Source organism: Vombatus ursinus, unplaced genomic scaffold, assembly GCF_900497805.2.
Source record: "Vombatus ursinus unplaced genomic scaffold, bare-nosed wombat genome assembly UNPS02014813.1, whole genome shotgun sequence".
Classification (NCBI taxonomy): Eukaryota; Metazoa; Chordata; class Mammalia; order Diprotodontia; family Vombatidae; genus Vombatus; species Vombatus ursinus.
Window position 1 is genome coordinate 21,787,277 of NW_020954591.1, and position 72,089 is coordinate 21,859,365.

Consider the following 72,089-nt stretch of genomic DNA (forward strand, 5'->3'; position numbering starts at 1 on the left):
ATAAGGATAGAAGGAGTAAGAAGACTGGAAAGGTAGAAGGGGCCTGGTTATGGAGGGCTTTAGAAGCCAGAGGATTTTATGTTTGATCTTGGAGGCAACAGACAGCCACTGGAGTTATTTAAATAAGGGGTTGGCATGTTCAGACTTGTGATTTAGAACGATTACTTTGGCAGCTGAATGGAGGACTAACTGGTGTGGAGAGAAATTTGATGCAGGGATACCAACCAGCAGGCTACTGCAATAGTCCAGGTGTTAGGTGATGAAGCCTGTGCTAGAGTGGCAGTGTCAGAGGAAAGAAGAGAGCATTTATGAGAGATGTTGTGAACAAAAAACACAGGGCGTAACAACTGATTGGATATGAGAGTGAGGAGTTGAAGATGACACCTAGGTTGTGAGACTGGGTGACTGGAAGGTAGTACTGAGAAGTTAGGAAGAGAGAGGTACCCTCCACAGTAATAGGGAAGTTCGGAAGAGGGGTGGTTTTAGGGGAAAGATAATAAGCCCAGTTTTGGATAGGTTGAGTTTATGATGTCTACAGGACATCCAGTTCAAGATGTCCAGTGGACAGTTGGAAATGTGAGAGTGGAGGTCAGGACAGAGGTTAGGGCTGGACAAAACTGAGAATCATCTGCATGGTGATGACAAGCTGAAATCATGGGAGTTGATGAGATAACCTAAGAACTAGGTGGGCAGGGCTAACTTTAACTACTTGTCCGACAGAGAAGTGGGAGATGACTATTTTTGGAGTGAATTTTTAGATATATACCTACCCCTTGGGAAATCTTAGAAGGCTCCTCTGCCCTTAAGGAACAAAGCCCAGTCTTCAACCAAACAAAAAGGGGCCCTCTTTCGCAAAACAAATCAACAACAGAAAGCCTCACTCAAACCGACAGACTTTACCAAAATGGACCTTAAGCAAAAACGCCACCAATTAAAACAACAAAATTCTTGAGAGTTTTGCTCCTTCCCAATTAGAGGGTAAGCTCCTTGAGGGTAAGGACTATCTTTTTGCTTGTATTTGTATTCCCGAGTTTAGCACAGTACCTGGCACATTAACAGCGTTTAATAAATCCTTGCTGACTGTTGCTTTCAGAAGAGGAAGAATAGCCCAAAGGACAGAGTCATGAAAACCTGGGTTAAAACCCCTCCTGGGACACTGGCTCTATCTATTACCATGGAAACTTCTCTTCCTAACTCTCTGGGCCTCAGTTTCCTAATCTCTAAAATGGGGATAGTACCTGTAGTGCTTACCTCACAGTCTCGTTATGGGGCTCTACTGAGATAACATATATGGAGGTGCTCTGTACACTTTAAAGCACTGTAGAAACGTCAGTTATTATCCTATAGATTGTCAGCTCCAGGAGAGGGGCGGGCCCAGCCTCGATAAGGTAACACTGAAGGTAACACATGAGGCCCCATAGCTTCAGGGTTGGTTGCTTCCTAGTCCTCCGGACAGTGTTTGGGTGTTTAGGACAGGAGGCTCTTAAAAGTAAATTTCTAGTAGGAAAGTTTGTTTCTAGAAACGGTTCTCTCTCACGCAAAAGGAAGAGACCACAGCCCCAGAAGCCAACCTCCCCTCACCCCTCCTACCCCGCCTCCACTGCCGCCTCCCTTTCCAGCACCAGCGGAAGAAGCTCCGCGACCCAGTCAAGGACCGGTAACGTCCGTCCCAGGGGTGTCTCCTGGGGCTTGTAGTTCGTAACTCATCCGCGGCGCCTTGCACCAAGGACACCGAAGGCACGGGTGGACTACATTTCCCAGATGCCTCGGGGCCCCAGCGGGTGGGGCCCTGGCGGGGTTGGAGGCGGGGCTCCAGCGGAGGTGGCGGCTCATTTGTAAATGGAGAGGGAGGCGCTGGAGGTGGCGGCGGCTGTGGCGCGGGTTGGAAGGTGGACTGAGGGCCGAGAGTACCCGAAAGCGGTAACTGCGGGCCGCGGGTGGCGATCCGGATCGGCTTCCGGATGCTTGAGGCTGGGGAAAAAACAGTTGTGTCCTCGGGGGCCTGAGCACGGCGGCGTTTTGGTGCCTCGGGGCGGCTTCGGAGCCCTCCCCACAACCCCCCCCCGCTCTGCGGGAGGGCCGGGGGGTGAGGGTGAGGGTCGGGGTGGGAGGATCGGGGCCTGAGGAGGCCGGGGGCGTCCTCCCCACTGAGCCCCCGCCTTGTGCAGCTTGCTCGGGATGCTTTTCGCGGTAGTGAGATGGGGGTCCGGCTTCTGGGGGGCCTTGGAGAGTTTCTGCTCTAAGTCCCCTTCAGGGACCCTTCCTCTTTTAAAGTCGCTCTTGGTCACTTTCTGTGCTTTGATGTTGTTGGTCGTGGAATCGTCGTGATCGGTTTCAGGGCTTTTAAATTCTTGGCTTAGGGAAGAAAAGAAAAAGATTAATCTTTTTTCAAACCAGCAACCTAATTTTTCTGCACCATTTAGTAGACTTTGAAGATGTTGTGATGTTGGCAGCAGTTCGTGAGATTGGTGAGATGACACTCAAATGACTATGGCTTTTTTTTTTTTTTAAGGTTGCTTAAAGGTTCTTTTCGTCAGATGCGCTAGGGTTGTCATGGCACCCTTTTTGGGGGTGGGGGTGGGGGTGGTGTGGTAGTGCTCCTTTGTCTTCTGTAAATTTGTTTCCATTTCCTTTTAATATCAGTATGATACATCCTGAATCATCACAATGCTAAACTGACCATTTCTCCAGGTAAAATAGATATCTTGCTCCATGCTCCCCCACCCCCAGCAAATAATCTGTACAAGTGAAACAAATTACTTCAACATAATTGCATGAAGTAATTAACTTTGTAGGGTTAAAGTCATGAAACAGTGAACTGAAAATGCATTTCTAGAGCCAAACAGTGGGAAAATCAAATCAAGCAATGTTTATTGAGCTTCTTCTGTGTGCTTGGCACTGGGAGTACAAAGACATAAATAAAAGCCCCTGGCCTTAAAAAGCTTAAATTTTGTTAAGGGGGAGATTAAATATATCAGGATATAAAAAACAAATACAAGGTAATTTGCCCTGGGGGAGGAATAAGGAAGGATCAGGAAAGGCTTCTGGAAGGAAGAGGTGACAAAGATGGAAATAGCTTTGTCCTCTGGAACTTGTGTCAATCTAGTAAGGAGTTCTGCTTTTGAATGTCACAAAACAATTTTGTAAGTTTCTCATCCTAACCTTTTGCTTTTAATACTTGTTTTCATGTGGCCATTTCAAGGCCATTTTAAAGTTTATTTTTAATGAAAAATCGGTATCATTGCTCTGATTGGGTACTTTTAATTAATTACATATTAAAGGCTAATTTGTGTGTGTGTGAGTGATGCTGAAAGGATGCAGGTTTTAACATAATGAATGTTGTTGGTACTTAGTTCTACAATACTTCCCTATGAGTTTTTAAAGCTATTCTATTTACTTTAAATGTCATGAATGTTTTTGTGACATGTACATATTTTAAAGTTCATCTTAACAGGGGCATATCTCAAGGAATGCTAGACATAATTGATATTAATTTATTATTCTTGGTACCAAATGTATGCTTCTCTTTTTTTAAACTACCTTAATATAAATTGGCCCCTGACTATACATTGCTTATTTGGGAATGATTCTCACTTCAGTAAAAAGTTGTTTCTTATCTTTAAAACATCAGTTATGTTTTTGATTTAAGCATTTAAGTATTTTTTTTTCAGTGCTCAACATGTCCAGTGTTTCCAATTCTTTTCTCAAAGTATTTGTGATGTATAGGTATAAGGCTTGTAGTCTACAAGTCTTTCACCTATTTCTTACCCCTGAACTTTATTTTTCAGCATTTTCTTTGCTGCCCTTTACTGTACTCACCTTTGTATCAGTCACCCAGGATCAAAGAATATGTTGAATTACCTTGGAAGTTCTGGATGAATTCTTCATAAAATGTCTCTAGCCCTTTATTCTGTATAGTAAGAGTTGGTATATAAGCTAGTTATTTTTATTGTTGACTTTTTGAAATAAAATGACCTAGTGTCCTATGAAATGACATTTCTTACAGCTTTTGGGTACACAATAAAACCAACCCTGTAAACTCCTTTATTTGTCTCTACAATCCTGTGAGCCACCCTCTGTTTAGCTGCAACTTTTGTCTTCTGGTTTCATTTACAGGGAGAATGTCAATATTGATGTAATTCAGTTCCTCTAGTAGAATGTCCAGTCTTTGGTCATCAGACAAGGATAACTAGCTCTCATATTTAGAATACCAGCAACTAAGTTAATTTTCACAGATGGGCTAAGCATTGTTTGATTTGTAGCGCCAGCTGCTCCTGTTTTCAGGGAATTCTTCCATAGTCACTGGAAAAATCAGAAGAGAGCTGTACAGAACTGAGGGTCATTTTGTATTTTTCTTTATGTTATGGGCTGCCATGGACAAAGAATTTTTCACCAAAGTCGATGCGTCTCTTCATACTTAGCTAAACTGAACCTCATTGCTAGAACCATGTTTGAAGCCTTTCTATCATGGTAGAACCTGCAGAGTTTGTACTCTGCTGACAGTTGGGTTGTCTCCATGTTGTGTATATTCAGAATAGGACTTTGTGGAGGGGGGTGTGTGTACATACATACATATGTATATATATCTTCATCTATATGCCTTTATATACTATGGATATATGTATATATGAATACATATATACACCACACATTTTTATGCCATATATCCATATACTATATCCAAATCGTATCTGTATAATATATATACACAGATGTATATAATATACATATATCCATGGCTACTGTTGTTTTATAATATTGTCTTTCATAATGGATTGCAGTTCCAGTTCCAAATGGATTGATGTGTGTGTGTGTGTATACGTACTCAGTATATGTAGACATAGATACAGATATAGATATGTATATATATATGCATATGCACACATACTGTTGTTTTATAGAATTGTCTTTCATAATGGTTTGCAGTTTCAGGAGAATATTCAGTTTAATTTATTGGAGCATCTGATAGATTCAATTATGCAAATATTATTATGTGAATATTATATGCAAGGTATTATAAGAAGTACTGGGGGTTGAAAGATGGAAAAACTGTTCCCAGCTCAAGGAATTCATAGTCTAGTATTGGAAGGGGGAAAAAAAAACATGTTCCCAGGTAACTCTTATACAAGGAGGAATGGGAAATATTTGTAGGAGTGGTCAAACAAAAGGGATAAGCTTTTCCAGAAGTAGTTCTTTTAGGTGGGGGTTCAGAGTAAGGCTTCACGAAGGAGATGGCACCAAAACCCTATTTTTTTTTATTAATTTATTTTGATTTGTCAACAATCACTTCCATAAGCTTTTGAGTTTAAAATTTTTCTTCTCCTCCCTTCCCAAGGTGGTGCGCAATCTGATATAGGCTTTACATATACATTCCTATTAAACATATTTTCACATTAGTCATGTTGTAAGGACTAATTAGAACCATTAGGAGGAACCACAAAAAAGAGGAAACAAAACAAAACAGAAGAAAAAAAATGGCAGATAGTATGCTTCGATCTGCATTCAGTCTCCATAGTTCGTTCTTTGGATGTGGATAGCATTTTCCATCATGAGACTTTTTTTTCTTTTTGTTTTTTTGCATTTTTGGTGAGGCAAAGTGACTTGCCCAGGGTTACACTGCTAGTAAGTGTCAAGTGTCTGAGATGGGATTTGAACGCAGGTCTTCCTGACTCCAAGGCTGGAGCTCTATCCACTGAGCTACCTAGTTGCCCCCATCATAAGACTTTTGAAGATGTCTTAGATCCTTGCATTGCTGAGAAGAGCTGTCTGTCAAAGTTTACACATTTTTTTGTGGGGGGGTTGCAATGGGGCGAAGTGACTTGCCCAGGGTCACACAGCTAGTATGTGTCACATTTGAACTCAGGTCTTCCTGAATCCAGGGCCAGTGCTCTATCCATTGCGCTGGCTAGCTGCCCATCAAAACCCTATTTTGAAGAAAAGGATTTCAACAAGCATATGATGGGGCTGGATGCTTTCTATTATAACAGCTTTAACTGATGTTTTTCTCTCTGCAGGTATTGAATATCAACAGTCAGATGTAACAGCTGTGTGCTACAAGAGCTTTGGCGCTATTTTAACTTATTAGTGCTTCAGATTACAATTTTCCTGATGCCCACTTCTTCAGAATTAAATAGTGGGCAGAATTTTTTAGCTCAGTGGATGTCCAGTCCTTCCCGTGCTGGTGTAATACTGAATCGTGGATTTCCTAGTTTGGAAACAGGGAGAGAGAATCAATCAAAGGCAAATACTTCCTCCAGTTTTACTGTTAAAAGCACAGATTTTTCAGATGGCTGCAGTTTTCTAAGTGACGACTCACTTAATGAAGAACAGATACTGGATTCTAAAAGCCCTTATAGAGTGCAGTCAGATACAATTGAAACACATGCAGTCTTTCCTCACACTAAAAAGACACAACAATTATTGATGTGCAAAGATGCTCTGGGCCACTGGGAAAATGCCAGAATGGATATTGAACCTAATATGGGCAATGCCAAAGAAGCAGCTTATAGAGATCCACTTTTCAAGAAACTTGAGCAGGTAAACAAAATATTTGGCTAGATGTATGGATTATTGTAGGTTTTGTGTATGTAGTTTTTAAATGCAATTCCTCCCCCCAAATTTAAGGGTCTTTTTTTTTAAACTACAAAGAGTATTAAAATTACAGGGTCACTGTTTACTTACTTTTTCTTTTTTTTTGATTTGATTTTATTTTTCAGTTCTGAATTCTCTCCATTTCCTCTCCCCTCCCCATTGAGAAAGAAAGAAAAGCAAAACTTGTTACATATATGTATCAAACAAAATAAATTCCTCCATTACTCATGTCTAAAAAAAAAAAAATCACTTCAGTTTGCTCTCAGTCCATCACTTCTATATCTGGAGGTGGATAGCAAGTTTTATCATGAGTCAGGGTCACTGTTTATTAATAGAAAATCTCTATCCCTTTTCAGAACACACATAAATAACTGTTACAAAAAATTAGTAATTTGTAACATCAGCTATTTTGTTTTTTTCTCTTTATACTTGGAATAAACACTCAACTATTAGAGAGAGTCATTGTACCAAGGGGTATTAGATCTTTCCTAATTATTTTGACTTGCTAGCTTTGGGCCAGTAGCTCAAATGATTACATGATGCTGTTCAGGACTAGGTCATAAGCTTCCTACCTGTATAGTCCAGATTGATTTATTCAAAGGAAAGATTGTTGCCATGGACTTTCCCAAAAATAGGTGTTTTTGGTTCCAAAGGGTATGGTATGGGTCCAGTACAAACTTACAGCACTTATGTGCAAATTGCTTCATCTCTTTGGCTCTCAGTTTCCTAATCTGCAAAATGAGGGGAATGAATTCAGTTATCACCAATATTCTTTTTAGCTCTGATGACCAATGCCACTATGATTCTATAAATAGAATTAAAAAAATTATAATTAGAATTCCTAAGATAAAAATTTAAGACAGATTAAAGAAAAGTTGGCAAAAACTGTATTATAACATGGAAAATAATTAAAAGATAAGTGGACCTACTTAGACCATTTTAGCAATAAGAGAATAGTACAATTTGGTCTGTTACCAAGATTGAGACTAGAATTGACGCAGTTACATTGTCAGGTTGTTGCTTTGTTTCTAAAATGATGGAGGCACACTTAAACATACCTGATGAATCCTTTTTTAAAGTCTTTTTCCTGAGAATGGGGAGGTTTGGGAAGGAATAGAAGAGTACTGAAGAAGAGTCAACAGGGCTTTGTGAAGAAACATCAGGTTAATTGAACCAAAACATGTATTTGAAAAGCTCAAAGAAGTCCAACAGAAGAAGCAGGAGGAACTGAAGAGGCAGCAATTAGAACAGATCCAGAGGCTCCTGGAAGAGCAAGAGAAACTACTGACTATGGTGTCTGGGCAGCAGACACCCTCAGGTAACACAGCAGTCATATATGTGACTCCGTTTACAAAAATACTTTATGTTCCTGATTTTCTTTCCATTATAGTGTTTTGATAAAAGGTTATCAGCATCCTTTTTTCATAGATACAATAGGTACCGTGGCAATAAAAATAATAGATTAGAATCTGGGTTCTTTTTGTTGAGCTGTAGAAAGGTACTAGAATTGTGTTCTGACAGTTTTTATGTTGTAAGTTATAATAAATGATACACATAGAGAATCTGTAATAAGGTAAGTAGCTTCACTGTAATATGTTGTGTAGTGTCTAGCAGAAGGTAACCAGGAAAGAGAGGTCTGGAAACCAATCTGTGTTTAGAACAATTAAGTAAAATGGGAATGTTTACTTTGGAGAAGACTTAGGTGAGATATAATAGTGGCTCAGCTGTATGAAGGGATATCAAAATAGCTTAAACTTATGTTTTCCTTGAGGGCAACTAAAACTAATGGGTAAAAATGATAGGAAAGCAGATTCTCGCTCATAGTAAGGAAGAATTTCCTAATGAATAGAGTTGTGTTGCAATTGTGTAAACTCTTCGCCACTTGAATTATTCTGGAAGAAACTGGATTATCAAAAATTGCTACATTAGCCATGAGGTCGGGCTATTTGACCTTTAAAATCCCAACTTTGAGATTCTATAAATAGCACAGGTTATAAAGTGGGTAGGACACGTTTGTGATTGGTAGTATTACCTTTAGGTTTAGAGCATCTCCCACTCTGACTTCCAGATGCATATGGGGTAAATTGGGAGAGTAGTGGGGATCCCAGTAGCTCAGGAAGTGGTTGTGATAAGGTTTGCCTTGTTTTGATTTGACATGTGCCTGAGTTACTAATATGGCCCTTGTAGAGAATCTTTAGTAAGCCATATATATCTTTTGAATCCTCAGAAGCATAGAATTAGGAATTTTGGGGGTATTCTTAAATGGAGCATTCTTTGCTGCATCGGGAAATGATTGAGTATACAGAACTAAATGCATTTTCAAGGATGTGCTACTGGAAAAAATATACCTCATTATTGAATAATGCTTATTTTTCCTGAATGTGAGTACTAGCAAATATATCCCTAATTAAAATCACGTAGAACTTTGTGTTCAAAATGCCAGCATTATTGTACATAACTTATTTTATTAAAATGTCCCTTTATTTGTTATTTCATTTCTGGGGAGGTAGATGGGTGGAAGGGACAGAGTAGTAGGAGTAGATTAGTAAAATGAGAAGATTTTTCATAAAATATTAATTTTACTTTTGTTTTCCTCATAAGGCTTGACTTTACTATCTGAAGATCAGAGCCCCAAATATGAAACTTCCATTAATTCTGCTACTGTACACAAAACAATGCCTTTCTTGTCACATATGTACCAGAATCAAACCAGAGAAAACACTCATGGTCCTGAAATTTTATCTTGTGGTTCTGTACAAGAAAGAGAAATGAATCCATGCGTGACTATGAGTAAGGAATGCCTCTTATCTTCAAAAGGTGGTAGTACTTCTCCAGACTTTTTTCATGAGGCACAATGTTTAGAAGCATGTGTAAAAACACAGAATGATTTGAAAGAAGAAAATAAAAATATTACAGGTGAGCTATCTTTTGAAATTAGTGCCTTTTATCTAAATAGTATTCTGAATTTCATTTTATATTTATGTATAGAAATGCCAGTGGGCTACTACGTGATAGAATTCTTTTCTAATACTTTTGTTTTGCCACCTGCTGCCTCCCCTTGTCTGTCTTTCTGTCCCTTCCCTTCCTGTTCCTCCTCCACTTTCATGTGCATATATGCATGCGCGCACACACACACACACACACACACACACACTCACACACTCGCATACAATCAAATATTCACAGTATATTTGATTACAGTAGCAAGGTCCAATATGCTGCAGAGTCACTGAATTTGGGCTGGGCATAGAACTGGCCAAAGGTTTGTGACTTTACCGCTAGCATTTCTAACAGACAACGATTTTAAACTCTCTGTGTAATACAGGCTTTTCCAAGTAAGCTCACTTAGGACAGGATAGACACAGTTTGAGTGTGTGTAATTGTTTTTTTTTTTTCTTTTAATCACATAAGAATAGGACAGTGTGGTAGAGTAGGCACTGACAGGATTTAATTCTAGGCCTAGCTCTGCTCCTTACTAGCTATATGTCTTCCAAAGAATCAGTTAAAATCTCTGAACTTTGGTTTTGTAATAGCTTGCATTATCTTTAATACTTGTTAGGATCACATGAGATGATATATGTGAAATCATTTTGTAAACTAATATGCTATTACTAAAACCTTGAGAATTTTTGTTTCTTTGGTACTGGTATTATGTGATTTCTTTTTTGGTTTGATTTGTGGCCTGAGTCCATTGGTGTTCTGCCTTTGGGCTGAGCATGCTTCCAGTGTATCGCTCTGCTATATCTGAATATTTTGTACAATTCTAGAGTTATAAGAACCTTTATTTTGGTTTTATTTGAATTTGAAAGTTTGTGACAGTTTGCATATCTCCAACTAAATATTTCCCAATTCATATCGTAGGGGAAAGTATACTACCATGTTGGGAGAAAATGACAGAACAGTTACCAGAAGGGAAAGAGGTTACAAACTCAAAAAAACCTGGTGATTCCTCTGATATTAACAATGGAAGAAAATTGTTAGCACTGTCTAGTATTGAAGAAAGGTATCTATGTTGATTAACACAGATATTACATGTGTTTTTATTTGTAACAAGGTACTACAATTAAATATGAGTTATTTGTTAAGTGGTGGAGAATCCTTTTACTTAATCATGAAAAATATGTTCAGTTAAAAAGCATTTAGTATGTACCTACTTTGTACAAGGTATTATGCTGGGTACGAAGAGATTAAAAAGTAATACTTATTTAATTGGAAGAATAAAGTCCACAGACATAAGTATAATGCCAGGTAGGGTATCATAAGGGCTTGGGAGAGAACACTTTTACCTGGGCTATTAGGAAAGAGCTATCAAGAAGAAGTTGTAACTAAATTGAGTCTTGAAGGAAGAGAAAAATTCTAAAAGGTGGACATATGGAGGGAGTGTATTTTAAGTATGGGGGTGGTGGGGCAGGATTGCATGTGTAAATGTGTGACTCATGGGAGATGGCAATTAAAGTTCTGGGAACAATTGGTAGTGAAGTTTGGTTAGTACATAAACTGTAAAGGTAAGTAGTGTGAAAATAAGGCAGAATGGTAGGGTTCAATTATGGAAGAACTTAAATTTTAGAATAAGGAGTTTGTAGCTTATCTTCTGGGCTAGAACTTTTTTCATCATGCACTTCATTAGCCAAAAAAAAAAAGTTTGTGCATGTACCCCAATTATGTATTTACTTATATATTATTTACATCTACTAACATATTAATAATTATGTCCCTTGTAAAACTTAAAAATGGATGTGATGACACTTTATCCTAGAGTAACTAGGGAGCCACTGTAGTCTTATTGAATAGAGAAGTAACATGGTCAGACCTGCACTTAAAAAAAAAATACAACATTTTGGCAGCTGTGTAGAGAATGAATTGGAGGGGGACAAATTTGAGAGAGAGAAATCATGAAGGAGGTTGTTGAAATAGCCCAGCTAGGAGGTGATATAGTCACAACACTGTAAAGGTAGAGTGATGGAGATGTGAATGATGTTGTAGAGATGGAAATGACAGGATTTGATACCTGACTAGGTATGTGGGGTGAGGGAAGGTTAGATGTCAAGGAGAATGGTAAGGTTGTTGGTATGCTTCTTAGAAATATGGAAGTTTGGTAGAGAGTTGAGTTTTGGGAAAAGAGTAATGAGTTCTGTTTTAGGTAAGTTGAGTTGGAGATGTCTTTGGCATCTCCAGGTCAAAATGTCAAATAGGCAATTTGCAATGTGGGACTAGAGTTCAGGAGAGAGTCAAGCTGGTTACATAGAACTGCATAGTGATGATGAGAAAACCCACAGGAGTTGACAAAGTTACGAAGTAAGAGCTTGTACCAGGTGAGAGACCAGGACAGAGGCTTGATGAACACCCAAGGTTAGGGAATGTGATATGAATGATGATCCCACAAAGGTGTGGTCAGATAGCTAGCAAAATAAAGGAAGAAAGCAGTGTCACAGCAACATAGAGAGGAGAGGATGGCCAATTGTGTCCAAATGCAGCAGAGAGGCATTGTTAAAAGGATGAGAATTAAGAAAAGAACATTAGATTTGACAATCAAGAGATCACTGATAACTTTGGAGAGAGAACTTTCATTTGGGTGGGGGGTTAAGGACAATGGCGTTGAGATCCTGGGAGAGTACTTGGAAAGATAGATAGTGGTGTTTCCCTCCTCTTTCCCCCAGATATAGAGAAGTTCAAATGAGTGATGGCCTGTTGGGGAAAGATAATACAATTACTATCCAGCCATATTTAAATATCCTCGCTTACTCTTTTCCATGGAAAAATGAAAAGTGTGTGGGGGGAGGGTAAGTGTGGGGAGAGGGTTGGAAGGGGCTTACTGTTCCCTGTTCTGGAATATGAAGCCTGGTGCTGTGGTGATCTGGGGGAACTGGGTGTGGGATTACTAGGGACAGTGGTGTTAGAAATTATCCTGTGCGACTTTTTTAGTGGCTTGGGCTGGATTAGATTTTATCTTGTCTACCCTGAGGAGTCCAGACCCAGTGAAGCCACAGGTTAGCTGTGGGAAGGAGTATTGAAGAGAGTCATGATATTGTGTAAGACACAAATTCATTTTTGGCTATGGCAGGGGAGGGTGAATTGTAACCCACATTCCCACCCTCTTGTTGATCACTCACCCCTTGGGGCCATTACATAGCCCTCACTTTGGTGACCACTTCTCTAGGCCATGAGAACCTCGGAAGGCTTTTGAGCAGAGGAATGAAGATAGTCTGAAAGATGACTTGGAGAGGAAAAAGACTGGAGGTGGGGAAACCAGTTGGGAGACTAGAGTAGAGAGATAGATGTCTGCACTTATTATCTCTATTTCCTCCCTTCTCACTGTCTCCTCAGTTCTTTGCGATCTAGATTTTGACCTCATAATTAAACTGGAACTACTCTCTAGTGTTACCAGTGATCTTTTAGCGACCAGTTCTGATAGTATTTTCACAGCTTTCTTGACCTATAGTTAGTTATATGGTTAGAGGTGGCTCTAGTTGACACTCTTGAATTCCCTCTCCTCTTGACTACTGTCTCCTCTCTGGGTGTCTGTGACACTGTTCCCTCCCGGTTCTCTTCCTTGTGTGACTTTTCTTTCTCAGTCTCTTTTGCTGGCTAATCATCCATATCACGGCCTTTAACTGTCAATGTGTCCTGGGCCCTTTTTCCTCCCTACTCTCTCTGGCTTGGTGACCTCAATAGCTCTCATAGATTTAACTGTCATGTCTAGGTTGAGGACTGCTAGATCTATCTTCTTCCCCCAGTCACTCTCATTATCTTTAGTCCTGCATCATTGCTTGTTTATTGGACACTTCAAACTAGATGCTCCAGATGCATCTCAAACCTAACCTGACCAAAGCAGAACATCTCCCTGTTGAAGGTGCCACCATTCTGCCAGTCATCCAGCATTGTAATCTTGTCAGGAAATTCAACTCCTCCCTCTCCCTCATCTGTTCACTCAGTTGACAGATCTTGCCATTCCTCCTTCCACAGCATCACTCCACTCACATGGCCACCACCATGGTTCAGTATTTCATTACCTCTTGCCTAGATTATTGCCAAGTCTCCTAACTTCTTTCTCTGCCTCCATGCTATTTTCTACTCTGCAGCTAAAGTATTTTTCCCTAAGTATAGACCCAACTATGTCCCTTCCTTATTCATTCGACTGTAGTGGTGCTCTAGGATGATAAATGAGCTCTACAAATTAGCTTTTAAAACACTTTACAACATGGTCCCTTCCAGTTCCTTATTGGACATTTTACATCCTCCTGCACTTGGTGATCTAGCCAAATTGGCCTTTGTAATGGCTGTCCTCTATGCCTGGAATATACTTTCTTGCCTCTGTTTCCCAGAATCTCTCTTTTTAAGGTACAGCTCAAGCACCCCCTTCTACATGAAACTTTTCCTGATCCTCTCCAGCTGCCAGTGCCCTCTCTCCCTCCCTTCTTCCCTCATTACCCTGTATTTAACTACTTCCTAGTTATTCTGTCTCTACTTAGATATGTACTGGTTATTTTCCTTGGAAGTGCCTTGAGATCAGGATTTTTTCATTCCTTGTGTTTGCAACCTCAGGTTTTTGTATAGTGCGTAGTATTTAGTAGTCACTCAATAAATGCTTATTGATTAGGTAGATGCAGTTAGATGTTGTCAATGTAGAAATGACAAGACATGATAACTGAGGGAGAGGGAAGATGATTGAGGTTTCAGGTCTAAATGACTGGCTTTCCATATGAATGGGGAAACTGATTCTTATGAGAGAGGGACTTAATCAAGATCATACAGTTATTAAGTGGTTAAGCTGGGATACTGTCTTCCCTCCCTATGAGATCAATAGTACAAGTATGATTCTCTTCATTATACTCACAGGGAAACTGACAGTAAAAGATTGGCCGAGGGTTGAATGGGACAGCCCTTGAGTCCAGATCTTTGGACTTTAAGTATAGTTCTCTTTCTTTTTTACCATGCTGCCTAGCAGATTCAGATTCCTGAATAACAACTATGAAAATGGATGGCTAGCCCTTTTCCAGGTACTAATCTATCAACATGATATTTTCTCTGTCATTTTATCTGCATAACTGAAAAAGAAAAGTTCCTTATCAGGAATTTTAGTAGGAGCTATAGTTCCCTGGCTTCCTCAGTGCTGAGGAGTCTGTAATTAGGCATCATTCACAATGAAGTGTTTCTGAAATGAGAGGAATCCCTCCAGTCCCACAGGGTTGTTGGGAGGTAAAAGTGAGAAACGTATTCTCAAAACTTTGCAGACTTCATAGTGCTCTACAAATGGTGGTGGTTATTATTTTTGGGGTGGTTATTGTTATTGTTACTATTATCATTTTCTAAAGCAGGGGTTCGTAACCTTTTTTGTGTCACAGACTCCATTGGCAATTATTAAAGTCTTCCCTCCCCATGATGTTTTGTTTTTTTTTTTTAATTCATAATTGTAGGAAATACTAAATTTCAGTTAGAGGCTAGAGAAAATAAAGATGTAATTTTGTTTCCATCCAAGTTCACTCGACTCCCTAAAATCTGTTCATAAATCCTGGTTAACCTCAGCTGTAGAGTCTTTAGATATCTTGAGAATAACTCAGCCAAAATAGAATAAATAATGACAACCACAACAAAAAAATGCTGAGAGACTTGAGAGATTCTTGGTGCCATAAACAGCAATAGGGAACTGGGGAGAGAGTCACAGCACATGAGCAGTTCATTCAGTGTTAAACAAGTGTGAGTTTAAAGTGCTGGTGGAATAGCCAGAGAGGTCCAGAGGGCAGTTAGAGCTGTGGGACTGCAGTGTAGGGACAGATGAGGACTAGCTATATTGATTTTACCACGTATAAAGGTGATAACTAAAGTCTTTGAACCAAGTGATAACTGTCAAGGGACAGGGAACAGAAAAAGAGAAGAGGGCACCAGACAGGACACTTAGGAGAAGATGATGAACTTCATAAAGAAGAATGAAAAGGAGTGTTCAGATAGGTGGGAAGAGAAGCATGCGAGAGCAGTGTCACTGGAGCCCTTCAGAGGGAAGCAGTCAGTTGTGTTGAATATTGCAGCAAGGACATCTAATGATGCTGTTTTCTCTTAACTGATTTTGCTTTTTGGCATAAGGTTGAGTATGAAATGATGCTTATTATTAGCTTGTGAAGGAGATGGCAGATTTGGTAGTTTTGGCATTATGCAAATAACATAGTATAGTATAGTCAGTTTTTTACTTGAGAAGAATGCCTAGATTAAATAATCTTAGATATACAATTTCTGTCATAAATCTTAGACAAAATCCTTCTTTGGAAAAGGAAAAGCAGAAATATAAAAATTCTCATATTTGGTAGCATTTTCCAATTTTAATTGACTAATCTAGCTATAAATCCTAACAGGATGGATGATTAAACAATTCTGACCACAATGTTAAAATGTTCACCTTGAAGTGATATCTTTTTATATTTCTAAAGGTATAATGTATTATATGGACTCATTGTGATCTATTGTGTTAGAGTATTAATGTATCAGATTTATTAGATTTTGTTTCTTAAAATAATTTATTAAATAGTAAATAACCTTATAAAGTTTAAAACTTAGGGCTCTTAGAAATTTCAATGTGGCACTTAATGTTAAATGTTTTACCATCAGGATTTATTTGCATCATAATTTTATTTTCATTATTAGGCCAATTAAAACTGCTATTAGAGAAAGGAAACAGACATATGAAGAATTCTTAGAGGAACAGATTCAGGTAGAAGAACAGGAACTCAAACAAAGGCAGCTACAGGTTAGCATTTCAGATGTTTTGATTAAAATATCTCAAACCTTTAAAAATTCATCATTATTGTATAACTTGCTTTAAAAGTAACGTGACTATTATTCAGTAATATAAATAATTAATTTGTTTTTTATTTTTAGGAAGCAGAAATATCATTGCTAACTAAAGCAATACCAAAACGACCATTCTTAAAACGAGGAGAAGGCCTAGCTAGGTTTACTAATGCTAAATCTAAATTTTGGAAATCAAAGGAGAGTAAATTAATGATTCATCAAAGCATGCCAGAAGAACAATCTGTATTTAAAGCAGACAGACAACAAATGCAGCGGAAAACTGCCCTTGTAAATAAGGAACTAGTTACAGAGATGAAAAAGAGTAATCAAGTCAGAACCAAGACCAGTTCTACTGTAATTTCTCAGAAGTCAAAAGTACTTAGGAGTAATAATGGAAAAATTATTTCTCCATCAAAAATGAAAATGCAAATTGGGAAGAAATTTGATGGTCAGTTTAGAGATCAGATAAAATTAGAAAAAAACAGTAAGTCAGACCGTAATAAGGAAAATATACCAGAGTGTACAAAACCCTTTGAAATTGGTTGCAAAGTCAGAAATAAGCCACAATGCTTGGAAAAGCCTCTTATTTCTACGGAACTGACCCACCCCACCTCTGTTTCTCAAAGCTCTATGGGTCATATTGTAAAAGATCCAGAATTTTCTTTTGAAATTTCATTTCAGAAGAAATTAGACAATTGGGAAAAGGAAAAAGAAAAGGAAAACTTGGAGTTAGATGAATTTTTGTTCTTGGAACAGGCTGCTGATGAAATATCATTCTCTAGTAATTCCTCATTTGTATTAAAAATATTAGAAAGAGACCAGCAGACTAGCAAAGATCACAGAATGTCTTCTACCCCTGTCAAATCAGGGCAGCAAGTGAAAACAAACATAACAGATATTGTTACTTCACATAACCAAAATAAAAAATTGGACTATATTAAACAAGATGATAAGAATATATGTGAAATAACAAAACATCTTGAATCAAAAGCATTACCTCTTAGTTTGAAGGAACAGACCAGCAAACTTGGCATAAAAGCATTTCAAACTACTACTTCTGAGAATCAAATTAAATGGAATGTAAGTGAGGATGAAGATGATGGGAACAGTGCTATCAGCAGTGACTTTGAAGAGCAGCTGGATAGCACCATAAAAGCAACAAATAAAGATACTAAGAAGTTTTTCAGCAATAGTAGAGAAGATAATCCAGAGAAGGATAATGGTAAAGGACCATTCAGAGACACCAGGAAGGAGGGTAAAAGCAGGGATATTGATCTGGATTTGTCAGATAAAGATGACAGTAGTGATGAATCCATCGTGGTAGAAAGCATGAATGATGAAGTTCCTGAGGCTTCAAGAAGGGCATCATGTACAAATACTAATAAAATTGACTTTGATGATGAGAGAACATGGACTGACCTTGAAGAAAATGAAAGTAAACATGACATACTGGGGAACGAAGATGTTAATGGGCTTCCATTGATGGACTATTGTAGTAAAACTGAAATAGCTAATTTGGACAAAGCAATAAAAAGGAAGGTTGCACCCATAAAGAAAGGAGATGATTTATGTAAATCCACTAAGAGTGTAAGTCCTCCTCCTACTTCTGATCTGATGATGAAACTCTTTCCTTCCCTGAAGCCTAAACCTAAGTCAGACTCGCACTTAGCATCTGAATCCGAATTAAATAAAAGCCAGGAACAACCACTTGGTAAGTCTTAATATTATAAGAAACTAAAGATTTATCAGAATGCCATAAAACCTAAATTTATTCTGAGATCAGATATTTGAAATCTCAAGCTTTCCTTTCACTGATGTATCATCAATTTGAAAAACATTTTTTGATTGCATACTCCCATGTAATGTGCTATCGAGGTATCATCTCACCAGAGCTGTACAAGTTATAATCTGTACAACCCCTGTGGAGCTTACTGTCCAGGAGGAGACATACATAGGTACAGATTACTATAGGACAATGTCAGATGTAGTAAGGTATCAAGAAAGTGTTCCAGGAGCATAGTGGAAGGAAATTCATTTAGTAGATCTTACCCAAACATTGAGATAGTCTAGTAAAAGGGTTTAGAAGAAAATAAGAGTGGAAAGACATGGTTTTTTACTTTTCTAATTCCATGTGTTAATATTCATTCATATGTAACCCAATAATAGTCTAATACTTTCAGTTTTTGCCACAAAGGGGAAGTTTGAAGGAGTACTTACATGTAATTGTATTTCACCAGCATTTTCACCCTAGAGGAACATGAATTCCAGTTTTCTAAAGATTTCTGCCTTTGTACAGCAAATTTGAGAGATGAGCATGTGTATTTGTGTGTGTGTGAGAGAGAGAGAGAGAGAGAGAGAGAGAGAGAGATAGAAGGGACCTGTTTGCCTACAATATTAAATCATTAGATTTTGACTGTATATAACTTTAGTACCCAGAACAGTGTGGGTGATTTATGATAGCATTTTTCACATTCTGAGGTGGAGTAATATGTTTCTTTTTATATTTAGACCTTAACGTACTTTCTTTAGGGAAATTAAGCCAATTTTTATTATTTTTATTAACTGTAGCAGAGCTTGTAAGTGATTTTAACTTTAAAGTGCCTACACATTGTTACCATTTAATTATGGCAAGATATTACTATAGGTTTTCTAATCACAACTCAGCATTCATACTATTTAATATGTTGTAGGTGATAGTGTTCGCTCCCAGATTTTAAGAGACAAAGTTGTTGAGTTGGAAACAGAAATTGAAAAATTTAAAGCTGAAAATGCATCATTAGCTAAGCTCCGCAATGAAAGAGAAAGTGCCTTAGAAAATCTCAGGTAAGTTTGTGAATTTCTAGAGTGTAATCAGAATGTGATGCATTGACTAAGGGTAGTTCATGTTATTTTCACTAGGAATATACTTAAAAGCAATTAAATCTTGGAGTACTGCTGAATGTTTGGTGGCCAATAAAAACATCAAGATTTCTCCATGAGGATCTAGTGATAATTTGGTTTTTCACCTAGGGCAATGGTTATCTTCAGTACTTGTTGAGGATTTTTAATATTTAATCTTACTTTCTTATTAAAGGAAAGGGTCCGATATTTGAAATCCCAAGCTTTCCTTTCACTGATGTATCATTAATTTGAAAAACTTTTTTTATTGCATTCTCCCATGTAACGTACTGTCGAGGTACCACTTCACCTAAGATGTACAAGTTATAATCTGGGCTCACATAATACCTGGAATCGGTGTTCTGGCCTCTTAGGATTCATTGTTTAAGCATAAAGATTGAAAAGTACCTACCCCTTAACAGCCAACATTTGTAATAATGTTTATTATGTGTCAGGCACTGGACTAAGCACTTTACAATTATTATCTCATTTGATTGTAACAATGACCCTGGAAAGTTGGTGTTATTATCTCCGTTTTATAGATGAGGAAACTGAGACAGGGGTTAAGTGACTCGCCCAGGATCACATAGCTAATGAATGCTTGATGTAGGATTTGAAATTCAGGTCTTCCTGACTCCAGGCTTAGAGCTTTGTCCACTGCTCCACCTAGATGTTTAATCCGCTTTACAGAAAAAGTAAATATATAGTTTTCAATGGCAACATAACCTATTCTTAATTCCTTCGATCTTCTGATTTTACAGTAACAGATTATTTTTGTATAGTTGTATTCTGTGTCTATACATTCTTTCCAGTGCTGCTTTTTTATTGGGCATTATTTTATAGACATAGCCACATTTCTGCATATTCTTCATCTTATTCAGCATTCTTTATGTCAGTGTGTATAGAGTATTCATTTTTACATTTACTCTGTGCCAGGCACTGTGCACAAGATAACACAATGATCTCCACCTCTCAGAGAACTTACATTATACCAGAGACAGATATTAATGGGCTATAGTCAGTTGAGTGATTTTCTAATCATAAAAAATTTAGGTTGTTGGCAAGCCTTTTTTTGTATTATTAGAGTGAAAATTATGAATGTCTTTTTTTACATTTAATTTTTATTTCATTTTTCTCAGTTACATGTAAACAAAAATTTTGAACTTCTGTTTTTTAAAATTTTGAGTTCCAAATTCTCTCCCTCCTTCCTTCCCCTCCTCCGTCCTTGAGAAGGCAAGCCATTTTACATAGATTATGCATGTGCAGTCATGTAAAACATTTCCATATTAGTCATGTTGCAAAAGAAAATGCAGACCAAACAAAACAAGAATAATAAAGTAAAAAAAGTATGCTTCAGTCCGTATTCAGACTCTATCAGTTCTTTCTATGTAGGTGGGTTACATTTTCCATCATAAGTTCTTCAGAATTGTTTTACATCACTGTATTGCTGAGAATAGTTAAATCATTCACAGTTGATCATCATACAATATTATTGTTACTGTATGCAGTGTTCTGATTTTGCTCCCTTTGCATCAGTTCATGTAAGTTTTATAAGTCTTTCCAGGCTTTTCTGAAAACATCCTGCTCTCTCTTCTCTCCTCCCTCCTTGAAAAGATAAGCAATTTGATTTTGATTTTACAAGTGAATTCATGCAAAACATTAACATATTAGCCATATTGCAAAAGAAAACACAAAATAACAAAAATAAAGGAAATATAAAAAAGTATGATTCAATCTGCAGAGTTCATCAGTTCTCTCTCTAGAGACATACAGCATTTTCCCTCCTGGGTTCTTTGGAATTCTCTTGGATTATTGTCTTGATCAGAATAGCTCAGTCTTCCACAGTTGATCATCGTATTAATATTCCTGTTACTGTGTAAAATGTTCTCCTGGTTCTGCTCACTTCACTTTGCATGAGGTAATATAGTTTCCCAGGTTTTTTCTGAAACTATCCTGCTCACTATTTCTTAGAGCAGAATCATATTCCATCACAATCATATAACACAACTTGTTCAGCTATTCCCCAATTGATTGGCATCCCCTTGATTTCTAATTCTTTACCACACCAAAAAGAGTTGCTATGAGTATTTTTGTACAAATAGGTCCTTTCCCTTTTCTGTGATCTCTTTGGGATACAGACCTAGCAGTGGTATTGCTGGGTCAGAGAGTATGTACTGTTTCTTAACCCTTTGGGTGTAGCTCGAAATTGTTCTGCAGAAGGTTTGGACTAATTCCCAGTTCTACGAAGAGTGTATTAGTGTCCCAATTTTTCCATGTCCCTACCAGCATTTGTCATTTTCTTTATCTGTCATGTTAGCAAATCTGATAGATGTGAATTAGTATCTCACAGCTGTTTAAATTTACATTTCTCAGATCAGTAGTGAATTAGAGAATTTTTTCATGTGATTATTGATAGCTTTGGTTTCTTCTTCTGAAAACTGTCTGTTCATATTCTTTGACCATTTATCACCTGGGGAATGGCACTCTTGTTTTTTTTTGTTTTTGTTTTTTTTAATAAATTTGGCTCAGTTTCCTATATATTTGAGAAAAGAAACTTGCTGCAAAAATTTTTCCCGTTTCCTGTTTTCTTTCTAATTTTGACTGCCTTAGTTTTGTTTGTGGGAAAGCTTTTTAATTTCATGTAATCAAAATTTTCTATTTTACTTCCTGTAATCCCATCTGTTTCTTGTTTGGTCATAAGCTCTTCCCTTATCCATAGATCTGATAGGTACATTTTTCTATATTCCCTTAATTTATTTATGATATCACTCTTTATGTCTAAGTCATTTATCCGTTTTGACCTTATCTTGGTATAATGTGTGAATTTTGGTCTGTGCCTAGTTCCTTCTAAACTGCTTTCCAGTTTTCCCCAAAATTTTTGTCAGATGTTGAGTTTTTTCTCCAAAAGCTTAGATCTTTGGGCTTATCAAACATTAAATTACTATGGAGATTTATTGCTTTGTATTGTGTACCTAATTTATTCCACTGATTCACCATTCAATTTCTTAGCTAGTACTAGATTGTTTTGATGATTACTGCTTTGTGATATAGGCCATCTTCCTTAACACTTTTTTTTCATTGATGCCCTTGATATTCTTGACATTTGCTTCACTTCTGATCTTAATGAGGAAGGCATCAAGTTTATCCCAATTACAGGTAGTGTGTCCTTGATTTACTTATATTTTAAGAAAGGCTCCATTGATTCCTGTGCTTTCTTGTATTTTTAAGGAATGGGTGTTGCATTTTGTCAAAGGCATTTTCTACATCTATTGATATGATTGTATCATTTTTGTTGTTACTCTTATTGATATGGTCAATTATGCTGATTTCCTAATATTGAACAACCCTGTATTCCTGATATAAATTCCACCTTGCCATAATGTATGATCATCATGATATATTATTGTAATCTCCTTACATTTTTGCTTTGATACTCATAAAGAAATTGGTCTATAGTTTTTCTTCTCTGGTTTTGCTCTTCCTGGTTTGGGTATCAAAACCATATTTGTGTCATAAAAGGCATTTGATAGGATTCCTCCTTTACCTATTTTTTCAAATAGTTTATATAGTATTGGAATTGGTTATTCCTTAAATATTTGGTAGAATTCATTTGTGAATCCATTTGGTCCTGGGGATTTTTTCTTAGGTAGTTCATTGATGGCTTGTTCAATATCTTTTTGTAAGATAGGGTTATTTAAAAATTCTCTTTCCTCTTCTGTTAATCTGGGCAGTTCATATTTTTGCAAATATTCATCCATTTCACTTAGAATGTCAGTTTTATTTACATATAATAACTGGGCTAAATAACTCCTAATAATTGCTTTAATTTTCATTTCATTAGGGTACATTCACCCTTTTCATTTTTGATACTGGTAATTTGGTTTTCTTTTTTTTAAATTTTTTTTACTTTTGGTGAGGCAGTCAAGGTTAAGTGACTTGCCCAGGGTCAGACAGATAAAAAGTGTCAAGTGTTTGAAGCTGAATTTGAACGCAGGTCCTCCTGACTTTCAGAGCTGGTGCTTTATCCACTGTGCCATCTAGCGGCCCCTGGTGTTCTTCCTTTTTTAAAGAAAATTAAAATAGTTGATCTGTTTTGTTGTTGTTGTTGTTTTTCATAAAATCAGCTCCTAGTTTTATTAATTCAGTGTTTTTTTTAAATTTTAAATTTAAAATTTTTTTAAAATTTTCACTTTTTTTCTCTCCTTTGATTTTCAGGATTTCCATTTCTTTGTTTAATTGGGAATTTGTAATTTGTTCTTTTTCTAGTTTTTTTAGTTGCATAACTAACTCATTGATCTGCTCTCTTTTATGAATGTATGCATTTAGAGATAAAATTTTTCCCTATGTACTGCTTTGGCTGCATCCCACAAATGTTGGAATGTTGTCTCATTGTTATCATCTTAAATGAAATGATTGTTTCAATGTTTTGTTCTTTGAACCCTCATTCTTTTTTAGTTTCTAAGTTTTTTGTTTTTGTTTTTGGGCAGTGGGGTTAAGTGACTTGTCCAGGGTCACACAGTTAGTAAGCGTTATGTGTCTGAGGTCAAATTTGACCTCGGGTCCTCCTGAATGCAGGGCCGGTGCCTATCTACTGCGCCATCTAGCTGCCCCTAGTTTCTAAGTTTTAATCTATGTTTCCATGTCCCTTTACTAAATGTAATTTTTTATCGCATTGTGGTTTGAAAAGGGTGCATTTAATATTTCTGCTTGTCTGTATTTGGTTATGAGGTTTTTATGCCCTAATACATGGTCAGTTTTTGTGAGGGTGCCATGTACAGATGAGAAAAAGATATACTCCTTTCTATTCCCATTCAGTTTTCTCCAGAGGTCTATTATATCTAACTTTTCTAAATTTTATTCATCTCCTTGACTTCCTTTTTTAATTTATTTTATGGTTAGATTTATCTAGCTTTGAGAGAGGAAAGTTGAGGTCCCCCACTAGTATAGTTTTACTGTTTCCTCCTGTAATTCATTTAACTTTCCCTTTGAGAATCTGGACGCTATAGATGACATTTGTTGCATATATGTTTAGTATTGATATTACATCATGATCTGTGGTTTCTTTTAGGAAGATTTAGTTTCTCTGCTTATCCTTTTTAATTGGTTCTATTTTTGCTTTTGCTTTGTTTGAGATCATGATTGCTACCCCTGCCTTCTTCATTTCAGTTGAAGCAGAATAGATTCAGCCCCTTAATTTAATTTTGTGTGACCTTTTCAAGTGGTTTCTTGTATACAACATGTTGTTGGAATTCTAGTTTCTAATCTTTTCTGCTGTCCACTTCTGGTTTATGGGTGAGTTTATCTTATTCACAGTTATGATTACCAATTGTACATTTCCCTCATCCTATTTTCTTCTGTTTATCCTGCTCTCTTTTCATCCTGTCCCTCTTCTAAAGTCTGTTTTGTTTCTTCTTTTTTTCTTTTTTCTTCCCTTTTATCACACACCCTCCTTCTCTCATCTCTTTTGCCTCCTACAACAGGGAACCATTGAATAAGATAGATTTCTGTTACCAATTGAGTATGTATATATATTTTCCCTTTTTGAACCCCTCAGGGCTTCCACTTCCTCTTGACCAAAAGAGGTCAGCCTATGACCCAGAAGTTGGTATAGACAATGAAGCTGCCAAACAGCATCTGTTCCTGTGTCCAGTGTTTGCACAGGGGTACTCTGTAATCTCTTTCTGACCAGGTGCCAGGTTCGCTGTCTCTGACTTGAGAGCTCCTGAAGCTGCTGCTTTCTGTCACCACCACCTAATCCTACCACTGGTTTCATTCACCTGGGCTCCCGGACAGCCTCTTCCCAGGTGTCACAGATCTCTATTTCTAATCTGTCTTGCTTGGCTTTGCAGAATGTCCCACTGTGACCTTTAGGGTCTGCCACTCCAGAATTTGACTTGTGGTGTTATTTTAAAGTTTGGAGGGGAATGTTGAGAGAGCTCAGCAGAGTGTTTCTGTACTCTACCATCTTGGCTTTGCCCCTGGAAGTCGGTAGGCTCTTAATAAGTGTTTGTTGACTGACTCTGCCTCCTTTCCTCCTCAGAGGTTCATTTGATCTGTACTTCTCATTCAGTCAAAATTCTGGTAGCTGTTTTCTACCAACTTCAGGGACAGTCCTCTTCTTTTTTCAATGTGTTCAGTGCTTGGCTCAGTCTTTCTCACCTCTTCATCTCCTGCCCTCATACTAGGAGACTTCATATATACTGACTCTCCCTCAAACACTCTCTCTAGTCTTCTTATTCCTTTTCTCCTCCTTTCCCTTCCCCATATACTCTGAAATCCAGTAACACTGGCCTTATGTTCCTTAAACAAGATATCCCACCTCCTGATCCCTGGCATTTTCACTGGCTGTACCCCACATGTGGAATGTTTTGCTTCCTCATCTCCACTTACTGGCTTTAAGACCCAGCTAAAATCCCTCCTTCTAAAGCAAGCTTTTTCTGATCTTCCCTTAATTTTCTAGTGCCTTCTCTCAGTTGGTTATTTTCAGTTTATCCTGTTTATAGCTTGTTTGTATATGGTTGTTTGCATGTTCTCTTCCCCATTAGATTATGAGCTTCTTGAGGGTAGGGGGACTGTTTTTTGCTTTTCTTAGTTACTCTACACTTAGTACAATGGCTCCAACATAATAGGCACTCAGTAAACAGTTAAGTGAGTAATCCTAGAGAAGGAATCAGAAAACTCTTGGCTCTGGATTTCTTCTTCCTGGCCCCATCAGTTGATGACCCATTTCGCAGCTGAGTGGAGGGTAGATTGGAATAGGGAGCAGATGATGTCAAAAGACTATTTCAGCCTTCCAGGTGAGACAGGTGATAGGGGCGTCTACTAAGGTGCCTTGCTGCATTGTGAGTGGAGAGAAAGGGATATACATAGATGTTGTGAAGGTAGAAATGATAAGATTTGGTGCATTGGATAAGTGGGATGAGTGACAGGTAAGTTGAGGATAACACTGAGGTCAGATAAGAATATTGTTGTACCTTCAACAGTAATAGGGAAGTTCAGAAAATGGAAAGGTTTTGGACATGTGAATTTCAGATGCCAGTGAGACATACAGAATGAAATGTTTAATAAGTAGATGAAGATGTGGGTTGGAGCTGAGAAGAGAGACTGTGGTTGGATATATAGATTTGGCAATCCTCTGCATAGAGATGATAACCTGTGGGAGGTGATGAGATCACTAAGTAGAGAAGAGAATCCAGGGAAGAATCTTAAGAGATACCCACAGTTAGGAAAGATGATAAACCAGGTTAGATGTCCAAAGGTATTTGGTGATGCAAGACTGTAGTTTGAGAGACAAGGGCTAGAGATATAGACACAGAAATGTGTTTAAAAAAATGTATACTCACACACACACATATATATGTGTGTATAGATCTCTATTTATCTTGTATATTATATACACACATATATACATATACACATATCTTCCCATTTTACAGATGAGGAACTGAGGCAGACAGATGTTAACTGATTTGTGTAAGGCATACAGATAGTAGGTATCTAATGCTGAATTTGAACTCATGTCTTCCAAATTCCAGTTTTGATGCTCTATCATGCCATCTTGTTGCCTTATAAAAGTATATATGGGTGGATTCATGGAGGGCTTTGAATTTGGATTCATTAAGTAGTGGTAAGTCACTGAAGGTTTTGAACTGGTAGGTGACATCTTTAGAAAGATTAATCTGGTAGCAATGTGTAGGATAAACAGAATCCCCAGTATTATTAAGTTATTGCAATGATCTAGGTGAAAGGTAATGAGAACTAAAGTAGGAGTGTGGTTGTTTGGATTGGAGAGAGGGGGAGGACAGACTTTGGGATAATACAGTATGAGAAACAGGTCTTAAAGGGCAGGGAATTGGGTAAATTAGTGGGGCAGGCTTTCTGTGTTCTTGCTTCCCCATATAGTGGTGTGGCTCAATTTGGAATGGCAGATTCAGTATTGAACAAGGGATAGCAGGTGTATAAAACAAGCCTGTATAAACTTGCTTTCTCAGAACCAGCTTATGGATAGATGCTGGGTTCTAGCATCAATGGACAAACTAGAGGCAGATCAGGCCCCAAAATACTGTTAAATCTTATAACCCGGGAAGCTGCTATTTTAAAAAGGCATCTTTGCTGCACTTTTCATTTAAGAATAAAATATACGTTTGATTGGCTAGCAAACTAAAGGTCATTATGTAATGATGCCATCTTGAAGAATGACTATATATTTCTAGCCTCATTCTTTAACTTTTGTTTTGAGTAGGAGACATTATAAAGTTAAGCGACATCATAGATATATAAAATTATGTACATATGTATACACATAACAGTTTTAGAGCAGGAAGGATCCTTATAGCTCATTTTGAATTTGAAGAAAACTAAGGCTAAATGAGAATAAATGACTTCTTCAAAGTCACACAAACAAAGCCAGAATGAGACCCAGGTAATCTCATTCCTGGCCTAATATACGTTTACACAGGCAAACAAAAATGAGAAGTTGCCATTGCCTTATTCACTTGGTTATGTTGTAGAGTTCATAGCCATGAATTAGAAGTTCAGAGACTATCCAGAGGGAATGTCAGCTTTGTATGGTAACTGTTATCATTAACTGTAGCTCAGTTATCTAATATCCTAATTCTGGTCTCTTATGATATCTGATATAGCCGAGAATATTACCATATTCACATAATGTTTGTCTCATGTTAGTTCCCTGATTTTGACATTGCAGGTTGTCACTTAAAATTCCTTATTGATTTGACATTTGGATTACTCTACTGGATATTTATTCTAGGTGATAAGATGTATTTGTATTTAATTAATTTAGAAAGGAGATTGCAGACTTTGAGCAGCAGAAAGCAAAAGAATTGGCTCGAATTGAAGAGTTTAAAAAGGAGGAGATGCGAAAGCTACAAAAAGAACGCAGAGTTTTTGAAAAGTACGCTGCAACTGCAAGAGCAATTCCAGATAGAAAGGAGCGTGAAGAAATTCAGGTATGAGAGCTCATCGTGGCACAAACATGTGAGCTGTGCAGAGTGCTCGAAGTTGTATTGATAGACCGATAATCAGAAAATGTCAGGAATATATTGTTATAGAATTTTTGTTATGGATCTACAACACAGGATTCATTTGCTAATCTCAATCATTTTAAGTGTTTTTTAAGTATGATGTCAGAATTCTAACTAAACATACTCGGTGCAATATGGTACTTATAAAAATAATTAATAATTATCTCTAGCACTAACTAGATAAATATGATATTTTTCTATGTAAAAGCCAGGAAGATGTCATAGCTGCAGATTGGATAGCATGTACACTGAAATAAGAATTGGTTCATTTGATTCTCATTGTGCAACTGTAATCAAGCTGTAGCTCAGTTATTTAATATCTTAATTCTGACCTCTTATGTATATCTGATATGACTGAGAATATTACCATATTTAACTCAGGCTTTGGTGTTTTTATTTTTATTAAAAACATTTTCCATTGGAGTTCTGTTTCTGTGCATGGAGTTGACCATTGATTCTTTTAGATATGCCAGTGGAGCATAAACTTTGAAAGGTCCTAGAAGGACCTTCAGATATGTGCCAAGTGATATATCAACTGTGTGTCTGACTTCTGATGACCAATCTAGCCAAATGTTGAGTAATCACATCACCAAAACATTTGATACCAGGTGATGAACTTTTTTGGCTGTGGCAGCCGAAATGATAGTCTATTGAGGTGTAAAGCAGTTGTTAATCAGTGGATGGAATATAGATGCTCATTGAAATAATGGATTTGTTTTTTTGAAGTATCAGTGTTTCTAGAAGGAGATTATTAAAAAGCAGAGTTGTAATTGCATATAATGCTTATATCTTGGCTTTTTTATAATGTCATTTAAGGCAATGGTTTTTATAATAGAAGACAGTAATAGTTTTTCACTGAATATAGTTTCTTATTAATTAGATTAAAAAAATTCCTTTCATATTTATTTACTAATTTGAAATAGATTAGATTTGGGAACGTTTTCTTTCCTCTGCCCTTCAGTCTTGGCTTTATTCTCAAGCTCCAGTTCTACATTCAGCTGTCCATTGCACATTTTTATGTAGATTTTGTATCATCAGCTAAAATTCTGTCTAAAACTTGAATTTCTGTTCCACCCATATGTTCTTTTATAAGGTAACAAGATGGCACAATAGAGCATCAAAGCTGGAATTTGGAAAACATGAGTTCAAATCCAACCCGACACCTACTATCTGTGTGCCTTACACAAGTCAGTTAACATCTGTCTGCCTCAGTTCCTCATCTATAAAATGGGAAGATATATATATGTATATGTATATATGTGTGTATATAGTATACAAGATATAGATCTATACATACATATGTGTGTGAGTATACTTTTTTTAAACACGTGTGTGTGTCTATATAATAGAAAATAATACCAAAGCCTGAGTTAAATATGGTAATATTCTCAGTCATATCTTCTTTATCGAGAAGAATAATAATGGCTCTGAAGTTAGAGAACTGGATTAAATTCTGACCTCTGCCACTTCACTGACACAGGTCATTTCACCACCCTCAGCCTCAGTTTCTTCATCTATAAAATGAAAAGGTTGGAATAGATGATCCCGTGAAATCTTTCAGCTCTATGTTGATAATCCTATGACTTCTTTATTTGGATTAATGTTAATTGTTTTTCTCTTCAAGTGCATTCAGGCTTGAAATTCAAATCTCCTCTTCTGGTTTATCATCCGTGTGTATACCTCTAATTGTGGATATACCTCAACGGCTCTGTCCTGAGTTCTAATTCGTTTTGTACATTATCTCACTTGGTTCTCATAGATTTAATTATTGTCTCTATGCAGATCACTCCCAAATCCAGCTGTAGTCTTTCTTGTGAGGTCCAGTGGCACATCTGTAATTACCTATTGGATATTTCAAAATGGATATTCCTGAGACATCTCAAATTCTGTGTGTCTCAAACTGAACTTTTCTTTTTCCCAAATCTTACCTTTTCAAACTTAGTTTTGTTGATTACACCACCCTCTTGCAGTCACACAGGTTTGCAACCTTGGTGTCATCCTTGATTCTTTGTTCTTTTGTCATTCCACATATCCAATTAGTTGCCAAATCTTGTTTCTACTTCTATAATATCTCTTGTCTGTCCCCTTCTCTTTGTTCTCACAGCCTTAGTTTAGGCCCTCATTACCTTTTGCCTTAACTAATGTAGTACCTTTCTAATTGGTCTCTTTGCCTCAGGTGTCCTCCTCCACACAGTTGTCAAGTGATATTTTTCCTTATGTGCAATTCTGATTATGTTATTTGCTTACTCAATGGATTTTAATAGCTTCTTGTTGCCTCTGGGATCAAATATAAAACCCCTTTGTTTAGCTTTTAAAGCCCCTTACAACCTAGCTCAAGCTTCTGTATCCAGTTTTAGAGTAGAGTGTTCCATTTCTTGCATTCAGCTATTCTGCCAAACTGGCCTTCTGGCTGTTTTCATATGGTACTCCATCATCCATCTCTGTGCTTTTTACTGGCTGTGCCCCATACCTGGAAATGCTGTTCACTTTTTGTACTTCTTGTTTCTTTCGAAACTCTTCACACGTGCTACCTTCTTTAATGAAGCTTTTTATAATTATCCCACCAGTGCCCTTCCCACCAAAATTTGAACCTACACATTTATGTACCTGCTATCTTCCTTATTTAGAGTGTAAACTCCTTGATGGGAATAGGGGACTGCTTCATTTTTGTCTGTCTTTTCAGCTCCTAGTGTCTGGTACATAGTTTGTACTTAATAAATGCTTGCTGATTGGTTTTCCATCTTTTCTATTCTACTATATTTAATTAGTAATCTAGTCGAGTTTTCTTCATGTCTTCCATATCTCTCTGTCCTTTTCTTTCCCACGTCACCATCCACAGTTCATGACTTGACTATTGCAGTAATCTTCGAACTGCTCTATATGTCTGGTCCTTCCCCTGTCACCATTTCCTAACTCTGTCCTGCTGCCAGATTTTTTCTTTTTAAATTTCCTTTTGTTTTATAACTGCTCCACTCAAAGTGCCAGCAGGACAAAATCCAAACCTGGAATTCAAAGCCTTAGCTTCAACTTAACTTTCCTAGTTTACATTGCATAATGTTTCTACAGGATCCTACTTCTCTAGCCAAACTGATACACTCTTTATGCCCTTGAATATTATGCTTTGCCTTCTTGGACCTTTGTTGAAACTGTTCCCCTTACCTGAAATCTCTTCTCTTTTTGATCTGCTGATCATAGTCTTTCAGGGCCAACTTAGACTTGGTTTTTTTTCCTCATCCAAAAGTGTTCTTGTTTTTTTTTTTAATTCCTATGTCATTACTGTTTGATATTTAATATATACAAGACTTTTTGTACCAGTTATTTTTGTATGTCTTCTCTCCCTACCTAGCTTACGAACACATGACTGGCAGGTACCATTTGTCCTAAACCTTTTTGTATGTACCCATGATACCTAACAGTTCCTTGGATGTAAATAAATACTCCGTCTGTTTACATGCATGTCTATGTCACCTAGGATCTATTCATACTATAGCAGCTTGATAACAAAAAATGTCATTTAAGTTTATTGAGCACCTCTGAATGCTTGCTTCTCTTTTGAAGGCTTTAAAACAACAAGTAGCAGATTTACAAGAAGAGTTGAAGCGAAAGGAGACAAAGTGGTCAGATACACATGGTCGCCTTAAAAGCCAGATAGAAACATTAGCTAAAGAGAACACTGACCTTCGGGAAGAGATAAAAATAATGGAACGGTTTCGACTTGAAGCCTGGAAAAAAGCAGAAGCTATTGAAAACAACTTAAAGAATGAACGTCCCTTGATTTCTGTGAAAAAAGAAGAGTCTCCAGTGAGTTTATAGTTATTTTTTACTGATCACATATATTATTCAGAATTTAATCCAAATACAAACAGATTTTTCTAATTGTTACAAACTTTGGATTCCAACATTGCTAATTATAATCTGTAGTTAAACTGAAGGTATGTTTTTTTGTGTTGAGCCTGATACGAGATTTTAAAAATCAATTAATTGACATGTTTAAATCTTAAAACTGAGAGGTACAAATTGAGGGATTTGTTAATAGAGTGAATGATCTCCTTTCTGGGATATTATGTAGGGAAAAAAAATCAAACTACTTTAGTGCACTTTTTTTTTTTTGCTTTTTGGTGAGGCAGTTGGGGTTAAGTGACTTGCCCAGGGTCACTTTAGTACTATTTTTAAAGAATATTTCCCTCTTTGAAAGTGGATTACTTATCTGACTGTACTAGGTCCTTTGGTAGGAATAAACATTTGCTATTGACTTCTGAAAGCAAACTGAACAAAATGATGCCTAATTTTTTTTCATGATGCCTAATATTTTTGTCACAGATTGTTCACCATTAAAAAAATAAGCATTCTTCTTTTTTACTTAAAGTGTCCATATGTAATATGATTACAGAATCCATTGTTAGGCTTTCAGAAGAGTCAGAACTTATCTTCAAGTCAGATGGAAAAATACAAGAAAAATCATTCACCAGGACGAGGTATGACATGGTTTATGGGTACACCATAAGCATACATGTATATTATAAAAAAACTTAGCAGAAACTTATCCATGACCTGTTAGGTGTTCACCTATTAATGATCTATTTTATGAATTAAGTTCTCACATTTTTACAACATTGAAACTCTTCTTCTTCATGTCTGAGTTTGACTTTGGATTCTTTTAATAACAATAAAACCTGTCAGTCATCAAGCATTTATTACATGTTTAGGCACTGTGCTAAGCCTCAGGGATATGAATAAAAGCAAAATCATAATCCCTGCCCTCAAGGAATTCACATTAAAATGGAGTATTACACTGTGCAAATAAAAATAACTATGTACAGACAAAATATATACAGTGTAAATTGATAATACTTAAATCCACATTTACAAATGTTTGTGAGTTCTTCTGTTATTCTTCCTAGCTCTTTTTTAATTTCTTTAAAACTATTTTTTTCTGGACCTGTTTTCTTTAACAAAATGTCATCAGCTCCCTTTGAGTAAAATCTTCTGAAATGGTTTCTTATTGCTTACTTGGAAGTGTACCACAAGATTGATTTAACAATTTTAAAAAATTTCGATATCGTTACTTTTTACTTGAAATTTTTTTGCTTAGAGAATTCGAGAGCTTCATTTTAAATTTTGTTATATTCTGTTGGTAAATAGCTTTTTAATTTTGCTGGAAGCATGGAACTGTTTTTAGCCATTTGATAACAACACTGTGCAGGGAGATCACCATATAGTCAATGTCTTGTTTTTCTTCTTTGGATTTGGTGCTTGAACTAGGTGTGTTTTAACACTTTTCCTTGTTGTTTCTTGAATCATCTTGATTTTACCCAATTATCCATGTGCATAGGTACAAAAAAAATTTACAATTAATAAAACAAATATCCCCTCTTCCCCTCAACTTGACTGAGAATATAGAAAAACACTTTTCATTATGCTAATCTAATCAACTGATTAAATACACACCATCTTTTTGATGCCTGATTTGAGTCAGATCTTTAAGAAGACAACTTTCTAGTAAAGTGATAGTTCTCTGAATCTGTTAGATGGAGAAATTGTGTATGAACTATACAAACAGAAAAGCAGAAAGGTTGGCTGTGAGCTCCACAGAACATAGTTTATAAGAAATGCTAATCTTTGGCATATAGCTTAATTTTTGTCCCATTAAGAAGCAATACGTGAAATCACAGGGAGGCCCAGGCACTTCAATTGAATCCATCAGTTGCAGACTTGATGAAATTTTAAATGTGTTAACAAGATGGTTTATACTTAGTGATTTCTTAACAAGGTGTGGAAAAACAGAAAAAAAACAAGGTGTGAACTTTGATTGGGTCAAGGAGGGGATAGCTATTTGACCAATGAGACATGCTAAGCATTCCTGGAGGACTTTAAATAGATGGAATAAGTCTAGAAAAATGTATCTTTCTGGCCCTGATCACCAGACCTCTACTCTAATAGTGACTGGTAGATTTCATCGCTTTCTTTATAGTTTTGAAATCTCTTAAAGAAGAATGGAGGCAGAGCTAGGAGGTGTAGTGGATAGAGTGCTGGGCCTGAAGTCAAGAAGACCTGAGTTTAAATCTGCCTTTTTAGACACTTTTTTTGGCTGTGTGACCCTGGGCAAGTCATTTAACCTTTGTCTGCCTCAATTTCCTTATCTGCAAAATGGGTATAATAATAGCACATGTCTCCCAGGGTTGTTCTGAGGATCAAATGAGATATTTGTATAACACTTAACACAGTGCATGGCACATAGTGAGTGCTATATCACTGTTAGCTATTATTATTATTGTGTAATTTATCAAATTCAGATTAAGGCCTAATGAAAGATCATCATCTTATTGTATTCTGTCCTAGACTGACCACATATGAAAGTTTGTTTTCAGTTCTTTATTTTAGGAAGGAAATTTATGAGCTAGAGAGTATCTTGGCGACAGTGACTAGGATGGCAAAGTGCTATATATGAAGATTATTTTAAATAATTGGAGATTTTTTTCTGAAGAGGAGAAGACTTGTGAAGATAGGTAAAGTGCTTTGAAATAGTTGAAGGGCTGTCCATTGGAAAAAATATCAAATTTGTTCTGCTTGCCCCCAGGGGGCCAGACTAGCAACAAAGAGGCTTGATGTAAGGGAAGACTTTCTAACAATAAGAGCTATCAAAAGTGGAATGGACTCCCTTGGGAGAAAATGATTTCTCCCTCACTGGAGGCCTTCAGGTGAAGGCTATGTGACTGCCTGTCAGATAGGTATTACCTTGTTCAGATATGGATGGATTGGACTATATGGTCACCAAAAGCCCTTCTAACTCGGAGATTTTGTAAGAAGATTTTGCACCATAAAGAAACGAGTAGATGCATCTGCTTCATCTAGAGCATCTAGATTTAGACTGGGAGGGAACCTTGGACAGATCTTATGACTGGAACGTTTGAAAGGTGACAGCTTTGCAGGTACTTTACTTTTTTACAGACATAAGCCCTCTTCTCCTTACATTTACTAGTTGACTAAATGGAAAATAAAACACAAATTAAACTATTCATTAAAGGTAAAATAGTCTTTCAAAGTAGACTTAGTTGGAGAGTCAGGAGAGTTGGTTCCTGTCCTTGTTCTCTGTGTGTGGACTGACAGTTATAGTTCATGTTCCACTTCAAGACTTGTAAAGGACCCTTGATGAAGTTTAGCAACATTCATTGGACAGACATTTATTTGGAACTTACTGTGTGCGATGCACTAGGCTAGTTGCTATGGTGAATATAGGGGATAAAGCCAGTCTCTGCCCTTATGTAGCTCTCATAGTCAGATAGGGGAGAAGAGACACAAATACAGGAGGGTGTAGGGGAACTTGATTTAGAGTAAGATGAAAAGGGTTTGAATCTTGAATCTGATACCACCTCTGGAACCTTATGCAAGGCTCTTTTACCACTTTAGGCTTTAGTTTCTTATCTATAAAATGATGGGGTTTGAACTAAATTATCACCAAAGTCCCTTCCCTAAAATTCTATGACCTTGACTCTAGCGTAATATATAACCAACTTAACATTTTTTATGATGGAAAGTTACCGAATCAAGTTTTTCTCATACTCTGTTTCTAATCCTGGAATAATTACTCCCTCTTTATAAGCCTGGAATAATTACTCCCTTTTTATGTGAGATTCCTATGACATTGCAGGAGAGGCAGGGAGAATGGTGTTAACAGCTAAGTTGCAAAAAGAAGATCTATTGTTTAAATGCATTTGGAAAGAGCCTTAATTCTTCTTTAAATGAATTTCCAGGTTTCATTTGCTGCAGTCTGGATCTGGTTACAACTTGGGGTTCTTCATCATAACTAGATAGAATTCATAAATTAATAATTTTTAAAAGTGAAATTGCTTAATTCAGGTGGAAGCTCATGGCAGAAAAAAAAAAACAGCCATAGAGAGGGGCATAATGTGGGGTACCAAAAAGCACTGGTCTTTATCATAAAATCTGGACTTAAGAGCTGGCTTAGACACTGTGTAAAGCTACGTGGTGGCTAACTCCATCCCTCTGCCAATGGTTGTTATTTAAGCAGGGTTATCTATCCCAGTGTAAACAAGTATTTGTGGTTACCTCTGTTTCCCAAGAGGTTTTATTGTCTTCAGTGACATGTGCTGTGTGATGTTTATAAACTTTATGTAAGCTGTCATCCTAACAATTTTTCTTTTATGCTACACAAAGGCAGTTTTTAAGAGGGGATTTTTGCCAGTTTTCTAAATTAGATGTAAATTGATGTGCCGACAACTGAATCATCATTACACACTTGTACTATATAAATAAGTTTATTGTTGGCCACCTCTCTGGGCCTCAGTTTCTTCAGCTTAAATGAGGGTCTTAAATGTTGTGATCTCTGAGGTCCATTTCAGCTCTAAATCTATGATTCTGTGTCAGGTGCCAGAGTTTTAAAGATGTTTCAGCCAATATGTCACACTATTAAGACAGAGAAGTTAATTTTAAGAGTTAAAAAAATAAGTGCATGCATTTGATATGAGCCTGTTTTAATTGAAAGGAGACTTCTTTATGTTACAAACTTTATTTTTAATGTAACTTTTTTTTTTTTTTTTTGGGTAAAAACAGGAAATCTGCCTCGGAGACCAAAGTCAGCACCGGTTCATGATCTAAGTAATTCAGATAAAAGACAGGTGAATTTTGTAGTAGCTTAATATTTTAATGCATGTAGATATAAATGAATTGGTGCTGGAATTAACCTCCTTCCCTACCTGTCTTGAAAGTTTAAAAAAAAAGTGGCTAAAGAGATACGTGATTAGGTGGGTAAGTGAATAAAGGATTCTGCTGAGGCTTTTAAAAAATTTAGCTTTAATTAATCTAGCATTCTTTTGAGTTCTTACTATGTTCCAAGTATTGTACTAAGCACTGGGGCAAAGCAAGGCAAAAAATACAAAAGTGGTCCCTACCTTTAAGGAAGTTACATCCTAACGTGGAAGATACCATGGAAATAAATGCCTGCACACAATAAATATAGAGCAAAAGGAAGGTAATTTTAGAGAGGAAGGCTTTGGTGACTAGGGTACTGAGAAGGCCTCCTTGAAAAGCTGGCCTTTGAGCTGAGTCTTGAGAGAAGCCAGGGATGTCAAGAGGTAGAGACAAGGAGGGAGAGCATTCTAAGCACAAGGGATAATAAAGATGGGAGATAGAGCACCATATTTGAGGAACATCAAGCCGATATTGCTAGGCTGTTGAGTGAGGGGGTGGGAGTGGGAGAAGTCAAGTGTGAGAACACTGGAAAGGAAGAAAGGGGTCAGGTATGAAGAGCCTTAAATGCCAAAAAGAGGACTTTAAAGTTAATTTTGGAGGTAATAAAGAGCCGCTGGAGTTTACTGAGCTCCAAGGACATAGTTAAACCTACACCTTTAGCAGCTGAGTGGAGCACGAATTGAAGTGGGGAAGAAACTTGAGACAGGGAGACCAATTACAAGACTGTTGCTATAGTCCAAATGAGAGGTGATGAGGACTTGAACTTAACTTGGTGGCTCTGTGAATGGAGGGAAAGGAATGTATATGAGAGATGTAGGTGCATGATGGTAGAAATGACAAGATTTGTCATCCTACTGGATATGGGGGGTCAGTAAGAATGAGGAGGATACAATGGCTGTGAACCTGGGAAACCAGAACAGTGGTACTTTGAATAGTAATAGCCAAATTCAGAAGGGAGAGGGTTTTGGGGAAAAGAGATGAGTTCTGCTCTGGACATGGTGAATTTGAGATGTCCAGTTTGGAGGTCAAAGACTTGGATATACATATCTGGGAATCCTTTGCATAGAGATAACTAAATGCACTGGAAGTGATGAGGTCACTAAGTGATAATAGCATAGAGACAAACCTCAAAAGTGTTATATGAATATGGTCTGCTATTTGACACTGCTATAATCAGGATTCTTAAAGAACCCCCAAGTATTGCTAACAAATGGGCAACTGAGAAAAATAATTATTTATTGAGGTAGATAAGAAAAGGGGTCAGGGCAGAACCTTGGGAGACATCCGCAGTCAGAGCTGTGACAAGGATGAAGAACTAGCAAAGACAACTGAGAAGAAGTGTTTAGACAGGAGAAGAAACAAGAGAAAGCAGGATCAAGAAAAGCCAAAGAGGATTCAGCAGGAGGTGAACAGTGTCACATGCAGCAAAGAGTTCAAGAAGGATGGGGATTTAGAAATATTGGACAATGGAGAGATGATTGGTAACTTTGTAGAGAGCAGTTTCTGTTGAATGAAGAGGTTGGAAGCCAGGTGGCAGACTTCAGGAGAGTTAGAGGAAAGGAAATGCAGATAGTATAGAAGAGTTCATCAAAAGTTTAACAGAGAAGGGAAAAAGGGTTAGTTAGCTGGGATGATAGGGTCATGTGAGGGTTTTTTGAGGACAGAGGAGACATCAGCATGTTTGTAGGCAGAAGTAAGGAGCCAGTAGAGAGGGAAACATTGAAGATTCAAGAACACGAGGATGACAGGATGATCTGCTGGGAGAAGATGGATGAGTACATGGGCTCAAGGGTGAATGTAGAAGGGTTGGCTTTGGCAAGAAAGACCTAATCTTCATCAGAGAGACTTTATGAAGAGGGCAGTGATGTCAAAGGGATGTGAAATGAGGAAGGGAGAAGAGCTCTTGACAGAGGACCCTGTTTGTTTTTTTTTCCCCTTCAGGGAAATGAGGTAAGGATGTGCCATGGGGAAATTAAGGAGAGATAAGGTTTAGAATAGTTAATGGGTTATCAGGTTGTGAACTGATCATAGGACTAGAATGATTACCTTGCTACCATGAAGGCTCTGTTGAGGGTAGAGAACATAAATTTGTAGTGAACTTAGTCATCTGTATAGTATTTTTTGACTTTTTCCAGCTCCATTCAGTAGTACAAGGATAGTAGCAAAGGAGGCAGAAGGGGAGTGTAATCCAAGGTTGGGGTTTTGCAAGGCATGACTGGTGATAGAGAAAGATGGAATGATAAAAGAGTATGACCAAATAAAGGAATTTCAGAGTTCCTCCACATAGAAATAGAACATTGATGGATGATGGGAGGAATGAACATGTGGCACTCTCTTCATGCAGCCAGGATGGAATGGAGGAGTCAGTCAAGGGAAATGAGCATACTGAGGAACTAGCAAGTTAAGAGTATTTAAGGAAACATCAGTAGATAAGGTGAAGTGTCCTAAGATGATGGCAGGAGTTGGGGGTGGATAGGAAGACAGTGTGCCAGGCACTGAACTCAGTGAGAAGGAAGAAAGGACGACCTGGGGGTCAGTAGATATTGGCCACCAGGATTTGTATTGGGTGATAAATTTGGATAGTCATTCAATAAATATTTATTTAGTGTCTATTCTGTGCGGCTACTTTGCTAATGTGAGTAGTACAAAGAAAGGCAAAAGAAATGCCCTGCTCTCAAGAATCTCATAGTCTAATTGAGGAGATGGCACACAAACAGCTATGTACTGACATGCTATTTACAGGATAAACTGGAGATAATCAACAGAGAGAAAGCACTAGAATTAAGGAGGATTGGAATGGCATTCTGTTGAAGGTAAGAATTTAGTTGGATTTGAAGGAAGCCAGAAGGTAGACATGAGGAGGGAGCATTCTGTGCATGAGGAACAGTTGTTGAAAATGCACAGAATTGGGAGGGGAATTGCAAGGTGTCCAGGGTCACTGGACCACAGAATACATGGGGGTGGGGTGTGTTGGGGTGGTAAGTGTAAAATGTAAGAACATTGGAAAAGTAGGGCTAGGTTATAAAGGACTCTAAACACCAAACAAGATTTTATATTTAATCTGGAGGTGGATACGTAAACCACACAGGATTTACAACCATTCCAGTTGATGGTTGTAAATTCTGGAAGTGGGAATGGCAGCGAATATTCAGGCTTCCCCAACATGAAGTGTGAGAAAAAGCACAGCTAATGTTGCAAAGGGTGGCCAGGGATGCAGTGTCATCAGGAGGCAACTCAGTGAGTTTCAAAAGATGGGAGGAGTGAGAAGGAGAAGGTTAAAGGAAGTTAAATTATGGAACAGGTATTCCAGGGGGCACAGTGGAAGGGTTGGGCAGATTTATAGTGGGATGTCGAAGGAATAGGGTTGAGGTAGATGGGAATAAGAGAAAGAATAGTTGGAGTAGGAGAAATGGTTTTGTTCAGCAACTGTGAGGTCAGTATCATGGGAGACAGGGAGAACAAAATAGGTTGGAAGTGTGCTAACCCTTAAGAAGTAAGTCCAGGGTGAGTGTAAGTGGATGGGGAAAGGGCCCTTGAGGGAGGCAGACAGATGTTTCAGGGTTGTCCTGGGAGGCTGTGGAAGAAGCTATAGGTGGCACGAGGGAGCTTGGTCAAAAGGTGTTGGTGTGAGGTGGGTCAGGGGCTGGAGTTGAAGTTGATTCAAGAGCCCCTCTGGTAGCTGGAAAGCTTTGACATAGAATACACTTTGCCTTTGCAGCACTGGCTTTGGGCTTATTTTTAACATGATGCTATTGAGAAGTCTGTGACACACAAAAAAGTTAATTAAGTAGTTAAATATATCTGGTGCTTAGAACCTAATATGTATCATTTTATAGTAAACCTATTTAATTTTAATCTGTAAAGTACCTCAGTTTTTTTGGGGGCTTGGCATAATGTATCATTTAATGTGATATGGCAGCTACCTAATGCAGTGAATAAGAGCACACTGGATTTGGAATTGGTTAAGACCCAAGTTCAAATCTAGCCTCAGAGACACTTTGTAGCTGTGTGACCCTGGGCAAGTTGTTTAATCTGTCTCAGTTTCTTCAACTATAAAATGAAGATGTCAGTACCTACATCCCAGAAAAGATCAAATGGGATATGTATAAAGTACTTAGGGTGCCTGGCATACAGTGGTTGGAGGGGGTGTGTGTGTATGCCTATTCCCTTCCTATGTGATACTTTATATATTCTTTAGATTACTGACACAAAGTCTTATTTTCTTTCTTTTTCTTAGCTCATACCCAATGAAATATTTGAACCTCTCATATGCCCTGTTCCTGATTCTAAAGTAGAAGAAGAAATTCATGGAGAAATTACTCATCCTGATGGAAAGGTAAGGCTATGAAAATCACAATTTTCTTAAAATTCGGAATCCCTATCTGCTGAAGAAAAATGAGAACAAATTACTATATTTACTTCCATCATCTCTCCTTAGTAGGCTGCTAAAATTGTCAGCAGGAGATTGTTTAAAGATTTGGGGAAAGGAAGAGTAGAGATACCTCTGCGAATAAAACATTATTAAGTGCTATGCACAGCTCTTCAACTCCTCTTAATGAAAATTGAAACATGAGTCTCAGTGACGGTAAAACAATGTGATTGCAATTTAAGAGGGGCAATTTGTCAAATAATCTGAGTTAGAAAGGATCTTAGAGATAGATCTAGTCTTCCATCCAAAGCAGAAATACTATCTATAATATCTCTAACAAGTAATCATATAGCATCTCCTCAACCTCTTGAATAGGGAGTTTACCACCTAATAAGGTTCTCCCTGCCCTAGCTGTGTTTCAAAGCTCCTTCTCCTTTAATTTTTTATAAGCATTTGTGCACTGGAGCTATCTCTATAGGATGTCTATTTCCCTCTTACCTTTCAAATGACAACATTCATATGAAAACATTTTAAGAGCTGTATAAACCCAAAGTGAGGATCTGAGTATGAGTTTATATGATCTGCTACCTGAATTCTGCCCCATTGGAAAAACCTTCTTTGAATGTAGTCTTGACAAGACAATCTGCTTTCTGAAGACTAACCTAAGTATGGAGCAGTTCAGCACCAGGAGTTTGGCCTGTTGTTTATATATTTTTTAGTCCTGGCCTTCCACAGTATAAATACAAAATGACCTTCAGTCCTGTGTAACCCCCTTCTGCTTCTGTATTGATGGTGTGGGAACAGAGGACCTATGATGCTAATCAGCTGGCATTTATTAAGCACCTATTATGTACCAGACACTGTACTAGGTATCTGGGAATTCAAAGAAAAATTAACAGCTCCTGTCCTCTAGGATCTTAGAAGTTGGTACTCTTTGATGTGAAATCCTTTTCTAATGACCAACAACTAAGCATAACTAATGAAGGAACTGAATCATATCAACCGTGACATTCTTACTTTAAAACAGAAAAAAGGAAGTTGTAGTTAAGTGGAAGAATGGCGTATGGATTTTTCTTAGAGCAGTGGCACAGTTAGTTTTATCTTGCACCCAAAGAACAAGGAACATAATTTCTTCAAATATTTGATCATCTTGTATGGCAATGCTCATTACTAGTATCAGAAGAAAGGCTGCCATAAAGAAATTGGGCTGTATTTACCAATGTCTGTTGCAGATGATGAAATGGCAGAGAAATTCTACAAAAACTCAAAAAGAGTTTCCAAATTTAATCAGTGTATTTTGTGACTTCAGTGTAAAGATGGGGGAATAGGTGGGAAGGATGAGAAATAGACAGGAAGAGAAAAGTAATATAGCTCTAAGAAAATCTCTCTGGTTTCTTGTGTGTTTTAATCAAAACCTTACACAGAGTAAAGTCCTGTACTGGTATTTCACGAACACTTTCTTCCTACTGGTGATGAACATAATCACCAAATATCACAAAAAATAAAACTGACTTCATTTTAACAGACAGGAAATGGTTTGTTTTCATTGCTGATTCAGCTGTGTACAGCTCAGACCACTGACTAAAATTCATGTTAACTAGAAAAATAGAAATGGGAAAAAAAAGTCATGCAATTGAAATAATTCTATCTTGACCAAGACAAATGATTTTTTGGATAATGAAAAATTGATAATGGAAGGACAAAATGTTAATAGCTTCACACAGATGTTTTACTGCTGTCAATACAAAGACATCAGATAAGCCCCAAATGCCTTGGTCAGCAAACACTTGGTTTACTTTCTAGACTAAGAGAAATATTATCTTGTTTGTAAAGTCTTAAGAAGGATGTTGGAAGATTGAGCACTATCCCAGATAAAGCAGAAAAAAGCAGAGTAGAATCAGTTAGAGAAGGCAAGAAGACCCTACTAAGCAAAGTCATCAAAGGATGAAACTAGAACGGTTGAAATATTAAAAATAAAAGAGCTGCAAAGATTTTCATAACAAGCTTTTTTCATCATCAAGAATGGCAGTCACCATACTTTGACAATATAATCAAATCCTGATGTGTTTACAGAGGTTAAAATGACACTGAGGAGAAAAAAAGACAAGAAAAACAGCTGGATTAGAGCTAACATACATAGAGGTGATCTGTGCTGAAGATGACCAATTGGGATTGATTCACAAGATACATCTAAGATGATGATTGTGAAGGCATAAAAAAATTTCAGACCTCACTGAAGACAGCTCAGATCCTACCTTCTGCACAGGGCCTTTCCTGATCCTTCCCCCTTTCCTGCCGAAACTTTCCTTTTGATATTACCTGTTTATACTGGGTATATCTTGTTCGTACATAGTTGTTTACATGTTGTCTAAGGAGAAATATGAATTTCTTGATGGCAGGGATAGATGTTTTTGCCTTAGCATACTATCACATAGTAAAAGCTTAATAAATGCTGATTGTCTGACCTTATTAATACTAAAAAAAAAAAAATCACATCTTGACCACACAATTCAATGAAAAATGAATGAGATTCTGTTGTGTGGATTTTTTAAAATTGATTTAATGGAGCAAAAATGCCAACTTAAAAGATTCTTTTCCAAAAAGTTATATCCTATTCATACATAAAATTATTCAAGATTCCTTGAAAGATATTTAACAAACGAGAGAACATGGTTTACTACTCTAATTGTCAATATCAGGAAAGCATAAAACACATGCTTGCCCAAGATATATACCACTGTGATGGAAAACCAGCAAATACTCAAATTTTGAAGGACTTCCTTTGGATGGTAAGGTCCTCCAGATGCTGTTGGAGATTAAGGTTGTGCTGATTGCATCAAACCTTGGACCACAACACTGCGTCCTGAAAGAGAGCTGTAATTACTCAACCATTTGGGCTAAACTATATGCCCAGGAAAAACAAAGTGAATTAAAAGATTTTCCTCTTAGCTTCTGACATGCAGTTGGATGGATAACCTAAAGAATTTTTGTCCTACCATGTATAATTGGGAAAGACAAAATAAATGATCAGTGAATTTAGCCCCATGACTAAAGAGGGAAAGAAAATAGGTAGGAAAAATTGCATAGCTTTTCTAATGAGTATTCTCTGTAAATTCTACCATTGTTTTAGGACAAAACACTGAAGCCTCTTAAGACTTAAAAAAATGAGGTATCACACAGAAAATGATGAAGTACAGGATGGATGTAAGCACGCTAAAATAAGTGTTCAGACTAGAGCAACTGAAAGATAGGTTGTCCTTAGAGCAAATTCATGTAACGTAGCTAGATGTTGACTTTGACATATATGAAATTTCCTCACTTATATTGCCCAATACATTTTTCTTCCCTAAGCCTCTCAGAGTACCATCCCTTCCCTTCTAAGAAAAAAAAAAACAAAAACAAACCACCTTATCTTTCCAAACTAGGCAATCTTTTGGAAGTCTAAGTTATATGCAGTGTTTCACAATTGTAGTCCCTTACCTTTGTAAAGAATAGGGAGAGGTGCTTTTTCAAATCTTTTATCTTGGGCTAAGTTTGGTCATTATTTCATTGCATTCATTTAAAAAATTGTTTTGTTTTTTCCATTTACATTGTTATAGTTATTGGGTATATTGTTTCTCTGGTTCTGGTTACTTTATTTTGCATTCCCTAACATATTACTATAATTCCTGTAATTATTCTACCTCTACCAGTTTGGAAGTCATCTTTGGTTTTGTTATCTCTCTAACCTAATTATCTCCCCTTTCTAGTCTTACCTACTAATATTATTATGAACAAAAATTGACTTCTATAAGCAGAGAAAGGCATCCTTTTACTTAAACATCTTTTTAAGATGAAGTGCTTAGGTGGTTGTGGGGGAGCAGGCAGGGGAAAAGCTGCTTGGCCTGTTATTCTAGATAAGACAAGTAGCAGTCTCAAGTCATAGTCAAAGCAATTTTTTAATTTTTCAAAACTATAATAAATATCTATGTGCGTACCACCCCCCTCTAGGGAGGGAGGGGGAAGAAAAGGAAAGTCCTTGTAATACATATAGTCAAGCAAATCCATTCTAGCATTGTCCATGTGCAAAAAAAGTATATCTAAATCTGTACCCAGTCTATCACTTTTATCAGATGCCAATTTCATCATGATGACCAGTATAAATTTACTATTTCTAGAAAGATTCAGAGGTAAACAAAACAAGTAGGAAGTAGTTTAAAAAAGCAAAAAGGGCAAATGATTGCATAGCTTCCTTTTCATACTTTCCGGCCCAACATATATATTTCTAGATATAAAATAGAAAACCTAGCAACAAAATTCTAGCAACATCGTAACCCCATTTATTATGCATACTAGCCAGGGAACCAAACCATGTCCTTTCTGTTCCTGATCCTAAGGTACCAAAGGCTTTCCACGGTTAAGGCAGATACTGGGTTCATTCCAGTATGGCCTTCAGCGTAGTAGAGACCACAAATCACTATACAGAATGAGGGAAAAGTGCATCACTTAGAATTAGAAAGGACATCAGAAGTAATCTGGTGTAACCTGTACCTGAACAGATATAAAACTCATTCTTTTGGGCCTACCCATTACTATTTTGGACAGCTCTGGAAACAGGAAATAATCTGAATCAATGTGGTCCAGTGCTGATACCTTTTTGATACTAGAAGACCTAAGTTTATATAATAGTTTTGTTTACTGTGCGCTCATAACCAAGTCACTTTTGTAAAATTGGATTGGATGATATCCCTGAGGTTCTTTCCAGTTCTATGTCTTATGGTTGAAGAATGATGAGAATTTCAGAGCAGGTGCTGTTTTAATTTTACAATTTTAAAATTTGGATGTTGCCATGATTATCTGTACATGGAATAAAATCTTTTTTTTTTTTTTTAGGTTGAAAAGGTTTTAAAAAGTGGGTGCCATGTTATCTTGTTTCCAAATGGAACTCGGAAAGAAGTGAGTTCAGATGGAAAAACTATCACTATTACTTTTTTCAATGGGGATGTGAAAAAAGTCATGCCAGATGAAAGAGTGGTATGTTTCCATAGAATATATTTTCTACCCCTTTACACCCCCTCCCACATATATACAGAGATCTAAACATTTATATTTGTGTAGACCTATCTATATGTATGTATGTGTGTATACACATAGACATACACAATATGAGCAAATCATATTGATTTTTTTTCCTTTACAGATTTACTACTATGCAGCTACTCAGACTACTCATACCACTTATCCAGAGGGACTGGAGGTTTTACATTTCTCAAGTGGACAAATAGGTGAAAATTGTGACTCTTCTTCAGTTCCTTCTCTACTCTTAATCTCCTTTCCAACATAATTCAAAATGAGAATGAAGGTTGATGTTATACACTCACTCACACTCTGTCTCTCTCTCTATATATATTTTTAAACTAGAAAAGCATTTTCCAGATGGAAGAAAAGAAATTACATTTCCCGACCAGTCCATTAAAAATCTATTTGAAGATGGAAGAGAAGAGAGCATTTTCCCAGATGGTACTATTGTTCGAGTACAACAGTAAGACTTGCTTAAATCTAGTAATAGTTTAAAAATTACATTCTGACTTTTCTTACTACACAATTTCACTCCCATTCCATCAAAAACAAATTTGCAAATCTGTATCGAGTGTCAGATGTTGAGTCATAGTTAAGATACATTGTAAATAGATAGTACCTTTCCTGTACCAGATTTATAGTTGATAATCTAATTGAAAAACTACATATATATCATACCCCAGTATTCAAATAAATATTCTCTATAAACAGTGCATGAGCATGTGAGACTGTAGAAAGTAATGATGACCTCCAATCAGAGAATGCTTCCCAACAGCATAGTTATTTTAGTTGGATATTAGGTAGGAGTGAACATGGTTTAGCAGGGAGGCTTAGAGGTAGGTATTAGTAAGTTGGCCTAGGAAAGGGATTTGTGTGTATACTGACAGGATGGCCTAATAACTGGCATGATTAGAATTTGATGTGATAAATTATAGGTACTAATGGGGCAGCTAGGTGGCGCAGTGGATAGAGCACTGGCCCTGAGGTCAGGAGGACCTGAGTTCAAATCCGGTCTTAGACCAAACACTTGACACTCACTAGCTGTGTGACCCTGGGCAAGTCACTTAAACCCAATTGCCTTTAAAAAAAAATTATAGGTACTATTGTAGTTTTGTAGTAGGTATGGACTAGATAGATGCATAAATGTCATGAAGACCACAGTAGGTGCATGTGGTAATCAAAGTGTGAGATTAGAAGAAAGGTCTGTACAGAGATGATCAAAACTAAAAGGAAGGATCAGTTATTTCTACAGTTTAAAAAAAATAGAATTTATTAAGTAGGTAGAGGAGATAAAGGGCACAGAGCAGTTTTTTTCTTTTTATTTTAGACAAATGCTAAAACAAATAAGAAAAAGAAGCATTGTAAACTAAAATATAAAATAAAAAAATGTCACGTGCACAGCAGAACACAGAAGATTCAAATTATATAGCGATAACTTTTCATTTCAAAAAAGCCTATATATTAAATACCATTGAAAGCTGTCCATCTTTGCTTCCTTTTGTTTTCTTTTGTTCTCTGCTGTATACTTTTTACCCCCTTCCTATATTTATATATAGGTATTGATATACACATATACTTACACATACTTACACACACACACACTTTCCCTAAGAGATTCTATTCTTAATCTGTTTGTGCATATCTGTTTTTCATCTCTCTCACAACTCCTCTACTTTACTTCTATCTGCTACCTTACACTCCTATTGCTTAAAACCTACCCCCACTCCAGCAATCCCTCCCATATTCTCATTCCCCTAAATCTAAACCCCATTCTATATCCCCCTTTTAACCTATTCCCACACCCTCTCCTCTAAAGAGCCCTCCTTTATCCTTTCCCCCCCTCCCCTTAATTTCTTTCTTTCTAAATTTAGATGACTTTTATACTCTTCTAAATGTATATGTATTTTCCCCTCTTAAACCCATTCCTGATGAGAGTAGGTTTCCAGAACTAACTAATTCTTCTGTATTGGTTCTTCCTCTTGCGCTTTATTTGTAAAAGATAATTACTCTTTTAGCTGTACTTGAATGGTTTTACTTTTTGAAGTCATATCATATTCAGGTATACCCCAATCTTCCTTTTAAGTTATCTTAGACACAGATTTTACATTTTTCATACCTAAAAGATAAACATTCTATCCTTATTTAGTCCTTTGTAATTGGTCATTGGTTATGTACCTTATATTTCTCTTGGCTCTTGTATGTTAAATTTTCTACTGAGTTCAGGGTGGTGTTTTTTTTTTTTTTTTTTTTTGTTAAAACAAAGACCTGAAAGTTTGAGAATTTATCAAATGTCCATTTTTTTTTCTCATTCAGAATTATGCTTGGCTTTGCTGGGTATGATATTTTTGGCCATAAACCCAGTTCTTTTGCTTTTTGACATATAGTGTTCTAAGACCTGCGATCTTTTAGCGTCACCACTGCTAGGTCTTGTCTCTTTCAGGTGGTGATCAGTGGATTTTTTTTTTTTCTATTTCCACTTTTCCCTCTTGTTCTAATGCTTCAGGACAATTTTTAAAAATTATTTCTTGTATTATTTTATCAAGATTCTCTTTCTGATCAGAACCTTTAGGTAGTCCAATTATTGTTTTCTCTTTTTGATCTGTTCTCTAGATCTGTTGTTTTTCTTATGAGATGTTTCACATTCTCTTCCATGTTTTCATTCTTTTATATTGTTTTTTAATTTATTCATCTCTTATAACTTAATTGGCATTCCCTTGCCCAATTCTGATTTTCAAGGACTCATTTTCTTCAAGATTCTGGATCTCCCTTTCTAATTGGTTGACTTTCTTTTTATAATCTTGTTTTTCTTTTATTATTATTTTTCTTTTTAGTTTTTCCCCAGTCTCTCTCATTTGATTTTTAAAGTCTTTAAGTTCTTCAGTGAGTTCTTTTTGGGCAGGTGACCATTTGACATTACTCTTTGGGATAAAAGAGGGTTTCTTTGCTTCAGTATCCTCCTCTGAAGATGAACCCTGATCTTCTCTATTCCCATAGTAGCACTCTCTGGTTGGATTCTTTCTCCTTTGCATGTGCATTTTTTTGTAGTAATTTAGTTTTTATAATCACCTCTAGTCCTGAGGTATGGGGGATGGTGCCTCTAATCCTCTTCAGTTCACCCTTCTATCCTTGAACTCAAACCAAGACCTCCAGCCTCCTGTAAGTGCCCACAGCAGAGGCATCCGCACCCCACTGCTTCTGCACTCACTGGGCATGTGCTGGTTCCTTCTCACCTGGCTACTCTCCACAGCATAGCTTGGTCTGGTGTTCCTTGTGAGAAGAGGTTCCCTTGATCTTCTCCAGGTCAGATGCCCAACTCCCCTCATTGTCCCAGGGTTCTTGTGGCTGGAGCCAAGGCAGCCTGCCAAACCAGCTAACTCCAGGGCTTGCCACTTGTTGAAGGGGACCCTAGCCTGGAGGTATTTTACTCTTCACAGGGAGGAAATCTTGTCCAGCATGTTTCTTCAGATCTTCTCCAATTGTCCCAGAAGGACCCCTCTTCTGCCCCAACTCTTATTTGTTTTCATGGCTCTGTGTTCACCCAGAGGTGCTATTTTATCTCTTATGTAGGAAAATCTTGAGAGCTTGAAATTTTCTGACCTACTCCACCATCTTCCCAGAATTTTCTCCCACAGAGCAGTTTTAAGGCTTGAGCCTAGTAGAACCTGGGAGGTTTTGATGAAGGAGATGTGGTAAATAAATTTATTTTGGTGCCTTTTTTTTTTTTTTTTTTGGCAATTGGGGTTAAATGACTTGCCTAGGGTCAGATAGCTAGTAAATGTCAAGTGTCTGGTCTGGAGGCCAGATTTGAACTCAAGTCCTCCTGATTTCAGAGCCGGTGCTCTATCCACTGTGCTATCTAGCTGCCCGAAGTGAATAAATTTATTTTAACACATTCAGTTTCAGTGGGGCATTAAAGCACAGAGGCAAAGGAGCTGTAACATTAGGGCTAGAGCTAAATAGTGGGAAATTGTTCACAGCTGATAACTGAAACAGTGAAAATAGATGTATGCAAGGTGTGTAGAGGGAGGAGAAGACTGAATTTTGACTGGGTATTGGGCGAGGGGGACTAAGAGGAATCATCCATTGAAGGCAAAGATAGAGAAAAAAATTGGGAGCTATTATTATTGGTTTGAAGTAGTGACAGCTTCTATACATAATGGGAAGAGAAGTGTTACTAAATTCATGATTTTTTTTAAAACAGAGATGGCAACAAAATCATAGAATTTAACAATGGCCAAAGAGAACTTCACACTCCCCAGTTCAAGAGGCGAGAATATCCAGATGGCACTGTTAAGACTGTATATTCTAATGGCCACCAAGAAACAAAGTATATATCTGGTCGAGTAAGAATTAAAGATAAGGATGGTAATGTTCTGATGGACACCAAGTTGTAGCAAACTGTTTCTTAATCATGAAGTGATATATGGTGCTTTGCCAACGAATTTCCATTTTTTCTTTTAAAAATGTGTATTTCTGTAAATTCTGCAGCAGCTTGTTAATCTGTACATAGTGTATAAAATGAAAAGTTGTGATGTTTTCAGTTATCTAAAATAAAGTTTGAATTTGATAGCTTGTCCTACCTGTGCTTTGATATTTTAATACAAAATGATGAAATGGAAGACAAAAAACACAACCATGAAAATTAAACCAGCTAGCAGAAGATAAAATTCATATAACTGACTTTTTTCCTAAATGAAAATTCTTGGGCTAGATTTTTAAATTGAAATAAGTATTGGCAATACACTAACTTAAACACAATGGCAACAGAACAAATGAAGTAATTATGTGGAAATCAGTCTCTTGGTAACTGCAAGCATGTGGAATAGGGCTGAGGCTAGCAAGTTTTTATTTTAAAAAGTATAGAACAATGAAAATGATCAAGAGATAAAAATTAGGCTATTTATAAGGGATTAACTTGACTAGCTGTGTTCTCATAGGCTGAAGACTGTTATCAAATAAAAAGGATGATTTTAAAAATTCTGAGTCCTAGTCTGCCTTGTACCTTTTAAGTTTGCAATAAGGAGTCAACCATGGGGATACTCTATTATGTATTCTGAAATAACTGCTCTTTTTACATTGCTTCACATTTTACAAAGGGCTTTCCCCATAACATATATTTGAAGGAGATAGTACAATTATCATCATAATGATTTTACTGATCAGGAACCTAAGGTTGAAAGTTTGAGTTGCCCATGGTCATGTAATTTTTAAACTGAAATCTGAACTCTGGTCTCTTAGAATCCTTTACTTCCGTCAAAGCTCCTTGATAGCTGAGGCTCTTTTCATTTTTGTCCTTGGATACCTACTCCAGTGTCCTGCATGTAGGGGGCACTTAAATGCTTATTTGACTAGATCTCTACAACATCACCTCACACAGGAAACCACTTTCAAAGATATCAGAGAAAGGATAAGTCAAGGCTCATGAATCTAAATAGCAAACCTGAGAAGGGCTACTTAAGAACTAAATGCTGAACGGTTAGGGATAGGAAACTCTCATGTGAAGACACTCCCTTCTAATCCAGGCAGGTTGGCACAGGAAGGATGTTCCCAAGAGCACAAAGAAGTTACTTGTCTTTCCCAGGGTCAAAGCCACTCTTCTGGCTCTACCAGACTATCCAAGGGACTTGTAACTTATCCTGTTTTGTAATACCTTGAATGATAGCACAAGTGCAATCTTGGAAGGGACAATGACAAGCCGGAGTATTTCCAACAGCGGACAATCTTTTGGTGATGGGAACCCAAACCATGTCAGATGAGAATAAAAAAAATTAGGTGAAAGTTTGAAGACCTTTTTTTAAAGGGTAGGGATGATGGCTATTTGATTGTTTTGGGGGGCAGGAAGAACAGAAACAGGACCAATAGACAGATTTCAGTTCACAGTAGTGACTGCAATCCTAAAACAGACTAGCCTACCCCAGGAGGTAATGAATGTTTCATTACTTAAGATACTCATATAACTACGGTGAATAAATGAGATTTTATTTCAATAGTTACTAAAACTGAAGAAAAGTTATCCCACTTACCTGCTTATGTTTTGACTGATTTAAAAAAGCATGGGCAAAAACTTCCACTTTTTATTTTCCTAACCAACATATGGCTAGCATCTGGCTGACAAATATTATGTATGAATTAACTTTACGATGATTTCAAATAATTTTTGAAAGTTGACAATTACTATTACATTTTTTTTACACAGTTGAAAGCCTACCATAAATACAAGAAAGGAAGTTTTTCCAACATAAGATTTTATGTCAATATACATGCTGAAATAAAAACTGATAAACCAGGAAAGTTTCTGAAGACTCATAACATTTATTAAGTATATTCTTTAGTAATTTTGAAAAGAACTGCTACAATCCAACACAGAAGACAGTACATGAGAATTATCGTGTTGAAAAACTAAACAAAAATAAGCCTGAACTACTCTAAACAGAACTAAAATGTTTCTTCTGGGCTGCCACATGTGCTCAGCAAGATACAGAATATACCTGAAAAACAAAAGCTCTAGTATAATTGGACATCTACATTTTAAAGCCTAGATTTGTGAATGTTTCTTGATCTAGACTTTTATTTATATGACTAATTATAAAATAACATAAGATTCTCAAAGTACTGTAATGAAGCTTTGTGGAATAGCTTAGACTGAAATTAGCTTTTACTTTTAATGGCTGAACATTATTCTTGCTAACATTTCTGAATTATTGTAAATATCCAATTCACATAGAGTTTAAAAAAATAAAACTTTAGTGTGTACACACAACTCTGGATTCTCTCAGATGCTTAGACTTGTTCAATTGCTTGTAATGTGGAAAAAAAGTCTTAATGAGGATAAAACCCCGGTTTCAAATTCTATCTCTGAAACTACCTTAATGTGACCACAGGCAAGTCTTTTAACCTCTTTGGGCCTATTTCCCAATTGATGACCACTAATATTCATTCCTGTTCTAATATTCTAAGTTTATACACAAACAGATGACAACTAAACAAGTCAATTACTACATGTACAACATATATTTTCACATGTACATGTGCACATAAACATAATATAATCTAGTCCACTCAACTAAAATTTCTCCCTAAATACGATTATCAGTTTGGTTCTAGTAAGTCCTTGTGTAGGTACAGAAACTAGCCTACACAGCTGCTGAAAGCTACTGGTACATGCTTCTCCTGGTTCTGTAATAACTGTAAATATTCTCAGAAAAAGTATCTAGAGATGTAGGAGCTCTTTGGTACTGGTGCTACCTTTTACAAGATAAAGGGAAGATAGGAAAGGCATCCAAGAGAAGATGGGAATTTCTCACTAAACTCATTTGCCATTTCTGTGAGGAAACAAGGGAAAATCATATGATATATGGTATTGATGTCCGTTAGTAATCCTAAGTTGTGCTAGCTAGAAAGGTCAGACAGCATTATGTATACTTACGTCATTCATCTAAATCTGCAAGTCCCATTTCTATCAATGACATATGAACTGGATATTGTTCATCTTCATATAAAGTCACTATATATTCCGGTGACTGAGTCTAAAACAAAAGTAGAGTTTGTCAAATAAGTTCATCGACTTCATCCCTTCCTCTTTATTCTATCCTAAGCTATTCACTATATGTACAACAGCCTTGTTATCCCATTCTGCCATCATTCTTTAAATGCTCAAGCTAAATCCTGCTTCACTCACAAAACCTTGGACAGAATCAACACTGATGCCAACATTCTATATGAATGTTACTGTAAGTAATGCCTGATGTGCTAATCTCTCTATGTGTGTATATATATGTGTATATAGATGAACAGTATCTACATACACATATAAATGTATTCAGATACATTTACAACCAGATACTTCAATTAAATTATCTTTGAGAAGCACTGTCCTTAACAGGCCTACTCTGTACTTCAAAGAATGTCACAGCTGTCACATACGTAGTGGAAACAAACATTTGCTGAATATAAAAGCATTACGTTTAAAATAAACCAATTTCTCCCTGTCATATCTCCTAAGTTTTATGTTTCAAAGGAACTATGGGCATTTACCTTAATAAAAGCAATCAGAGATTATTCTTATTTGTAATTACTGATACTGTTTATTCTTTTAAGATTTCAAAATTCAGATCATAATATTTAAGAATAAATTTCAAGTTTGGATAACTTAAACAAGACTGTCACATGATTTCTGATAAATCTTAAAATTAAGTTTCTAGATCAATATACTTTTATGTGCTTTATCAGTGGTGTCAAATTCAAATAGTAAGGGATTCCTGTGATCTGTATACTGACTCAGAAAACCGCAAATTAATGTTATCTATGTAGTATCATATCTTTATTTATTTTGTTAAACATTTCCCAATTACATTTAAATCTAGTTCCAGCCACAGGAGTTTGACACCTCTGTGCTATATAATTATGAAAAAGACAACTAAGATAAGATAATTCAATGATACCAAATTACGATGAAAAATTCTGAACTCTTGTTTTCCTGCTAATTAGAATAAAAATTTACCAAAGAAAAAGCATAAAGCTGTTTTCCTTGAAGACAGTCTATCATAGCCCACATGGCTTCCATGCTCCACTTGGGGCAATATGGAATTCTTGTCTTTTCTGAATCTTTTAATGGAGGTTTAAATCCAGCCAAAAGAACTTTTACAGCCCGAGCAGGATATTTCATAAGGTGGAGAGGAATCTGACGTAGTCTGAAACAGAAGAAACGTTAAAACATACAGCATGTAATGATTTAACGCTTTAAAAAATTGAAAAGAATTATGAACAACTCAAAGACATTCTTGTAGAAAGGAAGATGATGCCCTTAACTAATTATTGCTAAACATAATTATATTGAATTTACCTGCTTGTTGGCAATTTTTCAGTTGATCCATAGTCAACAAATTGTACCAAGATAGCAAGGGGATCAAATTCTTTGATGGAAAGAATCTTTGCTCGATACCATAAACCATCATTATATTCTGCAAGACAAGGCATTTCTGGAGAGAGAAGAAAAAGGAAATTATAATATAAACCTAACATTTTCACTATCTAATAAATATAAAAGACCTTTATATATGAGTCTCGATTTCTGTCATTTCCAGAAATAAACTGCCACTTTTCTAATGCCCTTTTAAAGTTTGAACAGTGAATGTTTAGGCCCAGATAAAACCTATGGAAATGATAATGATCATAATAATGATGACAGCAACTAACATTTACATAGCTCTCATTCTAAGGTAGGCTGGCACTATGTGAGCATAGCTTTCCTATTCCCATGCATTCTACTTTTTGTGTTTCTCAAGTGCCACAGAAAGCAGCAGTCCTTTGACTACAGGACAGACATTTATCTCCGGACTAGCTCCATCCTCTGTCCAATTTCTCTGGAGGAGAACAGAGCTGTAAGGGCTGGTTGCCTGTAGGTTTTACCGTCCTGGCAGCTTTATAAGCCAAATATGTTATACTTTCTCTTCCATCATCTTCCATGACTGTGATGCCTTGGTGTGATACCGGGTTCTTAAAGCAGAGCATAAGCTCTATTGGGTCCCCACCAAATTGGAAAGATTGTGAGAATAGGACAAGACTAAATCACGTCATTTATCTGAGGACCAGTCTAACTATATGCAGGGACAGTAATTTCCAGGCTGGCTTCAAAAGTTGATTAATCTGGGGGCAGATTCTCTCAAAGACTGTGATCTGCATCTGGGGAAGGAGCATCCATACTGATTAAATCACAGATCCTTGAAATACTTAAGATCTTTCTCATCAATATTTAACAAGCTCCATGTTTACCAGATCTATACTTCCAAATAATTTTTTCATTACATAATTATAAAATTTGATTTATCTACCATCTGTCAAAGTTTTTTCCAATGTCACAAATTTATTATCAAAATAAGTATTTCATTCACTGAATAGGAGTGTTGGGAAAAATTATATGCCAAACCTTACTCCAGCCTATTCACTTGGCAATAATCTGGTCTCCACCCAATCTCAAACTAAAATGTAGCTTCTTCACCTATTACCTCTTTATTAACATGCTATATGTGGCTAGAGTACTGGACCCAAGGGCAGAAAGACTTGGGTTCAAATCCCCCTGAATGTTGCATAACCAGAGGTCACTTCTCTTTGAACCCCATTTATTCTTCCCTAGATGAAGATGAGAGAACTAGCAGCACCTCTTCAGTAGTTAGGGTAGGTGGAACACTTTAACACTGGCTGGGTTCTCTGTGAGGAACTTAGGAAAGGATAGGGACAAAAGGCAAACAGGGTTAATCGGCAGGGCTGGGACATCTAGTACTGAAGGGAACCTCTGAATCAATGATATCAGATCTACTGGAGTAGCCGCTTCACAGTATTGTTTTAAGGTTTAAAAAAGATGACGTACATAATGTGCTTTCTGCACACGGGGCAAAAATTTACTTGGCTTGGTGCACGGATGTAGCCAATGTAGTGTCTAAAGTATGACCGCCTCCTATGTGTGGTTGAGGGAGTGAGTTGAGGACATTGGGAACTAGAAAATTAGTGTCTGAAGGGAACAGAAGTTGAGGTGGAGAAGACTAAGGTAAGTACTAAACATTTGAGTGAAGAGAAAGGACCAACTTGAGAGTTCCACAAATGATGACATCAAGGATTTGGACAGAAGAGATGAACTTTATCATCAGTCAGCAACTGTCCTTCTCAAGTCCATACATCTCTTTGTATAGAGTTACCCTTTCCCTTTCTACCACTCTTATGGTATCACATGCTGCCCTGAAATGCAGTTGATTATACTACAGAAATGAGTTGCTAAGAAAGACTATAAGACCAGTGAACATTATATTTAAAAGAGATATTTCTGAAGCAGTTTAACTTTAGTCCTATTTAGAGTAGTACAGATTTATTATACTTAGGAATTCTAGAATTATTAACATATGCCTTCTAATCACCATCAGGTCATATCTGAAGCATTTTCAATTTGATAGAGCCTAGTAAAATTATACCCCCCCCCCCCCAGCAAAGCTTTCAAGAGCCAGGATTGCCATCATCTTATAGCAAGGCATCAGAGTAGGATTTTATTGTGGCAGCTCAATAATGTCCTGTATATATCTGATTATTGAGGATCCGCCTAGCAAAGTTTAGAAACTCATTACTAAGTTGGCCTCTGGGTGATTTTTTTTTTTTGGTGGGGGAGAGGCTGCAAAAATAGCTTTCAAAGACTATTTAGTAAGTTGTAGAGAGGTTGCAATAAGAATCTGTGAAGGAAGCACCCTTATCAGAAAAATTAAGATCTCTGATTAAAGATTCAATTTAATAAGTCTATCATTATTTCATATGCCAATCTACTAACATTTAATTTTCTGTTCCCATGTTCCAGGGTTTTAGTGATAAACACAAGTTAAAAAAGGTAAAATAATGAAAAAGTAAATAAAGTTAGATCAAAGCTAGTTTATATGAGTCTCGATTTCTATCATTTCCAGAAATAAACTGCCACTTTTCCAATGCCCTTTTAAAGTCTGAACAGTGAATGTTTAGGCCCAGATAAAACCTATGGAAATGATAATGATCATAATAATGATGACCGCAACTAACATTTACATAGCTCTCATTCTAAGGTAGGCTGGCACTATGTGAGCATAGCTTTCCTATTTCCATGCATTCTACTTTAAACCAGGATACACCTTTCTCACTCTTAAAAGTATTTTCTGATAATTTGTATGAGAAATAGTAGAGATACCACTTTCATTTACCACTTGTGGTTCTCCATAGTAGCAAAAAGTAAGTTCAATGAAAAGAGAACCACAATAACTTTTCCACCCCCAAAATGAATTCACATGTGTAAAATTGCTTTGCAAAACCTTTAAGTGCTGTATCAATGCTAGCTATTATATATATGAACATGTAAACATATAAAACTATACAAATGCAAATAAAAACTCTAAAACATAGTTGAACTCAAGATTAAATTCAATGATCAATATAATTCCTAGAGATGATAAAATATACTTCCCTTCTCCCTCTAAGAGAGCTGGAGGACAGTAGATACAGAATATTGCGTATTAATCAGTTTTAATTTTCTTTTTTAAAAGGGAGTGTTCTACAAGAATTGGGGTACATATCAGGAAATGACCATATAAAAACAAAAAGGTATCAATAACAATATGGCATCTTCAATGAAGGTGAAAATACACAATATATTTTCTACTAAGGAAAATAGTTTATATTAAAAAAAGTGTAATAAAATTGCTGATTTAAAGAAATTATTTTTTCCAAAACAAACATAAAACCAAAGACCCCACAAATATTTAAAAAATAGCATGTCAAAGTTACATTAAGAATAAAAATATAATGAAATTTCTCTGTATTTGAAAGAATAACAAAAAATACCTGATCTAAAATCTGTCAATGATGGGAGAGAATCCACATTCTGATTACAGCTCTGTAGTACTTCATCTAGGCACTTTGGTTCAAACTCCCAGCTAACTTCAGTATCAACTGTGTCATTTTGATGGTTGAAGTTTTCTCTTAGATCAAGGCAGATATATACCTAGGCCAAAAGAATAAAAGGGTAATATCTTTAAGTTTTGCTATTTTTGCAGTATTTCTTACATAACTGGCAAAAGAATACATAGGAATTGGTAACAGTTATGACTAGGATACTCCTTGGTACTTTTGCTCTGATACCTTATCCACTTACTGACCCCTTAATGTAGGTGTTCCTCGGGAGTCTTTTTCTTTTCTTTCTTTTTTTGGCCACATTCTTCCTTGGTAAGCTCTTAAAGAATCTTAGATCTTGAGGGCCATCTAGCTCAATCAATATCTGAATCAGAATCTCATTCACAACATAATCTTTCAACCTTTGCTTGAAAATCATCAGTGAAGAGGAGGGAAACCTTCACTGGGATAGTTTTAATTGCTAGCAAAAGTTTCCTTATATCAAGCCTAAATCTGTCTCTCTGCAATGTTCAAAGATTGTTTCTAACTACTCTCTCTGAGACCAGCCAGAAGGAGCCCTAATCCTTTCTTTCATTTGACAGCCTACATATGCTTTTCTCCAAATTGTTGATAAAAATGTTAAACAAGTCAGACTTTCGCACAGATTCCTCAAATAGTTCACTAGAGGCTTCCTTTTAAATCGAAGGTGACATTGATAATTACTAATTACTCTTTGGACAGTCAACTTAATCAGTTTTGAATCCAAAAAAACTATTTTATGGCTTACTTTCCTCTAAGAATAGCATGGACAAGATCATGGAGACTCTGTCAAATGATTTGCTAAAATACATGTAAACTAAATCGATAGAATTCCTTTGAACTAACCATTGAGCAACTGTCCAAAAAGAAAAAAAAAGTGGAGGAAGGAATGAGTTTAGATGTAGCTCCATAAGACAGAGTGTTGAGTTCCAAAGGCAATAATCTCTACTCTTCTCCTCCAATTCACTGTCTATTTATAGTGTCTGTCCAAGACCTATATATGGTGGAAAATTCCTTCAATCATATCAATGTTATAATTGGGATAACAATGTTCTTCAACCACTGGGTTTTCCTAAGAGGATGATTTGTTTGGAGTGGTTATGGATTTCCTCTAGAGTCTCTGCAGTGTTCTAGGGCTTGATGCAATCATTATAAATGTCATCTGTAAACAGGACCATCAGAACCTTCATCACCTATAAGGAAACCATCCTAGATTGGGATTGTGCTGGGATCTGCTCTACAAAAGTGGTGAACCATTTAGGCAAGAATATCCCTGCATTAGGCCTTGTTTGATATTAATCAAAAGATCATCTATTTCAGATGGGACTGATGGGACTTTGGGGGTCATCACATCCAAACCCCTTATTTCACAGGTAAAGAAACTGAAGTCTAGAGAGGGCATATGACTCACCTAGAAGCACGAAGTATGTGACTAAGAAAGAACATTTACGGAACACCCACTCTGTGCCAGCCTGGTGCTCAGTGCTGGCTTTTTTTTTTTTTTTTTGGTGAGGCAATCAGGGTTAAGTGACTTGCCCAGGGTCATACAGCTAGGAAGTGTCAAGTGTCTGTAGGCCACATTTGAACTCAGGTCCTCCTGACTCCAAGGCTGGAGCTCTATCCACTGCACCACCTAACCGCCCCTCAGTGCTGGCTTTAACAAGCCAGGGAGGCAGCTACAGTTGAGATAAGAGCAGGCTGGACAAAGGGCTGAAAGTGGAAAGGGAGCTTAGCTATCTCATGATATGTAGTTCAGGCTGGAGGCAGGATTTGAATTCAGACCCTCATATTACAAGTCCAGTGCTCTATTAACTCTATCACCTAGATAAGCCTAATGATCCTAAAGTAGTACAAGATTCTTTTCTCTTGTTATATTGTTCAAAGAATTTTATTTTAACATATGCATGAGAAATTAAGACAACTCTAAGGTACCACTTCACATCAGATTGGCTAATATGACAGAAAAAGAAAACGACAAACATTGGAGGGGATGTGGGAAAATAGGGACACTAATACAATTCTGGTGGAGTTGTAAACTGATCCAACCATTTTGGAGAGCAATTTGGAACTATGCCCAAAGTGCTATAAAATTGTGTGTAACCTTGACCCAGTAATAACACTATTAGGTCTGTATCCCAAAAAGATTAAAAAAGAAAAAAGGAAACGGACCTATGATTACAAAAATATTTATGGTAACTCTTCCTGTGGTGGCAAAGAATTGGAAATTGAGGGGATGCCCATCAACTGGGGAATGGCTGAACAACTTATGGTATATGATTGTGATGAAATACTATTGTGCACTAAGAAATGACTAGCAGGATGCTTTCAGAAAAACCTGGTAGACTTACATGAACTGATACAAAGTGAAATGAGCAGAACTGGGAGAATACTGTTCACAGTAACAGCAATACTGTGAAAGACACAGCTATTCTCAGCAATACAATCCAAGATAATTGCAAAGGACTCAATGACGAAAAATGCTATCCACCTCTAGAAAAAGAACTGATGGTGTATGAATGCAGAGTGGACCATGCTTTTTTAAACTTTCTTTTTTTTTTTGTTGAGGAAGGGGGAATCTTTTTTTTCACATGACTAATATGGAAATATATTTTGCATGACCGCACTAGTGTGATCTACATCAAATTGCCTGTCTTCTCAATGAGGGTAGAGAGAAAGGAAGGAGAGAATTTGGAACTCAAAATTTTTAAAAATTAATGTTAAAAATTGTTTTTACATTGGAAATTGGAAAAAATATTAAAAATGAAAAAATATGCCTGAGAGATACCTTGTTGGTGTTGGAGGAAGCTTTTAGAGAGATGTTTTACTCTACCTCAATTTAATTTTTTTAGTCAACAAAAAATTAGCACATTGAAATTTTGTATTTTCTCCACCTTTCAACACAATATGCTAGTAAAGATACAATGTATTATGGAATGCTATTTATGAAAGCCTGAATATTTCTTTTTAATAACTTCATCTAGGATGACCTTCAGGTATGTGCAGGTTGTTGTTGTTCAGTTGTGTCTGACTCTTCATGACCCCATTTGGAGTTTTCTTGGTAAAGATAACAGAGTAGTTGGCCATTTCTTTCTCCAGACCATTTTACAGATAAGGAAACTGAGGCAAATGGGATTAAATGACTTGCCCAGGGTTGTAAAGCTAGTTAAGTGTCTAAGGCTGGATTTGAACTCAGGAAGATGAGTCTTTCTGACTTCAGGTCTTATGCTCTATCCTTTGCTCCACCTAGCTGCCTTATATGTGCAGATTATTTAAAGAAAGTTTTTTTCTACAAGTAAGAATTCAGACATATACGTCAGTAATTATTGACACTTTATCAGTCTCTTTTTTGGTAACAACATCTGTGAGGTTTTTTCCCCCATTACTTTGGTGCTTCCTTCAGGTTACATGAGAATTCCTCAAAAGTCTCAAAATTTTGTCAGACAATATACCTTTGGTCTAGTTCACCTGCTTTTCCATCTTTGTTCTCTTTAGTGTCATTTTCACCTTCCCTATAAACAAATGGGAGACTGTGACATAAAGAGCCATCAAATACGGTGGCTCCCCTCACTGTCCTTAATGGTGAAAGAGTATGTTATAAAGCATTTGAAGATCTTTTATCTATTTTTTGTTCTCCTTCAATACTTTTGGGATTATTTGCTAAACTGAGGCCCTTCATCTATGTATCTTTAAGTTGGTTTTTCTGTTTTTCCCCTCCACTGCTTCTTGTTGTCTCATCAAATGATAATGTTTATAATTTTTCACTATCCTTCTCCATAAGATTATACAAATAAATTTATATTCTAAATTGGTGATGTTCTTGGTTACCATATTACTATACTGATTAAAATTTTCATTTTCCCATCATACATTTAAATTGTATACCTCATTAGGTGAAACAACATGCTTCACTTGGACAGGATAAAGTTCTCCTGGAGGAGGGAGAGTTGGCGATAAATACGGTGGTAAGACAGGAGTCTCTGTATCAGACTGAAGCAATTCCTAGAACATAAGATAAATTCAAGTGTTATTATGATCATTGATCCAAAGTTCAAGGAAAAATTATTCATTATGACATGACTCCAAATTAGCAAAAATCTTTCTGGAATTGGTAACTGTTATAGAAAGCCCTATCTCTGATTATTTTCTGGATATGGGTTGAACCTCCCACCAATTTACTTTTATCTAGACCGCAAGTCAGGGCAGTTAGGTGGCACAGTGGATAGAATGCTGAGCCCAGAGTCAGGAAGACTCATCTTTCTGAGTTCAAATCCAGCCTCAAACCCTTACTAGATGTTTGAACCTGGGCAAGTCATTTAACCCTGCTTGCCTCAGTTTCCTCGTCCATCAAATAAGCTGGAGAAGGAAAGGCAAACCACTTCAGGATCTTTGCCAAAAAAACCCCAAATGGGGTCACGAAGAGATAAGACTACTGAAAAACAACTGAATGACAAGAACAGACTACAAGCTCAGCCAGAGCTTCTCAGGCAGAGTAAATTTGATTTTTTGTGCTTGAATGAAAATATGAAAAAATGTGAGATAATATATATAGAATAGTAGATAATGAGGAAATAAGATACATTTTGAAAACTTTAAAGGCTATATAAATGATAGATGCTATTATTTTTGTTATTGTTATTTGTGGGCTTCTCTTTGGGCTCTTTTCTATGTTTATAATTAACTTCTCCTAACACAATGTAACCAGTATATAGGCAACGCTAGAAAAAGACTATCCAGTAGGGATATTTTCCCAGGATTAGATATTCTGACTATAACTCTTCCTACCATAGTGGGTATTCTGATAGTGTGTGTGTGTGGGGGGGATAATTTTCCAGGGTTGATAATCTGAGCCCTCAAACAGAAATATCTTCCAAAGAAACTATAACTCTTCCTACCACAGAGGGTCCTGATAGTGGGCAGCAAAGAAAATATTTTTTTGATCTGAGAAATAAAGATAAATTGCCTACTGAATTTTCATGATTATTATATAAAAAAAACCATTTAATTAATAAATATCCACTTCAAGAAAGTAATATGCCACACACTTAGTAAGAAATGGAAATGATTTGACTGTAAAACAAGATTTGGGTTTAAATTTACCTTAAAATTTATTTCCCAATTTTCTTCTTCATACTTTTCACTGTGATCCTTTGGCTTCTGAAATAACAATACAGTAATAATATTACTACATCTTTTTATCTGACATTGTTTTTATCCTAATAGTATACATATTTTAGTTAGCTTCCATTTAGTTATTTCAGGACATAGAGCAAAGCCATTGATTCCCATAAAGATTTTAAATAGTGCTCTGTGTATTTTACCCACAAGAAATCTTTACTGTTATAAAATTAAATCCATTTCAATGGTGACCCCAAATTCTTATGAGATAGTGGGTTTTACTTCATCTGGAAAAAGGACCTTGGTAATCTGCCATTTTCATTCCTATTTATAATATTCAATATAGATCAGAGATACAGATCTGCACTGCTAAGAGTTTCATCATTGGGAATTCCAAATGCCAATGAAATCACAGGCCTTCCTCTGCCCCCCCCCAAATGTTATGTAGATATGTAACATGAAAGTGTTAAATGTGAAAATAAAGGACAAGGATTTAAAGAAGCAGAGAGGAAACCTGTCCTATGATAGGTCAGAGAGTTTAAGAATGTCACAGAAGAAAAAGAGGACCACTGAACACTGGGGGTAAAATAAAGGTATGAAGAATTTCTTTCTGAGGGGCTGCTGCTGGTTCTCTAGGGCATGATACCTTTCACAGGATAGGTCAGGTGGGAAAGCACAAGGGTCAGACTGATGAACAAGGGAGCAGATAACTCCCTGCTGAGAAGAGAGGGCCCTATTTTTTGACCTGCTAAAAACTGAGAATTTTACTACTTTCCCAGAGTATGATATATCTGAAATGTGACAGACACTTTCAAAATCTGTAAAACTTCTAACTTCTGGTAATGCACTTGAGCAAAAACAACACTGCCAGAGGGAATACAGAAAACATTTATAAAGATTATGAAATCCTGGAGAAGAAACTGAAGACCTCAAGGGTACAGGTGGTACTTTTACCACTGCTCCCCATCAAAGTCAAGGGTTTCAGAAGAAAAAAACCATTCTGGTTATGAGAACAGTTAGTTAAGATGATAGGACCTGAGAATAGGATTTGGGTTCCTGGGTAAATGGTTTTAAATATAGGAATTATCTGCTCCAAGCCACAGATGGGATTGACTTAACAACACTTGTAAAATACATTTGCCCAAGGTCTTGCAATTCTAATTAAAGGGGGACAGTAGCATAATACTGGGAAGAAACACATGTGAAGAAATCAGAAGTGAGAGTGGGAAGATTAGACAGCATCTGGATAAAGACTGATGGATCACTGCTTTGTCGTAGGGCAGAAGCTTGCGTAGCTCAATAAAACTATGATCTATGTTGTACAGAGTTACTCAAGATGGACAGGTCATAATGGAGAGTTCTGACAAAAAGTGATCCCCTGGAGAAGGAAATGGCAAACTACTACCATCTGTCAAGAAAACCCCTCAGACAGTACTAAAATGATATAAGAGATGACATCAGAAGGTGAGCTCCTCAGGTTGGAATGCATCACTAGAGAAGGGCAGAGGAAAACTGTTCGTAGCTCCAGTACTAATGAAGTGGCTGGGCCAAAGGCAAAAGGAAGCTCAGCTATGGATACATGTAGTGATAAAAGGAAAGTCTAATGCTGTAAAGATAAGCTGGATATGGTCAAACAGGAGATGGAAAGATTAAATATCAATGTATTGGTTGTCACTGAACTTAAATGGATTGGAATGAGTGAGTTAAATTTGGATGATTACTACAAATACTTGTGTGGTTTGTCCTTCATTTTTGAAGAAGATCATGACATCAGGAAGATGATGCCATGACTTGCAAATGAACTGGATTTGAGTAAGTGAGGGGTGTGCAAAGTCATCAGACTCACTTTCTCCTCCGGAGTCATCTAGGACCAGTGGCCAGATACAGATCAGGACAGTAGTAGATGACCCAGGACACAGTGGGAGACCTTGGTCTTTTAAACTAGGTCTTTTCAAGAATCACTTTAGAAGAAATGAAGCAGCCCTCATAGTTACACTAAAAGGGCAAGGAATGCAATAGTGGGATATAAGCTCAAAAATGACTGAATATCTGTTTGAATCCAAGACAAACCATTCAATATCAGAGTAATACAAGTCTATGCTTCAAACATCAATCTCAAAGAGGCCAAAACTGATCAATTCTGTGAAGACCAACATCATCTTCTAGCAATAACACCAAAAAAAGATGTCACATTCATCATAGGGGATTGGAATGCTAAGGTAGGAAATCAAAAGATAAATGGAACAACAGGCAAGTTTGGCCTTTGAGTACAAAATGAAGCAGGGCAGAGACTAATGGAAATGTGTCAAAATAACTCATAGGTCAAAACAAACACTTTTTCAACTGCCCAAAAGGCAACCACACATGGACATCACCAGATGGTTAGTACAGAAATCAGATCAATTATATACTTTGCAGACAAAGGTGGAGGAGCTCTATATAGTCAGTTAAAACAAGACCTGGAGCTGATGAGATTAGATCAAGAGCTTCTTATTGCAAAATTCAGACTTAAATTGAAGAAAGTAGGGAAAATCATCAGATCATCTAGGTATGACCTAAATAACATCCCTTAAGAATATGCACTGGAGGTGATGAATAGATTTAAGGGCTGAGGTCTGGAAGATAGAATATGTGAAGAACTATGCACAGAGGTTCACAATTTTTTTGTACAGAATGCAAAAAAAACCTCAAAAAACATTCTAAAGGAAAAAAAGAGCAAAAAAGCAAAGTGGCTGCTTGATGAGGAAATACAGAAAGGTAAAGGAGAAAGAGAAAGATACACCCAACTGAATGAAGAATTCTAGAGAATAGCCAGGAGACATAAAAAAGTTCTCTTAAGTGAGCAATACAAAGCAATAGAAGAAAACAACAGAATGAGAAAGACAAGAGACCTCTTCTCCAGAAGAAAATCAGAGATATCAAGGAAAAGTTTCATGCAAAAATGAGCATGGTAAAAGACAAAAATGGCAGGGATTTAACAGAAGCAGAAGAGATTAAGAAGAGGTGGCAAGAATACACAAAAGAACTACCTAAGAAAGAGCTTAACATCACCAATAACAGGATGGTGTGCTTACTGATCTAGAGACAGACTTCCTGGAGAATGAAGTCAAGTGGGCCTCAGGAAGCACTGCTAACAATAAAGCCAGTAGAGAGGATGGAATTCCAGCAGAGCTATTTAAAACCCTAAAAGATGATGCTGTTAGAGTGTTGTACCCAATATGCCAGCAAATTTAGAAAATCCAATAGGGGCCACTGGATTGGAAAAGATCAGTTTACATTTCAGTCCTAAAGAAGGGCAATGCCAACGAATGTTCAAATTACTGAACAACTATGCTCATTTCACACTCTAGCAAGGTTATGCTTAAGATTCTGCAACCTAGGCTTCAGCAATATATGAACCAAGAATTACCAGAAGAGCAGGCTGGTTTTCAAAGAGGCAGAGGAACTACTGGATTGTGGAGAAAGCAAAGGAGTTCCAGAAAAACACCTACACTGCTTCACTGACTACACTGAAGCCTTTGACTAAGTGGATGACAACAAAATGTGGCAAGTTGTCAAAGAGATGGGAGTACCACATCATCTTACTTGTCACTTGAGGAACCCATATGCAGGCCAAGAAGCAACAGTTAGAACCCAATGTGGAAGAACTGATTGGTGTAAGATTGGAAAAAGGCTACGACAAGGCTGTATGTCGTCACCTTATTTATGTAACTTACATGCAGAGCACATTATATGAAATGCCAGGCTGGATGAATTGATGAATTGAAAGCTGGAATTCAGGTTGCCAGGGATAATAGCAACAATGTCAGATATGCAGACAGTACTACTCTGATGGCAGAAAGTGAAGAGAAATTAAGAGACCTCTTGATGAGGGTGAAAGAAGAATATAAAAGCTGGCTTAAAGCTTAACATTCAAAAATCTAAGGTCTTGGCAACTGGTCCCATCACTTGTTGGCAGACAGTTGGAGAAGAAATGGAAGCAGTGCCAGATTTTATATATTCTTTGGCTGAAAGATCACTGCAGATGGCAACTACAGCCACGAAATTAAAAAACAGTGCTCCTTGGAAGGAAAGCTATGGAAAATCTGTAAAGCATACTAAAAAGCAGAGACATCACATTGCTCACAAAGGTCGATATAGTCAAAGCTATGGTTTTTCCAGTAGCAACATATGGCTGTGAGAGCTGAACTGTAAGGAAAGCTGAGTGCTGCAGAATCAATGTTTTCGAACTGTGGTGCTGGAGAAAACTTCTGAGAGTCCCTTGGACAGCAAGGAGGTCAAATCAGCCAATACTTAAAGAAATTAATTCAGGCTATTCACTGGAAAGTCAAATACTGAAGCTGAAGCTTAAATACTTTGGCCACATAATGAGAAGAAGAGACTCACTGGAAAAGACCCTGATGGTGGTAAAGACAGAAGTAAAAAGGAAAAGGGGATGACACAGGATGAGATGGACAGACAGAATCACAGAAACAACTAACACAAAGTCTGAGAGACTTACAGAGATAGTGGAGGACAGAAGGGCCTGGTGTTCTATGGTCCACAGGGTCATGAAGAATGGGAAATGACTGAACAAGAGGGAGAAGAAAAAGGGGCCTAGAAGAGACCTCTAGGATGAACCCACAGTTAAGGAAGGTGATAGAGATGATACACAAGCAAAGAAAACTGACAAGTAGTAGTCTGACAGGGAACCAGTGAACCAGGAAAGTAGCAGCACTATAAACCCAGGGAGATAATCTCTAGGAAGAATACGTGGTCAACAGTGTCAAATGTATCAGAGGAGGTGAGAAGCATGAGGACTGAGAAAAAGCCATGAGATCTGCTAGCTACTTAAGATATATATTTTATTGTATGTGTGTGTGTATATATATATGTGTGTATATATATATATGTGTGTGTGTGTGTGTGTGTATATATATATATATATATATATATACACATATGTATACGTGTTAGAAAGAACAAATCTTGGCTCTGCCACCTACTAAAGGTGTAAGCTGAGTGACCCATGGCAAGTCACAACCCTCATGAGCCTCAGCTTCCTCACATATAAAATGAAGATAATGTGTTTTTTTTATGTCTATATATCTATTTCAAAGAGCTCTTTTGAGGAAAGTAGCTTTATAAACAAGTTTTATTATTAAGACAAAAAAGTTTAATGGAGAAAACCTCCATGTCCTGGAGAATCGATTGGTAGACTTGAGATCCTAGAGTTTTGGTTAAAAGGCTAAGAATTAACCCAAAAGTTTAAGTCCCAAGTTTTAGTCTCAATTCTGCCAGTAACTAGTTCCTGATTGAGCTGAACCTCCTTAACTTCTTATCAATGTGGGGGGAGGGGGGGAGGGAATTGTGTCAAATTATCTTTAGGTCCTTCCACCTCTGAAATATTATGGTTTTATCATTTCCCAAATATGCTTAGGTCTTACTTTTTTTCATTCCAGACTTGTATTTTTATCAGTGTGGTGAACAGGTGTCAAACTCATAACCTGCTGGCTATATGTGGCTAGCAAAAATCCCAAGTGCATCCAAACCAGATTAAAATATAACTCGCAGGGATCCGTTTCTACTTGAGTTTGACACCACTAGTATAGGAGAAATTACTTCCAGATCTATATGTTTATCCTTAGTCCCTCTCAGTCCCTCTTCTAATATGCAATGCCTCATCATCAACTGACTGCTGAATATTATGAACTTGCTGTTCCATACGAAATTCAAGTTAGACATAACCAAAACCCTTCCTAACCTAACGCTTCTGAATGTCTCTATTTATGTTAATGGTACCACTATCCTTTTTATCATTGAGGTTTGCAATTTTGGGAAGAGAAGTACTATAAACTGACAGAAAACTAGGTTGAGGAACAGTTTGGGAAGGACTTTGAAGGCCAGGACAGTTTTTATTTAATCTCAGTGGTAACAAGGAGTCACTGAAGTTTTCTTGGTAGAGGAGTGATACAATTAAACATAAGGTTTACAAATATCACAGTGGCAGCAGCGTGAAGGATCAATGGGAATGGAAAGACACTAGAAGCATGGCAGGCCAATGAGGAGACTATTGCAATAGTCAAGTATCAAAAAAATAAGGCCTGAACTAGGGTGGTTGGTGCATGAGTCAAAACAGATAAGAGATTTTGTAGAAGTAGAAATGGCAGATTTAATTGGCTATACAGGGAGGATATATCGAATATATGGAGAGTCAAGGAGGACATCAAAAGGCTATCATATCAGATATATGGAGAGTCAAGGAGGACATCAAAAGGCTAAGTAATTAAATATGTTCAGTTTTTCCCTAGGGGGAAGAAACTAGGAACATTGGTGGAAGTTGCAGAGAGGGAAACTTAGGTTTCAGATAAGGAAAAATTTACTAAAATTACAAGCTATTTTAAAGTGGAATGGACTGTCACCGAAGAAAGTAGGTTCTCCTCCACTGGAAGTATTTGAGCAAAGGCTGGATGACCATTTGTCAGGTCTATTTTATAGAGGGGATTCTTTTCCAAGTACAAATTCCAGGTATGAATTGACCATCACCTCAGAGATTCCTTCCAACTATGAAATTTTGTGAAGCATAGTCCACTTATTTAATTAATATTTATAATTCTGATTAAGCTTGGGATTTCCTAACTCTAGCTAAAAGAAAAGTAGCTTGCTTACCTCTTTCAGTATTTCCTCAGAACCTTCAAATGTACAATGTTTATGATGTGCCATAAAATAAGAAAGCGACATTCCATCAAAATAGAGATGAACAGATAATTTTCCCCATGGATTTTTGGGTAATTCCTATTACGTACAATTAAGGAGTACAGTTAAGTTTCAAAACACAATATTAATTTAACTTAAAAGCGAAACATTTATGTTCATTCCACAAAACTGCAATTATGCTCTTTGTAAAATAGCATGGCCATGTAATCCACAGCACTAAATCACAAGTTTTTCCAAAAACACTTTTTCTTTACTTAAAGGAGATAATCATAATGTGCTGACCTACATAATAATAGCTATCATTAACAGAATAATTTAAAGTTAGCAAAATGCTTTCTTCACAATAATGCCATAAAACAGGTGGTGAGGCATTATTATCCCCTTTCAAAGATGAAAATGAAGCAAAGAGAAATGACTTGCCCAGGATCATACCACTATTAAATGTCAGATTTCACCCCAGTTCCACTGCTCCCTACTATATCACACATCAATATCTAAAAACTACATGCTTGAATCTGGAACTCAAAACTTAAAAAGAAAAGAATGCTATAAATAAATAATAAATTAAGAAAAATAAAAACTATTTGCACACATTAACAGCAATTTAAAACAACTAAGATGCATTAGACCTCATTTATGTTGTGCCTATCTCTATTTTGCTATCACCTCAAGTCCCGAGCACCATAGTAAGTCTCTCCCCCCTTCCCCCATCAATTCTTCCTACAGAGCTAAGTTAGTTTTCTAATGCATTGTTTTGAATGCCATTCTCCTACTCAAAAATGATTCAATGATTCCCCAGGGTCTATAGGACTAAAATCCTTAGTCTAGCATTCATATCCTCACAAATTCTTTTCCTCAAATTCCTTTCATTATTTCCCCCCTACACTAATATTCCATTTTGGCCAAATTACATACTGTTTCCAGAACAAGCTACAGTGAAAATCTTATTCTTGTCTCAAGACCAGCTGAACTTCTTTACCTTTCCTTGACAGTCTTTTTTTTTTTCTGATGCCCAGAACCTTAAGTTTCCTCCTCTGAAGTCTTGTACCACTCATTCAGCACTTTCATACACTACCCTAGACTGTTATTTGTCTTTGTATGTATAACAATGTCTCTTTGGAGGAAGGATCCTCTTTGGAAAACTCTGCAGGTTGCCCCATAGACAGCAATACCCTCCCTCTTCCATGAATGTTTCTTTTTGTATTTGAACATGATTTTTAGAAGCACAGGATCATGATCAGAGGTTTAGAGATGGAAAACACGTTAGAAGTCAGCTAGTCCAACCCTCTTATTTTAAAGAGAACATTAACGCTCAGAAGGATCAAAAGACTTGCCCAAGATCATAATGGTATTAAATGGCTCAGCCAGATTTTCAACCCAAGTTCCAAATCCAGTGTTATTTCTGCTTCACCAATAGC

The 72,089-nt window shown here is 36.8% G+C and overlaps 2 protein-coding genes across 3 annotated transcripts in view; one reads left to right on the forward strand and one right to left on the reverse strand.

Annotated features, from left to right (window-relative positions):
• The first annotated feature begins 6,434 nt into the window (after positions 1-6,434).
• CENPJ (centromere protein J) lies at positions 6,435-51,334 on the forward strand. Of its 2 annotated transcripts, XM_027877558.1 has the most exons (16): positions 6,435-6,537; positions 7,786-7,909; positions 9,193-9,507; positions 10,453-10,594; positions 16,225-16,327; positions 16,459-18,082; positions 19,062-19,194; positions 28,052-28,217; positions 31,851-32,093; positions 32,683-32,767; positions 36,864-36,928; positions 41,239-41,337; positions 46,243-46,305; positions 46,550-46,634; positions 46,771-46,891; positions 50,630-51,334. In XM_027877558.1, the coding sequence occupies exons 1-16, from the start codon at positions 6,463-6,465 to the stop codon at positions 50,820-50,822; spliced, it is 3,636 nt and encodes a 1,211-aa protein (XP_027733359.1). In that variant the 5' UTR covers positions 6,435-6,462; the 3' UTR covers positions 50,823-51,334. The 2 variants fall into 2 exon arrangements, with proteins under 2 accessions (XP_027733359.1, XP_027733360.1); XM_027877559.1 differs by lacking the exons at positions 32,683-32,767; positions 36,864-36,928 and having other exon boundaries at positions 46,243-46,383; positions 50,630-51,330.
• A 2,521-nt stretch (positions 51,335-53,855) lies between these two features.
• RNF17 (ring finger protein 17) overlaps positions 53,856-72,089 on the reverse strand; it is a 105,833-nt gene continuing 87,599 nt past the window's right edge. The window contains exons 28-34 of the mRNA XM_027877608.1: positions 70,624-70,749; positions 63,958-64,014; positions 62,743-62,859; positions 58,774-58,933; positions 55,271-55,406; positions 54,929-55,118; positions 53,856-53,954 (exon numbers count right to left, since the gene is read on the reverse strand). Coding sequence (XP_027733409.1) covers positions 53,856-53,954; positions 54,929-55,118; positions 55,271-55,406; positions 58,774-58,933; positions 62,743-62,859; positions 63,958-64,014; positions 70,624-70,749 — 885 coding nt within the window. The remainder of the gene's footprint in view (positions 53,955-54,928; positions 55,119-55,270; positions 55,407-58,773; positions 58,934-62,742; positions 62,860-63,957; positions 64,015-70,623; positions 70,750-72,089) is intronic.

What these genes read in the sequence shown, in the direction of transcription:
- CENPJ (XM_027877558.1), top strand. Translation starts at nt 6,463, where the DNA reads ATGGATATTGAACCTAATATGGGCAATGCCAAAGAAGCAGCTTATAGA. An exon ending in TTTTCAAGAAACTTGAGCAG is followed by an intron (nt 6,538 to 7,785) that starts GTAAACAAAATA and finishes GTATTTGAAAAG; the next exon opens with CTCAAAGAAGTCCAACAGAA. An exon ending in AAGCCAGGAACAACCACTTG is followed by an intron (nt 18,083 to 19,061) that starts GTAAGTCTTAAT and finishes AATATGTTGTAG; the next exon opens with GTGATAGTGTTCGCTCCCAG.